The sequence below is a fragment of the Nomascus leucogenys genome, chromosome 18 (assembly GCF_006542625.1).
Source record: "Nomascus leucogenys isolate Asia chromosome 18, Asia_NLE_v1, whole genome shotgun sequence".
NCBI classification, from domain to species: domain Eukaryota; kingdom Metazoa; phylum Chordata; class Mammalia; order Primates; family Hylobatidae; genus Nomascus; species Nomascus leucogenys.
In genome coordinates, this window is record NC_044398.1 from 61,057,327 (window position 1) to 61,129,415 (window position 72,089).

The window sequence follows — 72,089 nt, forward strand, 5'->3', positions numbered from 1 at the left end:
TCCTTCTCCCAATCAGAATGGACTCTCTGGGAAGGCAAGAGAGCATTAATAGAGCGTTGTTTAAGCTGATACAGCTACCTTAAACAGAAAGAACACTAAAGGAAATGAGGGCTTTCTAAGTTTCCTTTCCTTGAAATTTACATAAATTGTGCAAGAACCATAGAGTTTCCTGGAATTTTGGTTCAGATTCCAAACAGCTCAAAAATAATTCCCTGTGCCCTGCTAAATAGAAAGGAAGCAGATGAAAATCATATGAGAAAAATTAAAGCATATAGGAAGCTTAGAATAACATTATAGTGTGTCAAAAATCAAACCAACAAATGAAGTTTGGGGTAGTTACCACAAATAACTGCATTTGTTTTTCTAAGATTATATTACCAATTGAGTCCAGAACTCTCTGATTTGCTCGTTTCTCCCTCTGGAAAGATGTACAAATGAAATAAGGATAGAAGAACATTAAAAATAATAAAGGCATGAAAGTGAAGGATTAAAAATCCTTGTTCCCATAGCAACTGCACAAGCCACATTTGCACTAGACAGGCCATTCCTTAGATGTGCATCTGTTTCTTGCACTTATTAATTTCTGGGAAAGCACGAGACACACTAATAAAATCACAACAAAACTCCATATGATTTGACTTTGGGAGGCCAAGGTAGGTGGATCACCTGAGCGCAGGAGTTCGAGACCAGCCTGGCCAACACGGCAAAATCCCATCTTTACAAAGATACAAAAATTAGCCTGGCGTGGTGGCACACACCTGTAGTCCCAGCTACTTAGAGAGCTGAGGCAGGGCAGGAGGATCACCTGAGCCTGGGAGGTGGAGGTTGCAGTAAGCTGTCATCATGCTACTGCACTGCAGCCTAGGTGGAAGAGCAACACTCTGTCAAAAAAAAAAACAAAAAAAAACAAACAAAAAAAACCACACAAACAAAAAAAACCACTAGATATGATTTGAGACCAACATGTTATAGTTGCCTAGGTAATAACAATCTTATATTTCCCATGGGAAACTGGCAGTGCTAGCTTTATGTGTATATTTTTCACATTGTGCAGCAGAGTGAAAACAGCCCTCTCCTCCCATAAGATTAGGATGTAACCTGTTTAATGTCTTTTGTGTAAAATGCTAGATTTATTTAAAGTGGTGGTTCTCCAGATATCCAGGAAAAACCAGACTCTATGAACAAAAGAATAACAGTTTAAAGAAAAACTCACTAAATTAAAGGTAAATGATATTAGGAAAAAAAAAAAAAAAGAGGTTCTGCCTTCAGTCCTAGGTGGAGATCCAAGGATTCTGGTTACTCTTTGGTAAAAGTTCTTGGCTTCTGCCAAGAAAATAACACAAGAACTGGATTAAAATGAAGCTTCATGAGAATAGGGACCTAGACCTGGGCCTAAGGCCTAGTAGCGTTCAATAAATACCTGCTAAAAAACTGAATTAATACACTTCTCAAAGACTCAAGAAGCCGGAATCTACAAAAGACCAGACAGTATACTCTAAAGCAATTTTGTAAGACTTGTCCCCTAAGCTGAACAAAGCTAACCTCTGTATTGTACCTGCCCAGCTATATAAATACTCTGTGCCTTCTGAGTCCTTTTATATATAAGGAATTTCTGCTCACTTTAGCCTGATTGAAGAGTGCATAGTTGTTTGACTTATCAAGTTGCCAATCAAACGCCAAGAGGGAGAACTTCAAAATGTGCCTTAGTTCATGGGGTTGGCAGTAAAGAGCTGATGTTCTCTGGGTTGCTGTATATAATTCTAAAGTTTTATCCAAAAAAGCTTATTTTTATTTTTTTATTTTTTTGAGACGGAGTCTTGCTCTGTCGCCAGGCTGGAGTGTAGTGGCATGATCTAGGCTCACTGCAACCTCCGCCTCCCAGGTTCAACTGATTCTCCTGCCTCAGCCTCCCTAGTAGCTGGGACTACAGGCATGTGCCACCACACCCAGCTAATTTTTGTATTTGTTGTAGAGATGGGGTTTCACCATGTTGACCAGGATGGTCTCCATCTCTTAACCTTGTGATTCGCCTGCCTTGGCCTCCCAAAGTGCTGGGATTACAGGCGTGAGCCACCGTGCCCAGCCAAAAAAAAAAAAAGTTGGTTTTTTATAAGAAACACTACTAATAGCCCAACCAAAATTCCAAGAATGAAAATGTTGCCTTCAGGGGAAAAAAAATGAGGCCCATCAGACAGGCTACTGGGTTCCCATGGTGACATTTGTTTCTGATTGTACGTATATAATATTAAATACTGTTTTCTGGGGTTTTAAAGACTTTTAAGAAAGGGAATGAACCAGATTCATTTTCTTTCTAATTTTTGATATCCAACGGCATATTTTCTGGCCCCTAGAGAGATTGTTAGTGGGGGAGAGACAATCAGGACGTGTGTGAGAAACTATGTGTGAGAGATGGTGTGTGCGAGAGGTTGTATATGTATGAGATACTGTATATATGTGAAATCATGTGTGTATCAGAGAGATTGGGTATATGAGAGATTGTGGTTGTGTGAGAAAGACTGAGAATCTCCTGACTACAAAAAACAGGAAACAGTTCTTTAAAATAAGCCTATGAGATTCTGCCTATTTTAATTCCTTCTCTGGGCCTGAAAACATTTTAACAGAAGATCCCAAATAACTCTTACACTTCTCCATGTGTACACATGTTTACTTTCCATATTTACTTTTCTGATATTTTACCTGTACAATAACCCATCGTTTTCTCAATGGCAGATAAGGCATACACAGAAAAAATGTGATATTTTATTTAAATATCCCTCCATTTTCCTTGAATAAAATGGATGGAGTAGTACAAAAAATAATTATCAATTGGATATATTCCCCTTACCACCCACTAAGAAAGACATATTCTTACCCAGTTACAGAAAGATACATCATTTGATAAACCATCAAACGACCCAAGGCTCCAACAAACAACACACACTAGGAAGCACTCAACAGAAAGGGACAAATAAACAGACCTTCAGTGACACACTAGGAAAGGAGGCTAAAGGAACAAGAGGGACAGTGAAATGTGTGTTCCTTGAAAAGGATGGGCAGATACTGAGGCAAGAACAGGGGGACCCTGCTGGAGAGTGTAACTGGGTGCATGTGTGTGTTTCTCTCTCACATACAAACCCACACACACTCATCTCTTATACAAATGCCCTCTCTCTTAAATATATCCACTGGCTCTCTCACACAAGTAGTTTCTCTTTCACACTTGATCTCTCTCAGTTTCTGTTGTTCCCTCATACAATCTCTCTCTCACACAGTCTCTTGCATACACATACAATCTCTTTCTCTCTCTCTCTCTGAAACAGGGTCTGGTTCTGTCGCCCAGGCTGGAGTGCAGTGGTGTGATCTCTGCTCTCTGCAGCCTCAACTTCCTGGGCTGAAGCGATCCTCCCACCTCAGCCTCCTGAGTAGCTGGGACCACACTGCCGCCACCACGCCCGGCTAATTGTATTTTTAGTAGAGATGGGGTTGCCCAGGCTGGTCTCCAAGTCCTGGGCTCAAGCAATCTGCCCGCCTCGGCCTCCCAAAGTGCATACAATCTCTTATACGCAGTTTCTTTTATATAGAATCACACACACACACACACACACACTAATCACGCTCAGCGTCTCTCTCACACTCTCTAACGGTCTCTTACACACACAATGTCCCTCATACATACGCACAGCCTCTCTCATCATGTACAATTTCCCTCATGCAGTCTATGTCCATAGTTTTTCACACAACACCCTTCTTCTCTCAGTCTGTCAGACTCTCTCACTCTCAATCACACACACACACGCACAGACACACACCCACGCACAGACACACACCGTTGGCCCCGCCCCTATCTTGGCCCCTCCCCTGTATGGCACCGCCCCGACGGCCGGGGGTTGGGCGAGCCAGTGACAAGAGGGGCCGGGCTGGTACTTCAGGCGCCGAGGCCGGCAGGGAGCGCTCCGGCGGCTCCTGTCAGCGGCGGGTGCGGCGGATCTCAGGGCAGCCCTCGGGCGGCGGCGCTGCCTGGTGCGTCGCGGCGTGGTCCTCCGGCGGCTGTCCGGGGCGGCAGGAGTTGGCTGCGGGATGTGCTCAGCCGGGGAGCTGCTGCGGGGCGGCGACGGCGGGGAACGCGACGAGGACGGGGACGCGCTGGCGGAGCGGGCGGCAGCAGGGACCGAGCGGGATCCCGGGGCGAGCCCGCGGCGGCTCGGACAGCGGCCGAAGGAGAGCGAGCAGGTGAGCGCGGGGAAGGGCAGCGACGAAGCGGCCAGGTCGGGGGCCGCGAGCCCCGCCCGGCGGTGGAGGGAAGGGGCCCGGCCCGCGGGCCGCGCCGGCGCTCTGCCCCGTGTGGGCACTGGCTCCGCGGCGCTCTGGGAAGTCGCCGCCGGGAGCGGTTAGACGGCGCTCCCGGGGGGAGCGGCGGGGTCGCGCGAGTGCAGACGCCAGCGCCGGCCCCGGGGTCGCGTGTCTGGCGGGGTCAGCGTGGCTCGTCGCCTGGCGTCCGGCAGAGGATTCTCAGGCTGGCGCCCAGGGCTCGGAGGAAATGCCCTCCATAGCGGTGATTTATTTAAAAGCCTCACTTGTAAACACTTCTTTTTCAACTTCGAGTCCGTGCCCTGCGCCGGGTTTAGGAGACAGTGGCTCCCCTCCCGCCCTCCATCTTGCGTTTCCGAGCCCACACCTAGCGTGTCTGGAAGGTGTGGGTGGATTCCGTCCACGGGCAGCGCTGAAAGCATGAGTAGGAGCGGGTGTTACAATGGATGTCTTGACAGGGACTCTCCCAGAGCATGTTCTTCATAAATACAGATGAGATCAAAGCTTCAGCTAAAAAGTGGAGAGGCAAGAATATTACTTTCGGTTAGTATTATACTAAAGAGAAAGAAGTATAAGAGGCCAGCCATAGTAAGGGAAAAGAGAAGTTGCGTAATTTTTTAAACTCGCTGAGTTTATCTCATTTAAATAAAGTGTGATAATGGGCATTATAACATCAAATATCTTAAAGATTAGGCAAAAGGTTTAATTTTAAAAAATGAATTATATGTTGGATGAATTTTCTACAGCAAATACAGTAGACTTTCCAAATACCTGAGGTAAGCCGATCTTTAGACTCACTTTAAGGAGCAGGAATTCAAATGATTATTGGCCTTTATTACAGCCTGTACTGTTAGGACAATTAATACCTGTCTCTCCTCATCTTTCTTCATCTGTCCTTTCTGTCACATTTCACAAATTCCAGTATCATCACTAAATGCATTAATAGATGTATACCTTATATTGTTTCAATAGGTTACTTAGGAAACAGAGTAACACTGTGTGGCACACAAAATACGCCTTAGCGTTAGGTTTGATCACTACGTGGAGTGTAATTTTTAATCTGTGACAATATAAGAGAAAGTGACTCAAGCAAATAATTTGGTAGCTTGTTCTTCGGATTCCCTTCCTAGCGGTTTTTCCCGTTAACTGTACTCAGTTGCTCAAGGGCTTGATTTCCTCTAACTTAAATTGCTCAACTGGAAAAGTGAAGAAGACAGCACAAGAATTCCTTTGGGGGTGGGGAGGGGGTGCATTGGAGCAGGGGTTTCCAAAGTTAATTTTCAAATAGCTGTAAGGGAGCATATAAAAATACTTCTTTTAAGCTTCTGTGTACTGCATTAGTATGATTATGTAGACATCACTAATAGTTGTGGTCTTTCCAAAATTGCTTACGGTACAAAGTAAAAGGATAAAACAAAAAATGAAATGTACATCTTAGAAAACATATCACTTTGCATACCTGCCTCCTTCGTTGAATGTCATGAAAGTTCATTTTCCTGTACTCCTTTCAAGTGTTATTTTTATCATTCTCTTTTTGCCTCAAGATTTATTAATGTATTCTAAGCCCCCATACACAATAATTGAAAATCACATCGGAGATAGGCATTTCCTACTACATTAGCACCAAAGAAGAATTTGTCAAGAAGCCAAAAATAAGCAAAAAATTGGTGCAACCCAACCCATTGGTGTAAAAAGCAAGCTTTTCTGATAAAACGTTTCTTGGTAATATTATCACAAAGCCTTGTTTTCTAGTTTTTTTCAAGTCCTGTAAATGAAATTATGCAATTGCCATGTAATGATGGTAGAAATAGTATTACGTGTATAAAGATATTTGAGGAAGAAATGAAATTAACAACTATGGAACATATCCCAAGGACTCGTTTTATTTAGTTTTTATTTAGGGAGATGATTTTTGTTTGTCCTGTTGGTTGTTTTAAGGATACAAGGACTCCAGATTACAAATGGAATATTTTTGAAAGATTGGTTTCTAAGTTAATGATTTAGAACTTAAGGTGAACTTTTCCATGAAAACAATGATATAAACAGAAACAGAACCAAAACTAATTAGCTGGAAATGAGACAGAGGCCATCCTCCTGCCGTCTTTTCTACTTGGCACGCTCACTTCGTGTTCCAGAGTCATGGATAGCCTCATGGGTATTGAGAGGAAATTAGAGGCAGGAGCTAGCAGAGGCGCTCCTTTTAACCCAGAAAAGAGCTATGGTTGTATGCTCTTGAACGCCGTAGCCCCAGAGGCACCTGACTTGTGCTCCTCTAGCTCTTTCAGTAGTTTTCTCAACACCTAATTTTCTATATTAAGTTCCTTTCTGTTTCTATTCCCCTCACAGAGTTTGCCCTTTCCTAATAATTTGATGGAGGTTTCTTTCTTGGGCTATTTCTCAAGCTAAATCCTCGTCCACATACATCCCTTCCTTCACTGATTTTTCTTTCCACTTCTATCTGAAAGGTTCATTCCTTTTCCTCAACCTGGAAGGCTCTCTCATCAGCTTGTTATTATAATACCAGAACAAAATGTATCTTCATTTTGTTACTTATTTCATATATATATGAAATATATATAATACCTAGTATTAATATAGGTGTTTTATTACTAGTTAAGATATTGTCTGCATCCTTTTTAACAATTTGTCCTTAGATGCTACTCCATTTGAGCAAGAAATGTCATTCTGCCCTGAGTCTTTCCAGATAGGGCTATTGACAAAGGAGGCCTAGTTAAAATCAAGTCACTTAAGAAAGGAGGCCTTGGGAGAATGAATCAAGTCCTGTAGATGAGGAAACTCTGCCAGGTTTGAAATAGGATCAGGTGTCTAAAGAGAGATAAGCAAGGGAAAGAAGCAATTTCAGGGAATGTCCAAGGAACTGAAGGGACAGGACACAGCTATTCCATATATGTGTTGGTAATTGTGTGCATGAGAGGTGATCCAAGTATGTTCATGAGGGTGAATGCCAGGTGGCTTTATGTAAGAGTTTCTGTGCCCTGATGCATAGCTGGAAGGCTAAACATCTCCAGTTCATTATTATATGCCTTAAATGTCAATAGCATCTGCTTAGATGTGGCACAATGTACAGGTCACTCACAATCTGAAATAACCTAACATGACCCTCTTACCTAGAGAATAGGGAAGTCCCATTATCCTTAGATTGACTTTCAAATTATTAACTCTAGCTTTAACATCTTTATGATTATAAAAGTAATGTGTGCTTTGGAAAATTAGAACTATAAAAAGATCTAAAGAAGAAAAAAGCCTTTGAAATCCCACTCAGTAATATTTTGATATCAAATATGAAACATTTGGTATTACTACAGTATATTCATTTGTCTATGTGTATATGCATATATACACACTTTTTTTTTTTTGAGATAGGGTTTTGCTATGTTGCCCAGGCTAATCTCAAACTACTGGCCTCAAGCAATCCTCCGGTCTCAGCCTCCCAAAGTACTGGGATTACAGGTCTGAGCCTCTGTGCCCAGCCACACACGTATTTTTAACATGTTTTAATATAAATATAATTTTGTGTCTTCTTTTACAAAAGGTTGTGTCATTTTCCCATGTTATGGAAATTCTATATGAAAACTCTCTTTAGGGCTGCCAAATAATTCATTCCCCAACACTGCACATTGAAGTTGCGTCAAGCTTTCTTTTATAAATCATGCTGTCTGAAAATATTTGCTTGTAAATCCTTAAACATCTACTCTGGTATAGATTCCTAGAAGTAGAAGAACTAGGTCAATGAGTCAAACTCTTTGAAGCCTCTTGAAACGTCCTAAAGAATTTAATTCAAGAAAGGTTGTACTAATTTACACTTGCAGCATTGGTGTGTAAAAAGGCCAGTTGGAAACCATCCATGCCAGCAATGAACAATATAGTTTATAATTGTTGCCAATTTCATAGGTAAAAATTCTATCATATTGTAAGCTGTTGCTGGAGAGATTTACTAAACCTTTCATATATTTATTAGGCATTTGTATTTCTTTTTAGTCATTTTTTTTCCTTTTGGCATTATAAGGATATTAGTCCCTTATTTCACATTGGCTGTAAATATTTTCTCTGCTCGCTTTTTACTTTATAATTTTATTTATGTTTTTTAAAATTTGATAATGCTTTGAATTTTTATTAAAGGAATTGTTTTTTTGGTAATTTCGTATACACACACACCACTCACATGTATACACGTATCTCTTTCTATACATATTTGTTAAGAAATTTTTTCCAATCTTACAATCAGTTAAATATTTGCCTGTTTTCTTTTGTATGTGTGCATTTATGGTTTAATTTTTTACTCTATATATTTAATCTCTTTAGAATGATTTTCTGTATTGTATGAAGTATGGAGCTGATCTTTTTTTGTCCTAATCATTGAATAATGTACTTTCTGCCTTGCTTTATTTATAATCTTTTATAGTATTAAGGATTATATAAAAGTCTGTATGAAGTTTTTATATTTTTGTTGGTATTATGAAAAGGATTTTTTCCATATCATATTTTATTGCTGGTTTCTAGCTATTGGCTTTTATGTATTTCATTTTTAACTGGCCACCTTTCTAAATTTTTATACTAGTACTAATAAATACTAGTAGCTCTTAGACTTGATTCTTTTGCATCTTCTAAGTATATAATTATCCAGTTTATAGATAAGAATGATTTTGCTTCCTTTCAAATGATAATGTCTCATTTCTATTTCTTGCCTTTTGCAATGCCTAGAACTTTCAGAACAATGCTGGCTCATAGATAAATTTAAGTAAATAAATGAAGGAACTTCTGTAACAGCATTTGCCAAAGTGTGTTCCATGAGATGATCTGTAGAAAAGAAAACAAAATGGGGGGTTCAGTGAGGAGGTCCATGCCTTTTGATCTATCAGTAGAAATATGATCAACAGTACAGATTCTAGATCAGGGATACCTGGGTTTGCCTTTTGTTGACTGTAATTTTAGGCAAGTAACTAACCTCTCTGGGCTTCAGTTTCTGCATCTGCATAATGGGAATAATTGTATCAACTTCATAAGATTATTGGAAGGATTATATGAATTAATAATATATGAGATGTACTTAGAGCAGTCTCTGGCACATAGCTAGCATGTGAGTGTTAGCTGTTAGACCTAATTTTGGACCAAAGTCCTAACCGAAACGAAATCTGAGAAAGGCAATTTTAAGTTTTCCAGCCTTTGCAATTAGAAAACCACCAGAGGCGAAAAGCAGAACAGTGTTAATATAGTTCGGATGTTTGTTGCCTCCAAATCTCATACTGAAATGTGATCTACAGTGTTGGAGGTGGGATCTGGTGGGAGGTGTTTTGATCATGGGGGTAGATCCCTCATAAATGGCTTAGTGCTATCCCTTTGGTGATAAGTAAATTGTCGCCCACTTAGTTCACAAGAGATCTGGTTGTTTAAAAGAATCTGGGACCTCTCTCCCTCTCCCTCCCTCCCTCCCTCCCTCTCACCATGTGACACTGCCTGCTCTCCCTTCACCTTCTGCCATGATTGTAGGCTTCCTAAGGCCCTTACCAGAAGCAGATGCCAGCACTGTTTCATGTACAGCCTGCAGAACCATGAGCCAAATAAACCTCTCTTCTTTATAAATTATCCAGTGCAATATTATCTGTGTCTGATTTTTTTATAGCAATGGAAACTGACACAAGTATTCCTCAACTTTAATGTGCATAGGAATCATCTCTTATTAAATGCAGATTTTGATTCAGTTGGTTTGGAGTGAGGTCTGAGATTTTGCATCTCTACAAACTCCTAAGTGATGCTAATGCTGTGCCCATGGACCACATTTTGGCAAGGGAATGGAGAATAAGCAAGCCAGTATACTGTATTCACCACACTTGCCCTTCAACATAGTATCAGTAATATATACATATGAAGTTTTTTAACTATTTTCTTAGAAGTGTATATTTAAACTCTTGGTAAAATATGAGAAGCCAATAGTTGTTCCCTAGGCCACGTTATTTGCTGTAGGTACTACAGCTAACTCATGCTAGAGCAGACTAGAACCCAGGTTTCTGAATACCAAAGCTAGTGTTTTTTGTTTGTTTCATAAATACAAAAAGCACATTACATGATGGAAGAACAGTCTGACAAATTTTCTGCCTTTCTTTAGATGGTGTAGTTCAAAACTAAATATTAGTTTATACTCACTTCCTTTCACATATTTTAAAAGCAGTTTGCAAGCAATATTGTAATAAATGCTATGAGCTTAGATGAATTCTGCCCTAACTTAATCTCATCTTGTTCCTAAGGACATCCAGTCACTAGAGTAACTCAGGGAATAATTTTGCATTTGATAGGCATCTTTTTTTCATTTTTTTAAATCATCCAGACTGGAACTTCTAAATCAGTGGTTCTCAACTGGGGGCCTTTTGTCCATAGGGGGCATTTGACAATGTCTGGACATTTTTTTATTGTTGAGACTAAGGAGGTGGTACTGACATCTAATAGGAAAAGGCCAGGAATGCTGGTAAACATCGTATAATGCCATAGTCCCCTACAGCGAAGTATTATCTGGCACAAAATTTCAATAGTGCCAAAAGTTGAGAAACAATATTCAAAATATGTAAGGGTTAAAGTCCTTTGAGTTGTCAAAAGTAATTACTCTGATAATAGATATTCCAATAGATAGGTTAAAATTGTTTATTTGCTTAAAACCTGTATTTTAAACAGACTTTCAAATGATCCCTTTTCTCTGTGTCTCTTCTAGCAACTCCTCATATGCAACTTGCTGTATTTTGCTTTCTCGCACATTCCTTTTCGGCCTTTCTTTCCTACCACCCATCTCCTTTCTGTCTCTGTTGAGTCTCGTTCTCCCATGTGTTTTATCCCTCCCCACCCATCTCAACCACTTTCTCTTCTTCTGCATGCATCTTCCCCTACCTCTTCCACTTCAGTGCAGAAGCTGAGCATTATGAAACAATGAAAAGGGGGTTGAAGTATGACAGATCTAATTTTGAATCCTGGTTTTACTACGTTATTAGCCCCCGTGATCCTGATTACTTAATCCGTCAGAGATTCAGTTTCCTCATTTGTAATGGGTATAATGCTACCCACCTCTTAAAGTTTTTATGAGGATTCAGTCTCATTTTGTATGTAAAATGCCTAACACATGGGAGGTAGGTGCTCAATAAATATTTGCTCCTTATTTCTCCCTCACCTTTTCTATTTTTCATCTTTTTCTCTGGTTTTCCTCCTCTCATTTCCCTCAACTAACACATCATGGAACTGTGTTTTTAGTACATGTAATTCTCAAATTTATAGAATATTTATTGAACAAAGTGTTAAGATTGTGAAACAATGTATCTAATGTTTAGAATAGACAATCTCTAAAGAAAAAATTAAACCTGTCAACCTAAATTATGTTATTTTTTATGTAGATCTCTAGTTGGTTTTTTCCCCCTTGTTGCTCACTAATCCTTGAGAGGAAAAATACCCACCTCCTCTGTGCAAACTATTCTCAGTTTCCTATTCAAAAGAAATGATAAGGCAAGATTAAAGGGAAAAACTAAAAGTACCATGACATCAGTCTTGCTGTAACAGAAATATGTAGAAATTCTGTGTCTCTATTCATGTGTTCTTTAAGACTTAGCAACACTATCGTCATTTTCTGCCTTTTCTGGAGTCATAATCTTATCTTGCAGTAACAGCCACCTATCTCCAAAAATCTCATTCCTACTAGTTATGTTTTATTTCATTGTGTTTGTGTGTGTTTAACAGAATTAATAAGACATTTGAAGTGTAGCTTCTTTTGAGCAGATAAACCGAGTTTCTAACTAACCTGATGCAGGAGATACTTTCTATCTTCTGATCTTTTTCCCCATACCCAGTGTTTCTCCCCACCCCCCCAGCCATTTAACTTCATTGGCAGCTGAGTCTTATCTTGGCATAGGAAAAGGAAGTGATTGGCTTTATTTCTTGCCGTTTTCTTATGGCAACAACTGCAGCTTATCAGAGTTCTAATCAAAAGGAAAGCGTGGTACGAATGTTTTTAACTTTATGGAAAATAAAGGATAAAATCATCATTAATACTTAATATCTAAACATAATGTTAAGAAAGTTAAATTCCCATTGTGGTTTTTACTATATTTATTTTCATGTAACTTTTTAAATATCTGTGTTTGAGAATTTCTTTTATTTCCTCTTCCAATTAATCTAAAATAATTTTTGTTTTGTATCCTCTTAATTAAATTTTACCTGAATGTCTGCAGATGGCCTACAGAGGTAGGGAATTTAAGTTTGATGTTGCATGATGGCAAATTCCATCAGTCTGAATTGAGGATTTCTTACTCCATGAGTTTTAGAGGTAATAACAGCAGAAGCGAAATTTTCACTGCCACAAATTGAGAATTGAGAAGGAACGTCATTTTTCAGGAGAGATACTTGATTTTGACTACTTTTTTTCCCAAAGTTTGATACTTTATTTTTTAAAATTTATTTCTGTTTTTTTTTATTTTTGAGACAGTCGTCCTCTGTTGCCCAAGCAGGAGTACAATGGTAGGATCTCAGCTCACTGCAACCTCCATCCACTTCCCAGGTTCAAGCAATTCTTATGCCTCAGCCTACCAAGTTCCTGGGACTACAGGTGCATACCACCATGCCCGGCTAATTTTTGTATTTTTAGAAGAGATGGAGTTTTGCCGTGTTGCCCAGGCTGGTTATGAACTTCTGGCCTCAAGCACTTTGCCTGCCTCTGCCTTCCAAAGTGCCGGGATTACAGGCATGAGCCACCGTGCCCAGCCTGGCTACTTTTAATGGATAAGTTTACCCATCTTGTAGTAGCATCTAGCATATTGTCCTGCATATACAAGGTACTAAGTAATGTCACCAGAGATTTCATTTTTAAAAAAAAATAGATTCTTGAAAAAGCATAAAATGTAGAAATGTCTTAACCTGCAGTTTGAAATCAGAAAGAGGCTTGGGCAGGGTGTGGTGGGTCATGCCTGTAATCCCAGCACTTTGGGAGGCTGAGGCGGGCGGGTCACCTGAGGCCAGGAGTTCGAGACCAGCCTGGCCAACATGGCGAACCCCTGCCTCTATAAAAAAATACAAAAATTAGCCGAGTGTAATCCCAGCTACTCAGGAGGCTGAGGTAGAAGAATCGCTTGAACCCAGGAGACAGAGGTTGCAGTGAGCCGAGATTGCAAACTGCACTCCAGCCTGGGCGACAGAGCAAAACTCCGTCTGCGCCCACCACCCTCCCCCGCCACAAAAAAAGAGGCTTGAGTTAGGCATATTCTTGAATTCGTGGCCAACAATTATATATCATTGGTTTATGAAAAGCCCTTCTCTTATTTAATTATTTTTCCATTGCATAACCATTTCTTTCACTACAATAGGCAGCTGTTCCAATATGTCTGTTTGATATTACTGAAATTGAGTGTATCTTTTTGACTACCTGGTGGTTTCATTTGTGTGTCTGCAATTATGACTTATAATTTTAAAAATATTGAATCCCGGTAGTTAAAATGAAAAATGAATGCAAATTTTGATGTTTTTTGGTTTATAATCATTTCAAAGACTAAGTTCTAGTTGATATTCTCATTGTTTTTATCCATCCCCTCAAAAAAATCTTTTTTCTTTTATTGGGTCTATGTAGTTTAGTGGGAGGTAAGTATAAAACAATGCTATAATTTTTCATTTACTGATAAGCGACAAACAAGTTATAATAAGGAAGTTATAAATTATATAATATGTAATATAATGCTATTATTAGATGAAGCCTTATATAGGTAGTAAATTTTTACATTTAATTATATCATTTTTTAATGTTTTGTAGGAAATGAAAACTGCAACTTCATGTAGAGTCCAATAAATAGAAAATATGTCCAGCCTCATTAGAAAGAAAAGAAATGCAAATTAAAACAATTAGGAATGATTTTTCACCTATCAAGTTGTCAAAGATTAAAAAGATGAATGGTGTGGGTTTAGAGATATAGTGTATAAAATACTATATTTGGCTATATGAGATATAGTGTATAAAATACACTAAAAATTAGAGTTGTAAGTTAGTTCAGTATTTCTAAAAGGAAATATGATATCAAACCTTATGAACAGATACTATTATTGCCCTTACTTTAAGATATACAAATTGGAGAGCAAGGAGGTTAAGTAACATAGTGAAAGTATAGCAGCTAGTAAGTTGCAGAGTTGAGATTCAAACCCATGCTTAAAAGCCCTAAACCACCAAGCTAGTGTTTGGCCATGAAATCAATTTAGTGGATTTTAAACAGGATAGAGTAATATAGAAATTATTAGAATGCATCACACACAGTATGAGTGTCACTTTGTGGAACTTAATATGTACTAGTTCAGGATATAAAATACTGTATATTTCTTATTGTGGGTGACAGTCACAATCACTGTAGTAGCATAGATAGATCAATTCTATCTCAGGTCATTTGCCTGGAACTCTTCCCCCAGATCTTCCCTTGGCAGAGCTTGATATCCCAGCTTATCTATTACTTCCTCAGAAAGTTCAGCTCTGACTACTTTGTGGAAAGAACCTCCCACCCCATAATCCTCTATTCCACTAGCCTGTTTTCTTTTCCTCATAGCTCTTCTTGCTATTTGAAATTATCTTCCTTGTTAATATGTTTATTCTCTGCCACTCCTCACTGCCCTCTCCACAGGCACACTCTAAAACATAATCCCCATGAGGACAGAGATTACATTATATGGCAAATGTTATTTGGGCATCTCTGAGCTACTAGAGATGAATCTGTCAAAACTTCTTCTCCAAAAACACACTTGCTAGTAAAAACTCAATTGATGTTTTTGCTGAAGAAGTGTGACTTCCCAGGTGAAATTACCATGACAGAAATTAGTATTCAAGAGGGAGAAACTTGGACTTTGTGTATAACAGGAACATGTCTTCTTATCAGAATCAACAGAAGAGGAACTAGTGATGTTAGTTGTGCATTGAGCTTAAAAGATTTCTCTGAAACATCTGTAAAATTGTAGGCAAGGATTGTAGTCCTTGAAATGCTATATTTAAAAACTATCACAATATAAAGAAGGTAAAAGGCTAACACACATAGGAACTGGGGATATTAACCTGTATTGCTCTAAATTTTGAATTCTGTTTTTTTGTTTTTTTGAAAATAGGATAGTAAGAAACCCAGATAGTCAATGAAGGCCAGAGCTAGTAGAAAGATAGTGAATAAAAGTCTTATCAGCCATTTCAATTGTGACAATGTTAAATTATAATTTCCAAAAAGGTAAAATTATGGTTCTCATTAAACATAAAAGGAACACGTGTTAAAGATTTTATGTAACTCATCATTAAGAGGGAACCCAGTAAATGTTACAATCTATTCAAAGAAGAAATCAAAGAACTAAAAATATTTATGGAGAAGATATGTTGAAACGGATTTCAAAACTGGCTTTTTCCACAGGCAGAGAGAGGGAAGTCAATTGAACCTTCGCTGGAACAGAGTTTATTCCTACAGATAAGAATATTTTTGCATTGCTCTCAATTATCTGTAATTTATGGACTTTAAAATAACTCAAAGACCATGAAGACTAATAATGTTCTAAACAATGCCATAGAGACACCCAGTAATTTTTTTTGCTTATTCTAAATAGATAGAGGAAGATAATTTAGTAATAAAGATAATTTCTAAAATTTGCTACACTAAGTAGATTAATTTCTGGATAGCAGGGGTACGTATGTCTCTTTAGAGTGTCATGTGATGCTAGAAAATGTTAATTCTATTCCAGTCTTCTTTCCTAGTACAATTGAATGCATACATTCAGTGTACATGTGAAAGTGCATGATTTATATGAAAAAAGTAAAAATTGATTTCTTTTTGACATTCTTCTGTTGAGTTATTATATAACTAAAATTAACCTGAATCTGAGATCACTCCCAAAAAAATACCCCAAACACTTCCAAAAAATTTTGGTGAGAACAAGATTGCTGCTCAAAGGATTCCATATCTATGTGTAGTTTTATTTAGCACAGAAATCCCAACTGCTTGTTCATGTCATCCTAGCATATTTTCTCCGAGTGTTGAGTGGTCATTGGTTCAGAGACAACTTTGTCTACTCCAGAGTTTCACAGCAATGTAGAGGCACATTTCATTTAAGCTTTTAAAGAAGGGCAAGAACGAAGTGATCTTTTTTCCATAGGGAATTAACTAATTAGCATGACTATCTTTGGCATCAATAAAAATATACAATGTAAAACACTTGAGAAAAATTACATAAAGAAAAAAATAGATATCAAACTTTGTCTTTCATTATTTATTTTATTATAATTTATTATTATCGTTTACTTAACAGTAATATACTGAAAAAGGTATAATGATTCTGCCATTTCTGGATGATAATATTTTCTTCTTGGAGTTTAAATGATTCGCTATTTGGAAATCAAAGTCTTTGGGCACTCTATATTTGGCTACGATTTTCAGGCTTAAGTTGCTCTAACAATCTTGTCATATACTGAAGCTACTTTCTCCATTTACATAATATTGAACATCAATTAACAACTGATTGTAATCATTGTATTATATAAATGTTTCTATATTTATTATTCTTTCTTTTTCTGGCTAGCATATACTTTCTTGATAGCTTTTAACCCATTCATTTCAAAAATTTAATGAGCTCCTACTGTTTTTCCAGGCACTGATCTAAGTCAAGATAGAAGGAAACAAATAAAAACAGGCCACATTTCATTTCTCATTAGTCTTGTGTTGTAGTAGGGAAAGAGAGACAATGCATAAATGAACAAGTCTATCAGCGAACAAGTAAATCATTGGGTTATATGCACTATGAAAAAAAAATAAAAGCAGGAAGGTAGACAGGGAGTGTGGATATGAGCTAGGATTGCTATTTTTATTGTTATTCTTATTTTTTCATTGCTATTGATATATAATATTTGAACATATTTATAGGGCACATGTGATATTTTGATACATGCATTGTATAATGATTAAATCAGTGTATTTAGGATATCCATCACCTCAAACATTTATTATTCTTTGTGTTGGGAACATTCAAATATTCTCTTCTAGCTTTTTTGAAATATACAGTATATTGATGTTAACTGCAGTGACCTAACTGTGCTATTGAACACTAGATTTTTTCTGACTGTATGATTGTGCTTTATTACCCCTTTCCCCCCCATACATACATAGTTCCCAGCTCTGTTAACTGTCATTCTACTCTGTCTCCAAAAAATCAACCTTTTTAGCTCCCACATATGAATGAGAACATGCAATATTTGTCTTTCTGTGCCTGGCTTATTTCACTTTTAAATAAAGTGGTCATGGAAGAGCTCACTGAGGTAATAGTTGAGCGAACACTCAGAGTAAGTGAGAATTACCTACTTGGCTGTGCCCCTCCGTTTGCTTTGACTCTTTAGTAGGGTAAAGCAATTTAAGTCCCAGTCTTAGTAACTATGGTAACATATCTTTCTTCAGTCTAGATTCTTAATTCTTTCTCACAGTCCCCACTTCCAGTTCTCTATATTTTGTTGCTATTTTATTTGCTCCTACTGTAAGCAAACCCAAATTCTTTGTGGAAAGATAGGAGGAAAAAGTAAATTAACTATGGACTTATTTCAGTTAGCAAATTTCCTCTTTTAAAGGGTGCATTTATTATACCAAAGCCAGACACATCAAAGAAAGAAAACTGCAGACCAGTGTCTCTGATGACAATTGAGGTACAAATCCTCAACAAAATACTAGCAAACCAAATTCAACAATATACTAAAAAGGTTATTCATCATGACCAAGTGTGATTTATCCCAGGGAGGCAAGGATAGTTCAACATATACAAATCAATGTGATGTATCAACAGAATGAAGGATAAAAACCATATGATCATTTCAATTGATGCTGAAAAAGCATTTGATAAAATTCAACATCCTTTATGATTAAAAAACACTAAAAAACTGGATATAGAAAGAAAATATCTCAACATAACAAAAGCCACATATGACAGACCCACAGCTAATGTCATACTGAATGGAGAAAAACTGAAAATCCTTCCTCTAAGATCTAGAACATGAGAAGGATGTCCACTGGTCACCAGTGTTATTCAACCTAGTAATAGAAGTCCTAGCTAGAGCAATCAAATAAGAGAAAGATATAAAGGGCAACCAGATTGGAAAGGAAGAATTCAAATTATGCTTGTTTGCAGATGATATGATGTTATATTTGGAAAAACCGAAGGACTCCATCAAAAAACTGTTAGAACTGATAAATTCAATAAAGTTGCATAATACAAAACCAACACAGAAAAATCAGTAGCATTTCTGGCTGGGCACAGTGGCTCATGCCTATAATCCCAGCACTTTGGGAGGCCGAGGTGGATAGATTACTTGAGGTCAGGAGTTCAAGACCAGTCTGGCCAACATGGTGAAACCCCATCTCTACTAAAAAATACAAAAATTAGCTGGGCATGGTGATGAGTGCCTGTAATCCCAGCTACTCGGAGGCCGAGACAAGAGAATCACTTGAACCCAGGAGGCAGAGGTTGCAGTGAGCCAAGATCACTCCACTGTACTCCAGCCTGGGCAACAGAGCAAAACTCCATCTCAAAAAAAAAAATGGAAAGATATTGCATGTTCATGGATTGGAAGAATCAATATTGTTGAAATATCTATACTACCCGAAGCAATCTACAGATTCAATGCAATCTCTATCAAAATACCAATGACATCCATCACAGAAATAGAAAAAACAATCCCAAAATTTATTTAGACTCACAGAAGATCCAGAACAGCCAAAGCTATCCTGAGCAAAAAGAACAACACTGGAGGAAACACATTACCTGACTTCAAATTATACTACAGAGCTTTAGTAACCAAAACAGTGTGGTACTGGCTAAAGAGCCCAGAAACAAATCCACACACCTATAGTGATCACATTTTCGACAAGAGTGCCAAGAATATACACTAGTGAAAAGACAGTCTCTTCAATAAATGATGCTGTGGAAAAAACTGGATATCCATATGCAGAAGAATGAAACTACATCCCTATCTCTCGCCATATACAAAAATCAAATCAAAATGAATTAAAAACTTAAATTTAACATCTCAAACTATGAAACTACTACAAGAAAACATTGGGGAAAAGCTCCAGGACATTGGTTTGGACAAAAAATTCTTGAGTAATACAGACAAGTACAGGCAACTAAAGCAAAAATGGACAAACGGGATCACATGAAGTTAAAAAGCTGCACGGAAATAAAGATGTTCTTTGAAACCAATGAGAACAAAGAAACAACAGAATCTCTGGGACACAGTTAAAGCAGTGTGTAAAGGGAAGTTTATAGCATTAAATGCCCACAAGAGAAAGCAGGAAAGATCTAAAATTGACACCCTAACATCACAATTAAAAGAACTAGAGAAGCAAGAGCAAACATATTCAAAAGCTAGCAGAAGGCAAGAAATAACTAAGATCAAAGCAGAACTGAAGGGGATAGAGACACAAAAAACCTTCAAAAAATCAGTGAATCCAGGAGCTGTTTTTTTGAAAAGATCAACAAAATTGATAGACTGCTAGCAAGATTAACAAAGAAGAAAAGAGAGAAGAATCAAATAGATGCAGTAAAAAATGATAAAGGAGTATCACCACCGATCCCACAGAAATACAAACTACCATCAGAGAATACTATAAACACCTCTATGCAAATAAACTAGAAAATCTAGAAGAAACGGATAAATTCCTGAACGCATACACCGTCCCAAGACTAAACCAAGAAGAAGTTGAATCCCTGAACAGACCAATAACAGGCTCTGAAATTGAGGCAATAATTAATAGCCTAGCAACCAAAAAAAGTCTAGGACCAGACGGATTCACAACTGAATTCTACCAGAGGTACAAAGAGGAGCTGGTACCATTCCTTCTGAAACTATTCCAATCAATAGAAAAAGAAGGAATCCTCCCTAACTCATTTTATGAGACCAGCATCATTTTGATACCAAAGCCTGGCAGAGACACAACAACAAAAAAAGAGAATTTTAGACCAATACCCACGATGAACACCGATGCAAAAATCCTCAATAAAATACTGGCAAACCGAATTCAGCAGCACATCAAAAAGCTTATCCACCATGATCAAGTGGGCTTCATCCCTGGGATGCAAGGCTGGTTCAACATACACAAATCAATAAACGTAATCCAGCATATAAACAGAACCAAAGACAAAAACCACATGAGTATCTCAAGAGATGCAGAAAAGGCCTTTGACAAAATTCAACAACCTTCATGCTAAAAACTCTCAATAAACTAGGTATTGATGGGACATATCTCAAAATAATAAGAGCTATTTATGACAAACCCACAGCCAATATCATACTGAATGGGTAAAAACTGGAAGCATTCCCTTTGAAAACTGGCACAAGACAGGGATGCCCTCTCTCACCACTTCTATTCAACATAGTGTTAGAAGTTCTGGCCAGGGCAGTCAGGCAGGAGAAAGAAAGAAAGGGTATTCAATTAGGAAAAGAGGAAGTCAAATTGTCTCTGTTTGCAGATGACATGATCATATATTTAGGAAACTCCGTCGTCTTAGCCCAAAATCTCCTTAAGCTGATAAGCAACTTCAGCAAAGTCTCAAGATAACAAAATCAATGTGCAAAAATCACAAGCATTCTTATACACCAATAACAAACAAACAGAGAGCCAAATCATGAGTGAACTCCCATTCACAATGGCTTCAAAGAGAATAAAATACCTAGGAATCCAACTTACAAGGGATGTGAAGGACCTCTTCAAGGAAAACTACAAACCACTGCTAAACGAAATAAAAGAGGACACATACAAATGGAAGAACATTCCATGCTCATGGGTAGGAAGAAACAATATCGTGAAAATGGCCATACTGCCCAAGGTAATTTATAGATTCCATGCCATCCCCATCAAGCTACCAATGACTTTCTTCACAGAATTGGAAGAAACTACTTTAAAGTTCATATGGAACCAAAAAAGAGCCCGCATTGCCAAGACAATACTAAGCCAAAAGAACAAAGCCAGAGGCATCACACTACCCGACTTCAAACTATATTACAAGGCTACAGTAACCAAAACAGCGTGGTACTGCTACCAAAACAGAAATAGACCAATGGAACAGAACAGAGCCCTCAGAAATAATACCACACATCTACAACCATCTGATCTTTGACAAACCTGACAAAAACAAGCAATGGGGAAAGGATTCCCTATTGAATAAATGGTGCTGGGAAAACTGGCTAGCCATATGTAGAAAGCTGAAACTAAATCCCTTCCTTACACCTTATACAAAAATTAATTCAAGATGGATTAAAGACTTACATGTTAGACCTAAAACCATAAAAACCCTAGAAGAAAACCTAGGTAATACCATTCAGGACATAGGCATGGGCAAGGACTTCATGTCTAAAACATCAAAAGCAATGGCAACAAAAGCCAAAATTGACAAATGGGATGTAATTAAACTAAAGAGCTTCAGCACAGCAAAAGAAACTACCCTCAGAGTGAACGGACAACCTACAGAATGGGAGAAAAATTTTACAGGGAGAAAAATTTTACAATCTACCCATCTGACAAAGGGCTAATATACAGAATCTACAAAAAACTCAGACAAACTTACAAGAAAAAAATCAACCCCATCAAAAAGTGGGCAAAGGATATGAACAGACACTTCTCAAAAGAAGACATTTATACAGCCAAAAGACACATGAAAAAATGCTCATCATCACTGGCCATCAGAGAAATGCAAATCAAAACTACAATGAGATACCATCTCACACCAGCTAGAATGACGATTATTAAAAAGTTAGGAAACAACTGGTGCTGGAGAGGATGTGGAAAAATAGGAACACTTTTCCACTGTTAGTGGGATTGCAAGCTAGTTCAACCATTGTGGAAGACAGTGTGGTAATTCCTCAAGGATCTAGAACTAGAAATACCATTTGACCCAGCCATCCCATTACTGGGTCTATACCCAAAGGATTATAAATCATGCTGCTGTAAAGACTTGGAGCCAAGCCATGTGTCCATCAGTGATAGATTGGATTACGAAAATGTGGCACATATACACCATGGAATACTATGCAGCCATAAAAAAGGATGAGTTCCTCTCCTTTGTAGGGACATGGATGAAGCTGGAAACCATCATTCTGAGCAAACTGTTGCAAGGACAGAAAACCAAACACCACATGTTCTCACTCATGGGTGGGAATTGAACAATGAGAACACTTGGATACAGGGTGGGGAACATCACACACGGGCCTGTTGTGGGGTGGGGGGAAGGGATAGCATTAGGGGATATACCTAATGTAAATGACTAGTTAATGGGTACAGCACACCAACATGGCACGTGTATACATATGTAACAAACCTGCACATTTTGCACATGTATCCCAGAACTTAAAATATAATTTTTTTAAGAAAAGGATGAGTTCATGTCCTTTGTAAGGACATGGATGAAGCTGGAAACCATCATTCTGAGCAAACTATCGCAAGGACAGAAAACCAAACACCGCATATTCTCACTCATAGGTGGGAACTGAACAATGAGAACACTTGGACACAAGGTGGGGAACATCACACACTGGAACCTATTGTGGGGGGCGGGGGGAGGGATAGCATTAGGAGATACATCTAATGTAAATGATGAGTTAATGGGTGCAGCACACCAACATGGCACATGTATACATATGTAACAAACCTGCACGTTGTGCACATGTACCCTAGAACTTAAAGTATAATAATTTTAAAAAATAAAATAAAATGAAAAAAAGCTGCTGCACAGCAAAAGAAACAATCAACCAAGTGAAGATACAACCCACAGAATGGGAGAAAATATTTGTAAACTACCCTATCTGACAAGCGATTAATAACCAGAATATATAAGGACCTCAAACAACTCTATAGGAAAAAAGTCTAATAATTCAATTTTAACATGGCCAAAATATTTAAATAGACATTGCTCAAAAGAAGACATACAGGCCAGGTGCCGTGGCTCACGCCTGTAATCCCAGCACTTTGGGAGGCCTAGGCAGGCAGATCACTTGAGCTCAGGAGTTTGAAACCAGCCTGGGCAATATGGTGAAACCCCATCTCTCCAAAAAATACAAAAAAACTAGCCAGGCATGGGCTCAGCTATTTGGGAGGCTGAGGTGGGAGAATCACCTGAGCCCAGGAGTTCCTTCAAGGCTACAGTGAGCCATGATCGCACTACCGCACTCCAGCCTGGATGACAGAATGAGACCCTGTCTCAAAAGCAAAAACAAAAATAAGACATACAAATGGCAAACGGGCATATGAAAAGATGCTCAACATCACTGAGCATCAGAGAAATGCAAATCAAAACTACAATGAGATATCATCTCACACCAATTGAAATGTCTTTTATCCAAAAGACAGGCAATAACAAATACTAGTGAGGATGTGGAGAAAAGGGAAGCCTCATATACTGTTGGTGGGAATGTAAATTAGTATGACCACTATGGAGAGAACAGTTTGGAGGTTCCTCGAAAAACTAAAAATTGAGCTTCCATATAGCCTAGCAATCCCACTGCTGGATATATCCCCAAAAGAAAGGAAATTAGTATCTCAAAGAGATACCTGCACTCTCATATTTGTTATAGCACTGTTCACAATAGCTAAGATTTGGAAGCAACCTAATTGTCCATAAACAGATGAATGGATAAAGAAAATGTGGTACTTATACCCAAGGGAGTACTATTCAGCCATTAAAAAGAGTGAGGTCCTGTCTTTTGCAACAACATGGATGGAACTGGAGGTCATTATGTTAAGTTAAATAAGCCAGGCACAGGAAGACAAACATCGTGTATTCTCACTTATTTGTGGGATATAAAAATCAAAATAATTGAACTCATGAAGGTAGAGAGTAGAAGGATGGTTACCAGAGGCTGGGAAGGGTAGTGGGGTGTGAGGGGGAAGTGAGGATGGTTAATGGTTACAAAAAGAATGGAATGAATGAATGAGACCTAGTATTTGATAGTACAACAGAGTGTTGTCAAAATAATTTAATTGTACATTTTAAAATAACTAAAAGAGTATAATTGGATTGTTTGTAACAAAATTAAATGCTTGAGGGGATGGATACCCCATTTTCCATGATGTGCTTATTTCACATTGTATACCTGTATCAAAATATCTTGTGCCCCACAAATATAGACCTACTATGTACTCAGAAAATTTTTTTTTTTTTTTTGAGACAGAGTCTCGCTCTGTCGCCCAGGCTGGAGTGCAGTGGCATGATCTGAGCTCACTGCAAGCTCCGCTTCCCAGGTTCACTCCATTCTCCTGCCTCAGCCTCTCCCGAGCTGGGACTACAGGTGCCCCCCACCACACCCGGCTAATTTTTTTGTATTTTTTTTTTTTTTTTAGTAGAGATGGGGTTTCACAGTGTTAGCAAGTATGGTCTCTATCTCCTGGTCTTGATTTCCTGACCTCGTGATCTGCCCGCATCAGCCTCCCAAAGTGTTGGGAAAAATTTTTTAAATGTTTTTTAAAAGTACATTTCTTAATGAAGATTATATACTCATACCTTAAAATGAGTTTGTTTATTCTGCCTTCCTTTAAATATGTGGTTCAACTCCTTTACAATAAGAGATTTAGAAATTTGATTATTTGATGTGAAGGGGTGAGGTTGAGAAGGAGAATGTAAGTTATTTACAGCAAAGCATGTTTTCTGAAAAAAATTTTCCAATAAACTGTACTACAGTTTATTGGAATGAGCTCAGAATTTGTTGTCAGAATACTCCTGCTTTCAAATCCTGGCTGGCTGATTTGGGGGATATCTTCTGGAGTCAGTTAGACCTCTGGAGTCTAATAGCACCCACCTGACTGATCTTGTGAGGAGCTAATGCTTGGAATATATGTGTTTAATAGTTTATTGAACAAATGGCTATAAGCAAAGGAAGATGGAAAAAGATCAAAATTACAAGGTTTTTTTTTCTGAAGATATTAAAAATACTAATAATTTTCTCTTGGCCAAGGTATGATTTAAAAATTGAATCTTCAGCATATAAACTATGTAAGTATTAATAAAAATCATTAGAGAAGATGAGCTCTCCATCAGAAGAGAACATAGAGTAAAAAGATAAAATGCCGTATAGATAAGCCCCTGAGGAGTTGTAACTAAACTCAGAAGGGAATGGGCCAGCGGAAGTAGACCAAAGAGAAAAAGGGAGATGAAGACACCTAGAATGCCTAGTAGGCTTCTGGCTTGCACTGCAGGTTGTGCTATTCATCGAGGTAGAGGATACTGGAGGAAGACCAATTTTAGAGCAGATGGTTACGAACTTGGTACTGGGCATGTTGAATTTGATGTTTCTATAAGACATTCATGTAGAAATATTGAATATGTAGTTGAGCATTCTAGTCTAGAAATCTGAAGAGTTGCCTGAGCTGAGAAGTAATGTTCTGAAAGATAAGAGGAAAACTATGAATCTTTTATGGGTCATTTGAATTAGGAAGGGATAGTGCAGCAGTGTTTTATATGGTAATTTGGGTACATATCTTTATATATTAAGCAGCTTAATAGCAGGGAATATGGGTTATTATTTTGTATACCCCACAGTACTTAACCTTACTCTTGATAAGCATTCAATTATTATTTGTTGAATTGAATTAAATTGACTAAATAATTTATTTTGCAAGCTAGCCTATTCTGTGAATCAAGGATTGTGATTATCTGAGTTGGAGCTTCATAATCAAAGATTCTCAGGGAGGACATGACAGACATCAAGAACCAGTGTGTGGTTTCCTGAAAGTAAGCAGCCATCAGTCTGACAAATCAGTCAGGTCTGTGCAGGCTTGCCACAAGTAGGGCACAGCACATCTTGCATAAAATGCAGGTGGAAAACTTGCTGAGAGGAGAGGATCATAACTTTGGCATGTAAGCACAAACTTTATTACAGTAAGCAGAAAACTTCTAGTAATTTTCACTATATCACCATTCGCCTAAAATTAAAACAACTAATATACTTTGTTATGAAATAAGGTGACTTTATGTAGATATACTGTTTTTCAAAGAGTTTTTTCACAAGAAATGTCACAGATTCACACCCTTTTCTTTATCTACAAGACTAGATTCCTACAGACTCTTTAGTTCTGTAAATAATGAAAAGCAATTAAACTTTTTTCCCTACTTAGTCCAAATGATTGATAGCTTAATAGATATTTTATTTAATAAGAATGGTACAGCAGTGGTTATTTCAGAACTGCAAAGAAAAAAATCAGCCAAGTCAATGGGTTTGACAAAAAGTGAAGTGTATAAAACAAGAAGCTGTTATTGTACAGGAAACAATAAACTCCCAAACAATTAATATATATAAATGGCATTTTCATAGCTTTTTGAAAAATTGTTAGATTCATAAGTACTGTTAACTTTGCTATGAGACAAAATTCCATTATAGATCTTACTAAGAAATTATTGATAAGTTAATTTTAAAGGAAACTTAGTTCTAACAAGGATAGTCCCTATATTTGTATTTTTTTTTTTAATTTGAGACAGTGTTTGGCTGTTGTTGCCCAGGCTGGAGTGCAATGGCGCGATCTCAGCTCATTGAAACTTCCACCTCCCGGATTCAAGCAATTCTCCCACCTCAGCCTTCCAAGTAGCTGGGATTACAGGCATGCACCCCCACACCTGGCTTAATTCTGTATTTTTAGTAGAGACGGAGTTTCAGCATGTTGGTCAGGCTGGTCTTGAACTCCTGACCTCAAGTAATCCGCCCACCTTGGCCTCCCAGAGTGCTGAGATTACAGGCGTGAGCCATGGCACCTAGCCATGGATACTTCTATTAGTCATGCCTACGTGTTTAACTCTTTAAATATAATATGGGAAAGATATAACAGCGTAAGCAAAATAGTCTTCAATCTTCCATATAGCTTTACCTTGGGCTAGGTACAAACTTAAAACTCTTATCCTAAAATGTAATTTAAAAGAAGTATTTACAAAATCATGAATGTTGATCATTCTTTCAACAGATGCTGGCCAAACTACCAGAAGAGCGGCATCAGTGATATACTCAATGTTTTTAAGTATCAGCCCTCATCTAGTTAGTGCCTCAGATTCTTTCTGGTGCCGCTGATTTTGAATATTATTGCTTTTTGAATATTGCTTATTCAATATTCAAAAAGCTTATTGAATATTATTGCCTTTCTTCATTTTGTCCTAAAAGAAAGTGACTCATCAAACACACAAACTAATCCAGTTCCAATCAGGATCTATATTTTGCTTATTTTGCTTTAGGAATGAAAAGGTATATGTTAAAGTATAAAATCTATTTTTATACTTACGTGCATGAATAAGAGGATTTGGGATTATGAGTAAATGCTAATCTTAAAAAGAAATAGCAACACCTCTAAGAAAGAGACAACAAAAGAGTGAGAAAGATCCAAAACAATCTTCAGGAATTGGATGGACAATTATCAACAGGTGACTGAAAGGATTTGGGAGTATGGAAGGAGTACCAGGAACATTGAGACAACATAATTTTTATAGTGAAGCATCTCAGCACAATTTTTACCAATAATACTTAGAAGCCTAAAAGAAACGGAAATTGGAGACTGTAGGAAGTCAGGGCATGGGGAGAAAACGTAGCTATGAATTCATAGTTGAAATGGTAGACACTATGTATTCTCAACTGCAAGGAGAAAATAGAAGCCAAAAAGACTAAATGTATAACTAATCCAGAGGCTTTTAAAATTCTGCTTCTTTCTTGGTATGTATTGTCATGTATTTGTTCATCTTCGCTTTCTGTATGATACTATGTCTTACCTGTGTTTCACAAATGTGAGACTCATGACCTTTTATAAGAAGGTAAGAAGGCATTTTTCAAAAAGCCTTTCTTTGGAGAGGTTGAGTGGGATGGTAGAGTGGATTAAGTGGAACAAAATTCCAGTTTTTTGGGGGGAAAATATTTTTTAGTCTAAAATCCCTCTGAGACTGACTACAAACTAATTTCTTTCTGTCGTTCTTCTTCCTTCTTTTGGTTTCTCTATAACTAAATTTAGTTTAAAATTATGTTATCTATAAAGGCAGCCTTTCCATGATCATTGGAGCACATTCTGCTCATGTTATAAGTTCGTTGTTCTTTGTTTTTAGTCATTAAGCACATACAGTAGTCCCCCCTTATCCACAGGGGATACATTCTAAGACCCCCAGTGGATGCCTGAAATTGATGATGGTACTGAACCCTATATATACTGTTTTTCCTATGTGTACATACCTATGATAACGTTTCATTTATAAGTTAAAGACACAGAGATTAACAACAATAAGAATAAATTAGAACAATTATAATAATATAGTGTAATAAAAGTTGTATGAATGTGGTCTCTCTTTCTCTCAAAATAATCTTATTGTATCATAGTCACCCTTCTTGTGATCTGTCGATCTGATAATTGAGGTGACTACTAAGCGACTAATGGGTGGATCATGTCAACAGCATGGATATGCTGGACAAAAGCATGAGTCATGTCCCGAGCAGGATGGAGAAAGATGGTGTGAGATTTCATCACTGTACTCAAAATGGCCCACAATTTAAAACTTACAAATTATTTATTTCTAGAATTTTCCGTTTAATATTTTCAGACCACAGTTGACTGCAGCTAACTGAAACTGGGAAAAGAGAAGCTGGATAAGGGGGACTACTGTAGTATTAACGCAAGAAAATTTCAGGGGAAAACAAGTGGTTATTTTCCAGCCAAATATGATACATTTTCTCTCTTAACTGGATACAGTTAAAAATAGGAAAAAAAAAAAAAAAGCCCACCTTTGAAGTGTTCAATGTGCTTAGTCTTTGTGCCAGCTTCTATAGTTTTTCTTTTCTTCTGGGGGGTAGGAATGAGATTAAAGGTTAGAGATTGGTTTTGTTTTTTATTTTTAAGAAAAGATGAAATTTTTAAAATCCTGGTCAAATGGTAAGTATGACAATTGAGACCAGGTGCTATACTATAGTGAGCCAGACGTGTGTATAAAAACAAGAAGCTGTTATTGTACAGGAAAAAAAAAATGCAAAAACCACAAAACTATTTTAAAATTATTATTTTTACTTTCTTTCTGTGCCAATAGCGCTCCCGCAAACATGGTAAACATTCCTAAAACCCACTGGACTTTCTGTATGAAGTGTGGCAAGCACCAACCCCACAAAATGACACAGTACAAGAAGGGCAAGGATTATCTGTATGCCCAGGGAAAGCGGTGTTATGACAGGAAGCAGAGTGGCTATGGGGGGCAAGCTAAGCCAATTTTCCGGAAAAAAAAACTACAAAGATGATTGTGCTAAGGCTTGAGTATGTTGAGCCAACTGCAGATCTAAGAGAATGCTGGCTATTAAAAGATGCAAGCATTTTGAACTGGGAGGAGATAAGGAGAGAAAGGCCCAAGTGATTCAGTTCTAAGTGTCATCTTTTGTTTTATTATGGAGACTATAAAATCTTGAGTTTATGGTCGGGTGCGGTGGCTCAATGCCTGTGATCCCAGCACTTTGGGAGGCCAAGGCGGGCAAATCACAAGGTCAGGAGATCAACACCATCCTGGCTAACGTGGTGAAACCCCCCATCTCTATTAAAAATATAAAAAATTAGCCAGGCATGGTGGCGGGCGCCTGTAGTCCCAGCTACTCAGGAGGCTGAGGCAGGAGAATGGCATGAACCCAGGAGGCGGAGGTTGCAGTGAGCCGAGATCGCGCCACTACACTCCAACCTGGGCGACAGAGTGAGACTCTGTCTCAAAAAAAAAAAAAAAATCTTGAGCTTATATTCAAAAAAAATGTATTATTTTTGCTGATATAAGTGAATCAAGACAAGTATAACTAAACTGCTTTTAAAAACTGATACATTGAAACAATTAGAATGTGAATCATCACAAGATTGATTTTGTATTTATAACGAAGCCTATAGTGTAGGCTTTAGAACATAGGCTTTAGAGCCAGATTGCCTGAATGTGTCTAGATTTCACCAATTACTAAGGGATCTTGACTAAATTATGTAATCTCTCTTCCTCAGTTTCCTTTATGTTTTGAAGATCATAGTACTTAAAGCATTGCCCAGCACATACTATCCAATTAGTGTTCATTTTTTAAATTAATAAATGTGTCATGAAATAAGTTAAAAATTTCATTTAAACATTACTTGTTGTTTTCAAGGCTTAGATATTTCAGAGCATATCTACATAGGGATAACCTTTGAGATGAAGAGGAATAAAAAGCAAGAAATCAGTCTTTGCAGGTGACTAAATTCTGAAGTGAAGATGTTTTGTAAACCACAGAATCAGTTTGTGGTATATCAGTGCAATAACAAGCTATCCTTTTATATAATAATATAAAAGCAGTTAAACACACCATATCATTTTTAAAAATATCATTTAAATATTTGAAAGCAGTGCATTAGTGGGTTTTTTGCCAATTCTTTTGATTTAGTTTTTGACCAAATTGACCTTTTTTTAACTAAATGCCAAGCATTTTGCAGCTCTTAAATGTTGATCACATTTTGCCTTAAAATATATGTATTTGTTTATAAATGTTAACCTCCACACTAGATTATTAGCTTCTCAAAGTTAAGGATGTAGTGTTATTTATCTAATACTTTATAGGTACCAGAAAAAATGTTTTTTGAATTGGTTCTAGAGAGTAAAGTGTTTTTAAAGCAAAATAATTATAAATGTTATGCTGAATATAAATGACAACTTAGTTTTATTTGTTCATTTATGCGTTAATATGTTTATTTATTTGCTGTTTTTTTCTTTCTGGGCTGCCAGATATTTTGTTTGTTCGTTTTGAGGCAAGGTCTGGCTTTGTCACCCAGTCTGGAGTGCAGTGGTGTGATCTTGGTTCACTGCAGCCTCTGCCTCCTGGGCTCAAGCTATTTTCCTACCTCAGCCTCCTGAGCAGCTGGGACTACAGGCACACACCACCATACCCCACTAATTTCTGTATTTTTTTGTAGAGTCAGGGTCTCACTATGTTGCCCAGGCTGGTCTTACACTCCTGAACTCAAATTATCTGCCCACCTCGGCCTCCCAAAGTGCTGAGATTATAGGTGTGAGCCACTATGCCCAGCCCTGCCAGAGATTTAATGTGGGCCATAGAAGGAGGAGACCATTTTAATGTTCACAGAGCATTCTTGATTTACTTTTTATATTTCTACATTTTTTAAGAACTTCCCCAGAGAGTTATAAGTAATGATAGAAAGTAGTTTAATTGTGCTAAAAGTTTTTCTAAAAAATAGGTTTGAGTGTGACATTTAATGTAGTGAAAGCAACTAAGGAAAAAACAGGACTATTCTGAGATTTGGGTTTCTGGTTTACTTTCTTTACGCTTAATGAAAAAATGAGTTAATTACCAGCTAAAGTACATGGTAGGCTACTGCACAATGATGGAAAATTGCCCACTTAATGATATGTGTGAAAGGATAGTGAAGAAGGAGAAAAAGGGAGCCATTTTTAAATTCATTTAAACTTCAAGTATATATTTAAAGCCTTTTTTTAATGTTAGTAAGAACTGCCTGATTAAATGGATCCTTATAAGTCAAACTTTTATACTAAGAATTTGATCACAGGACATGTGAAGAATAATAAACACTCTTGAAGGTGCTTACGGTCCCAGGACTGATTCCAGAGAACTAGCTACCTACCATACAGCATCCTCTAATTCAGCCTCACAGAAGTAGTCTCACAGTTCACCATCAAAAGTAATGTCCAGAAATAACCAAGGTAGGGCTTCCCCAACAATGAGGTAAGGAATTCAGCAGACTGTCTCCTCAGCAAAGCAGCAATTTAACTGTTGAAAATTATTAAGCAAAACAAAATAAAACAATCTTTTAAAGTCTCCAAGAACCATCCTCAAGGTATACAGCAAATAGAGAATTATTCATTCAAGAAAATATACTAAATCTCAGGCTACAGTTTCACCCTGGAGAAGTAGGCCTCTGGTGTTTTTCAGCTCTCTGCCCCTCCTCCTCCTAGCTCCATGTTATGGAATCTCAATTCCAGGTAGGCATAGCTGAGAGGACCAAGTCTCTCTTCCCCCAACCAGTCTCTAAGTGAGGCACAGCAAGTCGAGAACACGGAGGCCCACCTTCCCCTCCCTACACTCGCTGTAGGGCAGAGGTTCCCTTCCAGGAGAGGTAACCTGGAAACCCGGGGCTGGTCCCCAACCTCAAGTGTCTAATTTTACAGCAGGGTGTCACCCCAGGGAATGCTGCAATGGTGCAGGAGCCCCGCCCAGGAGGAAAGGCAGATCTCGCCGGGTGCGGTGGCTCACGCCTGTAATCCCAGCACTTTGGGTGGCCAAAGCGGGTGAGTGAAGAGCTGCATAGATTTCCCTGAGAGGACTTTGTTTACTTGGGAAAGGGAATGGAGAACTTCATGGCTAAGTTTGTTGTTGAAAGCAATACAGATCTTGGTGATGAGCAATTAATAGGAGGCTGATAGCTCCATAATATATCAAAACATATTACTAGTGGCACCATCAAAACAACACAGCAGCCAGAAGTTTTAAAGAGAGAACCAGGGAAGGAGCCAAGAAGAGCCTTCCTGGGATCAAAGTCAACTGTGAGAACTCGAGAAAGCAGGGCTCATGTGCTAGGCTGCACCCACTCAGGAACAATTATGGTAGGATACGGGGTAGACTTGAAAGCATTCTCCATGCTGTACGTAGACCCATCAACACAGGACAATAGCCTCAATGGCACAAGGGCTTAAATTCAACATCTGACTGAACACCAATTGAACAATAAACTATTCTGACCCCTTACTCCTTGGACACCAGGCTTTAAAATGACATCACTGTCATCCCTGGCAGTCTGAAAAACTGTATATGCCCAAGGCATTTCTCTGTCAGTTGCCAGAGTGGGAATCTCCAAGCTACTAGTCCCTGGCTGAATGTGTAAAGTGCTTACCACAATATCTAGCATATGGGTAAATTCTGATTAGTGGTAGCTATTATTATTATCATCATGTATAGTCAGAACTCTTGGTTTCAAGTGACAAAAATCCAACTCCTACTAGATTTTGGAAAATAGGAATTTACTGGCTTATGTTATGAAAAAGACCAAAAGTAGATATGCTAGCTATATCTGAGTACTCAAATTATGTCAATGAAGATGTCTCTATCCATTTCTTGGCTTTACTTTATGTTGGCTTTGTTCTTAGCAAGCTTTCCCCCCAGTAATATGATGGCCTACAACTCACCAGCTATCTAACTACAGTTTGTTTGTTTGTTCAAAAAAACAAAAACAGCACAAAAAAAAACCTGTCTCTTTTTCAATAGTTGCGGTAAAAGTCTTGGCTAGAGCTTTCATTGGCCTGTTTTGAGTTACATACTCATTCATTTAGTAAATACGTGCCCAAGAAAATGAAATGTTCAGCCGAGTGTGGTGGCTCACACCTGTACTCCCAGCACTTTGGGAGGCTGAGGTGGGTGGATAACCTGAGGTCAGGAGTTCGAGACCAGCCTGGCCAACATGGTGAAGCCCCATCTCTACTAAAAATACAAAAATTAGCTAGGTGTGGTGGCGGACGCCTGTAATCCCAGCTACTCAGGAGGCTGAGGCAAGAGAATCACTTGAACCCGGGAGGCAGAGGTTGCAGTGAGTCGAGATCATGCCATGGCACTCCAGCCTGGGCAACAGAGTGAGACTGTGTCTCAAAAAAAAAAAGAAAGAAAATGAAATGTTCTTATTGGGCGGGCTTGGAGCTGGGGAATGGAGACATCTTCAACCAACACATGGACTAAGAGCAGGTAAAGTATGGTTTCCCCAAAGTTAAATCAAGTAGAATATATGGTATATATACTAGACAGGCAAAAACTTCTACATATGCAGACTTTCAATACTGCATATGTAATGATATGCATTAATACAACAACATGTAATACTGGACACAGGAAGACAGTTATAAGTGAATCTTAAATTGTCAACTCACTCAGCAAAAGCCTGTTTATAGAATGTAGCTTGTGCCCTTTCCAAAGTGAGTAAACAGATTCTACCAATATTAACGTGCACAGAGTGTTCTCTGGGTAGAGATGTTCCATAGAAAACATCCCACTTCAATTTCTATATAATTAAATTGTTGTAACACTTGAAAAAATACAACTGAACTTAATTATCATGAGAAAGATAATCACTAAGGCATTAATTATCTCAGGCAGCATGGTACAATAGGTAATAGAAGTAAAAATCACAAGATATAAATTCTGCCAAAAATATAGTAATAATAATTACCATATATTGAGTGCTTATTCAAAAAGCTTTTATCGGTTTTCTTATCACAACAACTCTATAAAGTAGGTATTATTATACACATTTTACAGGTGAAGAAACTGAGAGTCAGCGGTTAAGTAATTTGCCCAATGTCACACAGCTGATACATGACAGAGCAGGATTTGAATCTGTCCTGTTTGCTACCAAAGCCTTGGTTTTTTGTTAATGGGCTATGGGACTTAACCTCTTCATTCCTAATTTCTAAAGTAAGAGACTCTGATTTAATTATCTTTGAAGACGCTTCTCAAAAATCCAGTGATTACTTAAGGGTTTACCTTTAATTTCTCATTAATTTGGGGTATCTTTTAAGAAGGATTTTGAATCAATTAGAACACCCCTCTATTTTTACGTATGTCTTTAATCATGGACCAAAAAAAGAATATCACTGTTTTGGTGAGAACACTCTTCATGTGCATGTCATAGTCAGTACTCTCTGTGTAACCACAAAGGAAACTATACATTTGACAAATGTTTTTCCATTGGGACCTCACATACAAAGAATAAATTTTGGCAAAGACAAAAGTGATTAACGTTAGAACAGGAAAAAAGCTCCATCTGTATTTCTGCACTCATGTACTGGTTTATATGTGAAGTCTTATGGGTTTGCTTATTGTTTGTTGGGGAGGTTTTTTGTTTGTTGTCTTATTGCAATTCTGCCAACCACGTATCTCTTCATTCTTGCTGTCTTTTTTTTCACATTTGAATCTGAATTCATTACTACTTTTGAAAGCTATGAAAATGTACTAACTTGCTGCAAATAGCTTTACTTAGTTTAAATTTTTGTACATGACGAAAATGAGAATTTGAGCAACTTTTCTGCTTGAATACTTTCAGGTATTCTGTAAACTGAGAAAAGATGTAAAGGAAAAAAGACAGTGATACTCATTTTGCTGTGTAAAATGTATTCATTCTGTGGAAAGTGAAAGTGTATTTATATAACTTATCTTTTCAGAGGTGGCATACATAGAATTTCTCTGAAAACTAAGCAGCATTAACTAGATGCTAGCTATTAATGTAATAATAACTGGAGGGTGTGTACAGTATAGGGATTAATGGTGGGTCCCCTGGAGTAAGAATATCTAGGTTCACATCATAGATCTTTCAATTACTAAGTATAGGTCAGTGTCCAGACATTTAATTCCTCTTAAACTTTACAGTTTCCTTATCTATAAATGGGGGGAAATAATAGTGCCTCCTTTACAGATTGTTGCAAAGATCAAACAAGATAATGCATGTAAAACACAATGCATGTTACATAGGAGGCACTTGGGTTGGCTTTCCTACTCTACCATTAATAGCACTACCACTACTATTACTCTGAAAATTACAAGCATCTTGAGAGAGAATCAGACCCACAGGAGCTCATCTGTATGTATTAGTGTCTGCTCTTAAAACGCAGTGGGTTAGGAATTATGCTGAGCATGTAAATTTTAGCTAGCAGCTGTCATATTCTGTAATTTAGTCTAGAATTTATAAATATTTGAAAAATATTGAAAAAATCCACAACTGTGTTCATGGAAGAATATGATGAATATTGATATTACATTTAAGTTTTCTTTGTTTTAAATTTTTGTGAGTTTTTTGCATAGTATGTTATTGTAGAATATTTCCATTGTTCCTTCAACAAATACTTATTATGAGTCTGTGATGGGCCAGGCACAGTGCAATATACAAAGTACTAATGTAAAATTTGTAAGACATGTCTCTTGCCCTTAATACCCTTAGTGGATTCAAAGCTAGTGACAGAAAATAGATATATAAAGAAATAATTTTATAATAAAATACTATGCTAGGCATAATAATTGTCTCTCCAAAGATGTCCACATCTTAATCCCCAGAACCAGAGAATATGATATCTTACATGGCAAAAGGAATTTTGCAGATGTGATTAAATTTAAGGACTTTTGAGATGTGGAGAGTATCCTAATTTTCCAGGTGGATCAAACCTAATCACATGGATTCTTAAATATGGAGAACTTTTAATTTGTCTTGACTTAATTCTTGTATATGGTGAAAGGTAGGGATCCAGTTTCATTCTGCTGCATATGACTAGCCAATTAAATAGGGAGTCCTCAACACTATTAAATAGGGAGTCCTTTCCCCATTGCTTGTTTTGTCTGCTTTGTCAAAGATCAAAATATTTAAATGTAAGACCTCAGACTATATAAATCCTAGAAGAAAATCTAGGAAATACCCTTCTCAATGTCGGCCTTGGCAAAGAATTTTTGGCTAAGCCCCCAAAAGCAATTGCAACAAGAACAAAAATTGACAAGTGGGACCTAATTAAACTAAAGAATTTCTGCACAGCAAAAGAAACTATCAACAGAGTAAACAGGCAGCCTACAGAATGGGAGAAAACTTCCACAAACTGTGCATCTGACAGAGGTCTAATATACAGAATATGTAAGAAACTTAAATCAACAAGCAAAAAACAACACTTTTTAAAAGGACAAAGGACATAAACAGACACTTCTCAAAGGAAGACATAAAAGCAGCCATCAAAAAATGCTCATCATCACTCATGACAGAAATACACATCAAAACCACAATGAGATACCATCTCATACTAGTCAGAATGGCTGTTATTAAAAAGTCAGAAAACAGATGCTGGTGAGGCTGTGGAGAAAAGGGAATGCTTATACATTATTGGTGGGAATATAAATTAGTTCAGCTACTGTGGAAAGCAGTTTGGAGACTTTTCAAAGAACTTCAACCACTCTGATGGTAGTTTCTTTTGCTGTGCAGAAGCTCTTTAGTTTAATTAGATCCCCTTTGTCGATTTTGGCTTTTGTTGCCATTGCTTTTGGTGTTTTAGACATGAAGTCCTTGCCCATGCCTATGTCCTGAATGGTATTGCCTAGGTTTTCTTCTAGGGTTTTTATGGTTTTAGGTCTAATATTGCAGCACTACTCACAATAGCAAAGACTTGGAACCAACTCAAATGTCCAACAATGATAGACTGGATTAACAAAATGTGGCACATATACACCATAGAATACTATGCAGTCATAAAAAATCATGAGTTCATGTCCTTTGTAGGGACATGGATGAAGCTGGAAACCATCGTTCTCAGCAAACTATCGCAAGGACGAAAAACCAAACACTGCATGTTCTCACTCATAGGTGGGAATTGAACAATGAGAACACTTGGACACAGGAAGGGGAACATCACACATCGGGGCCTATAGTGGGGTGGGGGGAGGGGGGAGGGATAGCATTAGGAGATATACCTAATGTAAATGAGGAGTTAATGGGTGCAGCACACCAACATGGCACATGTATACATATGTAACAAACCTGCACCTTGTGCACATGTACCCTAGAACTTAAAGTATAATAAAAATATATATATATTTAAAAAATGAACTTCAAACAGAGCTACCATTCGACCCAGCAATCCTGTTAAGGCATATATACCGAAATAAAATAAATTGTTTTACCAAAAGACACAGCTCTCATATGTTCATCATAGTGCCATTCTCAATAGCAAAGACCGAATCAACTTAGGTGCCTATCAATGGTGGATTGCATAAAGAAAATGTGATATATATATATATCATATATTACATAATGTATATATATTATGTAATACTGCACGTCCTAAAAAAGAACAGAGTCATGTCCTTTGTAGCAGTCAACATGGATACAGCTGGAGACCACTATCCTAACCAAATTAATGCAGAAACAGAAAACCAAATACCACATGTTCTCACTTATAAGTAGGAGCTAAACATTGGGTACTCATGGACATAAGGATGGCAACAGTAGACACTGGGGAGTACTAGAGGGTGGAGGAAGAAAGTGGAGTGTGGGTTGAAAAACTACCTGTTGGGTACTATGCTCACTACCTGAGTGATGGAATATATACCCCAAACCTCAGCATCATGCAGTATACCCTTGTAACAAACCTGCACATGTACCCCCTGTATCTAAAATAAAAGTCGAAATTATTTTAAAAAGAGCTAAAGAAATAATTTAAAATTAAAACTTTTGAGGCCCCTGGTTTTATGTCCTCTTTATACAGTATTTCTCTATGAAGAATTCTGTATTTCTGTTTGTTAACAACAGTTAAATGTAGGCAGTAAAAAATACAGGTGTTCGTTATACCAGTGTTTCTCAAAACGTGGTGAAAAGCTAGGTTTTTGTTTTTCAATTCATTGCTGACTGATACATTTGTAAAATATAGTAAAAATGATGTGGTATAAAATTGCTGTAAAAGTGTCTAAATTTAAAAAAACTTTTTCTCACTGTAGTCAGAGGAAAATGTTAACTACTGAAGAATGGTCAAAGAGGTGCAGTACTGCTAGCTTTGAAGATGAAAGAAGAGGTCCAGGAGCCAAGGAATGTGGGCAGCTCTAGCAACTGGAAAAGTATGAAAATAGATTATCTTGAGCCTCTAGGAAGAAATTCAGTCCTGCCAACATGACTTCTAATAGACAGAACTGTAAGATAATGCATTTGTGTTGTTTTAAACCATTACATTTATAATTCTTACAGAAGCAATAGAAAACTAATATTAAGTACAAGTTCTCTTTACTTGAGGAATATATGTGGAGAAATAAAAGAAAATAAGGATCACTTTCCAAAGTTGACCCAGAAGAGCTAGGAATAATTTTTTCAAAAGACATGCAAAAGTCATTGTTCCAAAGTGGATCACATGCCCTTTCCAAAACTAGCTCTAGTAAAGAGAAAATTACACTTAGAATCATCTCTGGAACTGAGTAGGTAGAATTCACTTCACCTGAAGAATGAAGGCTGGATTTAAGGTTCTAATAGGGAAGAGGAAAGAAGACTGGATGCTAAGTAATGTCTGCAACAGAAATACTGCTAATCCCATAAAAACATGTACATTGTTTTCAGATTACTGTAGTAAATAATATTTTGGAAAATAGTGCCCGTCTTTTCTTTGGCAAAAAAAAAAAAAAAAAAGGAGCAAAGTAGAAAATCTATCAAATACTTCTCTAATGCCTGCCAGAAAAACACATGATAAATTCTTCCTGTTTATTCAACAAATATTTATTGAGATGTTTCTATATGCTGCTATTCCCAGGACATAGCCTTTGCTACGTATTCATATCAGAGGATATCAGTGGCCAGCAAAAATAAATACTGCTCCTACTTCATGAAGTTTATAGTACAGGTAGACATTAATCAAATAACAACACACATTGGCATTGAGTTAGAATGCAGTGAAAGAGCATTATCTGATGCTGTGAGACTGAGTTGAAACTTAAGCTAAGACCAAGAAGAGGATGCCTTAACTAAGCAAAGGAGAGAGGAAGTAGTTTTTTTTGTATTTTTATTTATTTATTTTTAATTTTAATATTATTATACTTTAAGTTTTAGGGTACATGTGCACAACGTGCAGGTTTGCTACATATGTATACATGTGCCATGTTGGTGTGCTGCACCCATTAACTCCTCATTTAGCATTAGGTATATCTCCTAATGCTATCCCTCCCCCCTCCCCCCCCCCACAACAGTCCCCAGTGTGTGATGTTCCCCTTCCTGTGTCCATGAGTTCTCATTGTTCAATTCCCACCTATGAGTGAGAACATGCGGTGTTTGGTTTTTTGTCCTTGCGATAGTTTGCTGAGAATGATAGTTTCCAGTTTCATCCATGTCCCTACAAAGGACATGAACTCATCATTTTTTATGGCTGCATAGTATTCCATGGTGTATATGTGCCACATTTTCTTAATCCAGTCTATCGTTGTTGGACATTTAGGTTGGTTCCAAGTCTTTGCTATTGTAAATAGTGCTGCTATAAACATATGTGTGCATGTGTCTTTACAGCAGCATGATTTATAATCCTTTGGGTATATACCCAGTAATGGGATGGCTGGGTCAAATGGTATTTCTAGTTCTAGATCCCTGAGGAATCACCACACTGACTTCCACAATGGCTGAACTAGTTTACAGTCCCACTAACAGTGTAAAAGTGTTCCTATTTCTCCACATCCTCTCCATCACCTTCTGTTTCCTGACTTTTTAATGATCGCCGTTCTAACTGGTGTGAGATGGTATCTCATTGTGGTTTTGATTTGCATTTCTCTGATGGCCAGTGATGATGAGCATTTTTTCATGTGTTTTTTGGCTGCATAAATGTCTTCTTTTGAGAAGTGTCTGTTCATATCCTTCGCCCACTTTTTGATGTGGTTGTTTTTTTCTTGTAAATTTATTGGAGTTCATTGTAGATTCTGGATATTAGCCCTTTGTCAGATGAGTAGATTGCAAAAATTTTCTCCCATTCTGTAGATTGCCTATTCACTCTGATGGTAGTTTCTTTTTCTGTGCAGAAGCTCTTTAGTTTAATTACATCCCATTTGTCAATGTTGGCTTTTGTTGCCATTGCTTTTGGTGTTTTAGACATGAAGTCCTTGCCCATGCCTATGTCCTGAATGGTATTGCCTAGGTTTTCTTCTAGGGTTTTTATGGTTTTAGGTCTAACATTGAAGTCTTTAACCCATCTTGAATTAATTTTTGTATAAGGTGTAAGGAAGGGATCCAGTTTCAGCTTTCTACATATGGCTAGCCAGTTTTCCCAGGACCATTTATTAAATAGGGAATCCTTTCCCCATTGCTTGTTTTTGTCAGGTTTGTCAAAGATCAGATGGTTGTAGATATGTGGCATTATTTCTGAGGGCTCTGTTCTGTTCCATTGGTCTATATCTCTGTTTTGGTACCAGTACCACGCTGTTTTGGTTATTGTAGCTTTGTAGTATAGTTTGAAGTTAGGTAGCATGATGCCTCTGGCTTTGTTCTTTTGGCTTAGGATTGACTTGGCGATGTGGGCTCTTTTTTGGTTCCGTATGAACTTTAAAGTAGTTTTTTCTAATTCTGTGAAGAAAGTCATTGGTAGCTTGATGGGGATGGCATTGAATCTATAAATTACCTTGGGCAGTATGGCCATTTTCACGATACTGATTCTTCCTACCCATGAGCATGGAATGTTCTTCCATTTGTTTGTATCCTCTTTTATTTCACTGAGCAGTGGTTTGTAGTTCTCCTTGAAGAGGTCCTTCACATCCCTTGTAAGTTGGATTCCTAGGTATTTTATTCTCTTTGAAGCAATTGTGAATGGTAGTTCACTCATGATTTGGCTTTCTGTCTGTTATTGGTGTATAAGAACGCTTGTGATTTTTGCACATTGATTTTGTATCTTGAGACTTTGCTGAAGTTGCTTATCAGCTTGAGGAGATTTTGGGCTGAGACAGTGGGGTTTTCTAGATACACAATCATGTCATCTGCAAACAGGGACAATTTGACTTCCTCTTTTCCTAATTGAATACCCTTTATTTCCTTCTCCTGCCTCATTGCCCTGGCCAGAACTTCCAACACTATGTTGAATAGGAATGGTGAGAGAGGGCATCCCTGTCTTGTGCCCATTTTCTAAGGGAATGCTTCCAGTTTTTGGCCATTCAGTATGATATTGGCTGTGGGTGTGTCATAGATAGCTCTTATTGTTTTGAAATGAGTCCCATCAATACCTAATTTATTCAGAGTTTTTAGCATGAAGGTTGTTGAATTTTGTCAAAGGCCTTTTCTGCATCTATTGAGATCATCATGTGGTTTTTGTCTTTGGTTCTGTTTATATGCTGGATTACATTTGTTGATTTGCGTATGTTGAGCCAGCCTTGCATCCCAGGGATGAAGCCCACTTGATCATGGTGGATAAGCTTTTTGATGTGCTGCTGGATTTGGTTTGCCAGTATTTTATTGAGGATTTTTGCATCGATGTTCATCAAGGATATTGATCTAAAATTCTCTTTTTTGGTTGTGTCTCTGTCAGGCTTTGGTATCAGGATGATACTGGCCTCATAAAATGAGTTAGGGAGGATTCTCTCTTTTTCTATTGATTGGAATAGTTTCAGGAGGAATGGTACCAGCTCCTCTTTGTACCTCTGGTAGAATTTGGTTGCGAATCCATCTGGTCCTGGACTTTTTTTGGTTGGTAAGCTATTGATTATTGCCACAATTTCAGAGCCTGTTATTGGTCTATTCAGAGATTCAACTTCTTCCTGGTTTAGTCTTGGGAGGATATATGTGTCCAGGAATTTATCCATTTCTTCTAGATTTTCTAGTTTATTTGCATAGAGGTGTTTATAGTATTCTCTGATGGTAGTTTGTATTTCTGTGGGATCGGTGGTGATATCCCCTTTATAATTTTTTATTGCATCTATTTGATTCTTCTCTCTTTTCTTCTTTATTAGTCTTGCTAGCAGTCTATCAATTTTGTTGATCTTTTCAAAAAGCCGGCTCCTGGATTCATTAATTTTTTGAAGGGTTTTTTTGTGTCTCTATTTCCTTCCGTTCTGCTCTGATCTTAGTTATTTCTTGCCTTCTGCTAGCTATTGTATGTGTTTGCTTTTGCTTCTCTAGTTCTTTTCATTGTGATGTTAGGGTGTCAATTTTGAATCTTTCCTGCTTTCTCTTGTGGGCATTTAGTGCTATAAATTTCCCTCTACACACTGCTTTGAATGTGTCCCAGAGATTCTGGTATGTTGTGTCTTTGTTCTTGTTGGTTTCAAAGAACATCTTTATTTCTGCCTTCATTTCATTATGTACCCAGTAGTCATTCAGGAGCAGGTTGTTCAGTTTCCATGTAGTTGAGCGGTTTTGAGTGAGTTTCTTAATCCTGAGTTCTAGTTTGATTGCACTGTGGTCTGAGAGACAGTTTGTTATAATTTCTGTTCTTTTACATTTGCTGAGGAGTGCTTTACTTCAAACTATGTGGTCAATTTTGGAGTATGTGTGGTGTGGTACTGAAAAGAATGTATATTCTGTTGATTTTGGGTGGAGGGTTCTGTAGATGTCTATTAGGTCTGCGTGGTGCAGAGCTGAGTTCAATTCCTGGGTATCCTTGTTAACTTTCGGTCTCATTGATCTGTGTAATGTTGACAGTGGGGTGTTAAAGTCACCCATTATTATTGTGTGGGAGTCTAAGTCTCTTTCTAGGTCACTAAGGACTTGCTTTATGAATCTGGGTGCTCCTGTATTGGGTGCATATATATTTAGGATAGTTAGCTCTTCTTGTTGAATTGATCCCTTTACCATTATGTAATGGCCTTCTTTGTCTCTTTTGATTTTTGTTGGTTTAAAGTCTGTTTTATCAGAGACTAGGATTGCAACCCCTGCCTTTTTTTGTTTTCCATTTTCTTGGTAGATCTTCCTCCATCCCTTTGTTTTGAGCCTATGTGTGTCTCTGCATGTGAGATGGGTTTCCTGAATACAGCACACTGATGGGTCTTGACTATCCAATTTGCCAGTCTGTGTCTTTTAATTGGAGCATTTAGCCCATTTACATTTAAAGTTAATATTGTTATGTGTTAATTTGATCCTGTCATTATGATGTTAACTGGTTATTTTGCTCATTAGTTGATGCAGTTTCTTCCTAGCCTTGATGGTCTTTACAATTTGACATGTTTTTGCAGTGGCTGGTACCAGTTGTTCCTTTCCATGTTTAGTGCTTTCTTCAGGAGCTCTTTTAGGGCAGGCCTGGTGGTGAAAAAATCTCTCAGCATTTGCTTGTCTGTAAAGTATTTTATTTCTCCTTCACTTATGAAGCTTAGTTTGACTGGATATGAGATTCTGGGCTGAAAATTCTTTTCTTTAAGAATGTTGAATATTGGTCCCCACTCTCTTCTGGCTTGTAGAGTTTCTGCCGAGAGATCCACTGTTAGTCTAATGGGCTTCCCTTTGTGGGTAACCCGACCTTTCTCTCTGGCTGTGCTTAACATTTTTTCCTTCATCTCAACTTTGGTGAATCTGACAATTATGTGTCTTGGAGTTGCTCTTCTTGAGGAGTATCTTTGTGGCATTCTCTGTATTTCCTGAATTTGAATGTTGGCCTGCCTTGCTAGATTGGGGAAATTCTCCTGGATAATATCCTGCAGAGTGTTTTCCAGCTTGGTTCCATTCTCCCCGTCACTTTCAGGTACACCAATCAGATGTAGATTTGGTCTTTTCAAATAGTCCCATATTTCTTGGAGGCTTTGTTCGTTTCTTTTTATTCTTTTTTCTCTAAACTTCTCGCTTCATTTCATTCATTTCGTCTTCCGTCACTAATACCCTTTCTTCCAGTTGTTCGCGTCGGCTACTGAGGCTTCTGCATTCATCACGTAGCTCTCTTGCCTTGGTTTTCAGCTCCATCAGGTCCTTTAAGGACTTGTATTCATTGGTTATTCTGGTTATCCGTTCGTCTAATTTTTTTTCAAAGCTTTTAACTTCTTTGCCATTGGTTCGAATTTCCTCCTGTAGCTCAGAGTAGTTTGATCATCTGAAGCCTTCTTCTCTCAACTCATCAAAGTCATCCTCCATCCAGCTTTGTTCCGTTGCTGGTGAGGAGCTGCATTCCTTTGAAGGAGGAGAGGCGCTCTGATTTTTAGAGTTTCCGGTTTTTCTGCTCTGTTTTTTTCCCATCTTTGTGGTTTTATCTACCTTTGGTCTTTGATGATGGTGACGTACAGATGGGTTTTTGGTGTGGATGTCCTTTCTGTTTGTTAGTTTTCCTTCTAACAGACAAGACCCTCAGCTGCAGGTCTCTTGGAGTTTGCTAGAGGTCCACTCCAGACCTGTTTGCCTGGGTATCAGCAGTGGTGGCTGTAGAACAGCGGATATTGGTGAACCGCAGATGCTGCTGCTTGATCGTTCCTCTGGAAGTTTTGTCTCAGAGGAGTACCCGGCCGTGTGAGGTGTCAGTCCGCCCCTACTGGGGGCTGCCTCCCAGTTAGGCTACTCGGGGGTTAGGGACCCACTTGAGGAGGCAGTCTGCCTGTTCTCAGATCTCAAGCTGCGTGCTGGGAGAACCACTACTCTCTTCAAAGCTGTTAGACAGGGACATTTAAGTCTGCAGAGGTTACTGCTGTCTTTTTGTTTGTCTGTGCCCTGCCCCCAGAGGTGGAGCCTACAGAGGCAGGCAGGCCTCCTTGAGCTGTGGTGGGCTCCACCCAGTTCGAGCTTCCCAGCTGCTTTGTTTACCTAATCAAACAACTAACTGGGCAATGGCGGGCGCCCCTCCCCCAGCCTCACTGCTGCCTTGCAGTTTGATCTCAGACTGCTGTGCTAGCAATGAGCGAGACTCTGTGGGTGTAGGACCCTCTGAGCCAGGTGCGAGATATAATCTCCTGGTGTGCCATTTTTTAAGCCCATTAGAAAAGCGCAGTATTAGGGTGGGAGTGACCCAATTTTCCAGGTGCCGTCTGCCACCGCTTTCTTTGACTAGGAAAGGGAATGCCCTGACCCCTTGCGCTTCCCGGGTGAGGCAATGCCTCGCCCTGCTTCGGCTCGCGCACAGTGCGCTGCACCCACTGTCCTGCACCTACTGTCTGGCACTCCCCACTTGAGATGAACCTGGTACCTCAGTTGGAAATGCAGAAATCACCTGTCCTCTGCGTCGCTCATGCTGGGAGCTGTAGACCAGAGCTGTTCCTATTCAGCCATCTTGGCTCCACCCCCCGGAAATAGTTTTTTAAGTAGAGAAAAGAGCATGTGCAAATCCCTGTGGCGAGCAAGCGCTGAAAGACCTCTGTGGCTGAAATAAAGACAGAGGAAGGCTGATGACAGAATGAGGCCAGAGACCCAGATAGAAGCCAGACTAAGTAGGGCCTCATAGATCATGTAAAGATTTTGGCCTTGATCCTAAAAGCAGGATGGAAGTGGCATGGTTGAATTTGCACTTGGAAAGAACCACTGTGGCTACATTGTGGTATATAAATTATAGGGGAGCTAATGGACTTGTGCAGTAGCAGTGTTAGGCAACTATTGGAATAGTCAAGAGATCTTAGTAGACTCTTAGGATTATAGCAGTAGATGGAATAGTATATACACTTTAAAGAAATATTTAAGAGGTAAAACAAGGAGGATATGGTGATGAGCTGGATGTGGGTCATGGGGAAGAGGGAGAGGGAGGGGGTCAAGAATGCCTTAGAGTTCTGACCTTTGGATCTGACATATGGATGATGGTGCCATTCACTGACCTAGGGAGCATCAAGAGAGCCCTCTTCCTCACAAATCAGCCAGATGGCTTAAATTTGATTGTAAACAAGAACTTCTAAAAATAATTGAATTGGATGACCTTTTGATAGCTGCATGAGACAATCCAGAAAAAGCAATATGTTGTTACTTGTAGTAGTTTTGTGACACCACATGCATTTCATTGTATCTCATAACTCAAGTCATAATATAGTCCTTAATACAATTTACCCACTTGCAATATATTTGTAATAAGTTAATTCTACTTATCTCAGCTTGTCAATTTTGTAAACTTAAAAAAAAAACACACACATAGAAATGCACCAATTGACGGAAAGAAGGGAGGGATCAAACTCATTGACTATAACCATGCAGGCCTTTACCTCAACTTACTTCAAGTATCTCTTATTCCTACAGTGAAGTGCTGGTGCTGGCTCCTACCAGTCCTCAAAGAGCAAGTTGTTAAATTTTCAGGAACTTTGTGAGCTGGCTGTTAATAGTTTGAAATTGGCCACAGTGGAAGTACTAACACTACAGAAATTGGAAATCACAACAGAATTGGCAAACACTGTAAAATAGAGCTTCCCCCAACCCCCAACAAAGCCCATTGTTAAACATTTACCAACACACCAGTCTTTGTATCCTTTAGAACTGTGTTATTTGAGAGGATAGCCTAGATACATAAAATACTGTAATGAGATTGACTGTAATCTCACTGATTGAAGAATATTGCTCATTTTCCTTTTCCACGTTCTTTTTTTTTTTTTTTTCCTTTGCCTGCCTGGAAACTGACACCCTTTCCACATTCTTAAATGTCTTCCTTTAGGGTTGTTTGAACCCCCTATCCAATTCATTGCTGGGTATATTTGATGTTTCTACAGAACTTCATTTGTGAAGATATGTTACTTTTAGGCATTAGCCTAGTGATTTTTTTTTTAACTTTTTTCTTCATCAGATTACCCAGATTAAGAAGTATTTCTGTAAGGTGGCAAAGTTTTAGAAATTACTGAATCTAGTTGATACGTATATAGGTTTATTATACTATTTTCTCTAGTTTTGTGTGTGCTTTAAATTTTTTTATAATAAAAAAAGAAGAAGAAGAAGAAGCAGGCTGCGACAGCCACAGCTTGCCCAGACCTGTCCTTACTGGGTCTTCAGCTTCCAGTCTCAATCCCACCAGCTGATCTCAAGATCTGAGATAATGTGAGCATTGCTGTCTCCTCGCCTGGCCTGATTTAGTAACTCTCTGTTTTGATTTAAGTGTTGCAACACCTCCTTCTTCCCCTGAAAAACCCACAAGCATTTGTAGATTTAATTTATTTTACAAAGAATTTAAACCTTCAGACAGTACCTACCACACCAGATTAGGGTACTTTCTTCGTACTAAAACCACAAAAGTACTGAAAAAAAAAGTCTTAAAAAGCTTCAGTAACAACAAAAAAACCCCAAAGTACAATGAGTGCATAGATTACAAGAAATTGGGAAGAGTTAAAAAAAAAATTTTTTTTTAAACTTTAATAAAAAATGAAGAAAAAAAAGGCCAGAAACAGTATCAACATGCTAAACACTGGTGAAATAGAGAGGGATGAGGGATCAGCAGAATTACATACTAAATTGAGGACTCTTCAAGTTCTACCCTAAAGAAAAGAAAGCTTCAATATTAGGCAAGAATAAGGGGTTTTTTTAAATGTAATATAATGTTATGGATCATATCAAAGTACAAGAAACATAAAATTGACCCAGTCGTAATATGTCAGTGAAGGAAAAAATAATTTAGAAATCAATTTTTTAAAAACAGAAAAGATCCACAAATTATAACTTAAGAGAAAACTATCAGTATCAAAAAAGATCACATAAATCATTTTATGGATTAGAAAACTGAAGTTCAGGAAAAGTGAAGTAATTTGGCTAAGGTCATGTCACTCAGTTAAAGTGTTGCAGCCTGGATGTGAACTCCCTGGATAACTCTACAACATTTTGTTTTTCTCACTCTTTTTCTGATAGAAGTGAAAATCCAGAAGTAATTTTAAAAATTATATAAAATAGGCCGGGCACGGAGGCTCATGCTGGTAATTCCAGCACTTGGGGAGGCCAAGGCAGGTGGATCACCTGAGGTCAGGAGTTCGAGACCAGTCTGACCAACGTGGTGAAACTCTGTCTCTACTAAATACAAAAAATTAGCCAGGCATGGTGGTGCATGCCTGTAGTCCCAGCTACTTGGGAGGCTAAGGCAGGAGAATTGCTTGAAGTGTGAGGTGGAGGTTGCAGTGAGCCGAGATTGTGCCATTGCACTCCAGCCTGGGCAACAAGAACGAAACTGTCTCAAAAAAAAAATTATATAATACTGTGCAGCCATAAAAAATGATGAGTTCATGTCCTTTGTAGGGACATGGATGAAACTGGAAAACATCATTCTCAGTAAACTATCGCAAGGACAAAAAACCAAACACCGCATGTTCTCACTCATAGGTGGGAATTGAACTATGAGAACTCATGGACACAGGAAGGGGAACATCACACTCCAGGGACTGTCGTGGGGTGGGGGGAGTGGGGAGGGATAGCATTAGGAGATATACCTAATGCTAAATGACAAGTTAATGGGTGCAGCAAAACAACATGGCACATGGATACATATGTAACAAACCTGCACATTGTGCACATGTACCCTAAAACCTAAAGTATAATAATAATAAAAAAAAATTATATAAAAGTGTAGCTCAAAAGTAAATCTGGCTTGAACACACGATGTAGACTCAACAAAGATGCCCCAGTGAGTCTCATTTTTCTACTACCTCATCAGTCCCCCTTGGTACTCATTACTGTACATAAATTACTAGTATATGGGAAAAGCCCATTTCTTAAAGTCATACTGAAAATCATTTTGTCTGATTTTCTATTTTATACAAAAGTTAGATTTTTTTCACTCTTCCCTTAAAGATTTATTTTAAACTCTATGTGTACAATAGAAAATAAGGCTTCATATAGCCCTCATTTATTTAATGAAAAAATATTTTTAATTATTTACTGATTGATGACTGAAATGATCAAGCTTTGGTTTCTACTAAAAGAATGTAAGTTTGATTCAGATATTTGAAGAATGTCTTAAAACTTCCTCAAATTCATTGGCTCTTTGTGGCAGGTGATTTTCGTGACATTCCCTTATAAGATAATTAATTTTGCTTTCCATTGGCCTATACAGCATACTTAATGGTATTTAATACTTATTATGTGAAGCGTATATCTAAAGGCTTTTTAAACATATAATAAATTCTCCATCGTGTACATACTATGAGCAAATAATTGAATAATTATTTGAATCATGCCTCCTAAATAAAATAGATTTAAGAAATTATAATTATCTCACCTACATGACATAGTTTTTCTTTTGTGATTCTACTAGGGTCGGGGCAGGGAAGAAACTATACCAATTATTTTAACAAAGATAATTTAATGTAAGTAATTGTTAACTGGGTATTGGAAAAGCATGGTCACCAGACCAGCATCATAAGCATCACCTAGAAACTTCCTAGAAATGCAAATTCTCAGACTCCAAGCTTCAACCCTGACTTACTGAATCAGAAACTCTAGTAGTAGGCCCAGAAATCTGTGCTTTAACAAGCCCTCCAGCGGATTCTAATGCATGCTAAAGTTTAAAAACCACTGCACTAAAATATCACCAAGACAACCACTCATAGGACTGGGCAGAAAGAAAAAGAGATGGACTTACTGAAACTGAGAAGCTTAAAAAAGGCCCCCATGGAGCTGAAATTCAGACTTTCGAGAACAGGTCACTGCTTGTCTGGTGCTGATTTCTCTGAGTTCAGAGGAGGGAGCCTATAGACCTGGGAACGGGTATCTGAGGAAGAAGCACCCAGTAATTGGAGCTGGCATCTCAAGAAGGCACATTGAGATCAGTTCTACAAGTGTTGGAAAACCCCCAAATTGCAATCAGCTGCTACTATTAGCAGGCACTATTGCTGTCAGAGTGAAGAATTATTGCTAGAGTGAGACTTAACAGGATTAAGAAACCCATCTGAAGGAAACAGCAAATTCCTTCTTCCTTCTCTACCTGTGAAGTGTCACGTTGGTCCCTCTATTGGCAGAGCCTAACAGGGAGACAGAAATGCTTGCAGAATTCCAAAGAGTGGGTTTGAAGCCAAGAAACAGTAGCTTACTAACTGTCATGGCCTTAATTGTAATACAACCAGAAGATAATAGAAAATATACTTTTGGTATGTATAATTGGGTGCATGTAGACATTTTCTGGGATATTAACTACTGGGTAGACATTTGGCCTTATTGTAAAAAAAAAAAAACTTTGTATTAAAACTATTTGTTTCTCCTGATGAAATTAATAAGAGGCATTTAGGGCATCTATATAATGAATAGGAAACTATGCAGGGGCCTGCGCTGAAGTCTGCTTAGCTGAGCCTAAGACAAAGATCACAGCAGTAGTGGCTGAGGATTGCTCAGTAGTAACAGCAAACATGCTTTGGTCAACTGAGGCTCGGTTTCTTAAAGTCTTAGTGTCAAAGAAACCGTCTAAACAGAATCTTACCAGGACAGAGCAAGCAGGCCTTGCCTCATAAAACAGGGGGGTGGCAGGCCGGGCGCGGTGGCTCACGCTTGTAATCCCAGCACTTTGGGAGGCCGAGGTGGGCGAATCACGAGGTCAGGAGATCAAGACCACGGTGAAACCCCGCCTCTACTAAAAATACAAAAAATTAGCCGGGTGTGGTGGCGGGCGCCTGTAGTCCCAGCTACTCAGAGAGGCTGAGGCAGGAGAATGGCGTGAACCCAGGAGGCGGAGCTTACAGTGAGCCGAGATTGCGCCACTGCACTCCAGCCTGGGTGACAGAGCGAGACTCCGTCTCAAAAAAAAAAAAAAAAACGGGGGTGGCAGAAAAGGGTGTTCTGAAATCATGGTCACTCACAAGAGAAATACAAACATGATTCTTCACTTAAGCAGTCATTTTTGTGCAATTCCAGGATCAAAAAGAACATTCCGATTGTATTAACAGGTACTTGTAGAATAATTATCAGAAGCATGCCCAACACTTTGGAAGATGAAGAACTAAGGTTCTTAAAGACGTTTACATATTTCTCATGTTATGTTCATGTTTTGTCTTTTTTTTTTTTTTAAAGGATGTTGAAGACTCACAAAACCACACTGGTGAGCCTGTTGGAGATGACTACAAGAAAATGGGAACACTTTTTGGTGAACTGAACAAAAACCTTATCAACATGGGCTTCACAAGGATGTATTTTGGAGAACGAATTGTGGAACCAGTAATAGTCATTTTCTTTTGGGTTATGCTGTGGTTCCTTGGCCTGCAAGCCCTTGGGCTAGTTGCTGTTCTTTGCCTTGTTATTATTTATGTGCAACAGTAAAACATGGCCGAATTGAATTGTTTGACATTTGGTAGCCATATATGTAATTGGAAGAAGTTATATATTTCACTTTTTGACAACCGAAAAAGTTTGCCTTGTTTCAAATTGTGTGCTGGCTGTTTTGTAAGTAAATTTATACATGGATGTCACTTAAAACTAAACTCTTGATCATAACAGGGTTGAATATATATTTTGAATATACATTAGCTTATTCAAAACTCTTGTTTCACTACTATGATCTCTGTCTCCTTTATACACCTCTATCCCCATGCCAAATCTTAAGTAACACCACCAGAAATTGAACAGGGAAAATAACAGGACATGGAATTCAAATCAAGCAATATAGTTCTTATAAAGAGTTCCAATAAAACATTTTAGAAGAAAAAGTATGAAACAAGCTAAAAGTAAGTTTCACTTAGAAAACTGCTCCCCATTCACCCTCCCCACCAAATAATCTCATATTATTTGGGAAATATTTGGATTTCAATTGTCCTTACCCAGCCTAAACTAAGGTAAATGATAATTAGCATACACTACCTTAATATTGTGATGAAAATCAGTAAAGATAGAACGTTTTCTAAAGGTTGAAAATAATATATTTATTATTGCTGGGGAAAGCTCCCAGGTTAAATATAACGTTTTTAAAATGTAGCATTTGGACCTAGACCTACTTTAGTATATCATTTGAAGTTTCAGACAATTTTGGTGCTAATTACTTTTTGTGAGTTTTTAAAGTCTCATAGCCTAGTTGACTGCACCCTATGGTAATGCCACATTTTCTTGTGTCTAACAAGTTGCATATTTTTTCCTAGAGAGACATTTTCAGTGTATTTTTTTTAGAAATTTATAATTTTATGGTTCTTTCATAACAATTATTCTGAGTTTTGAAACAATGTATTTCCTATCTTGACGTGGATTTTTTCACAAAAAATTTATATTTTACTGTTGTTTTCAGGAAAAAAATCAGATCATTTTTCTTTGATATCTATATCAGAAACTACAATATTAACAGTATAAAACCAAATGCTTAAATTTAAAACTTAGCCAATTTTGATAATATTTTTCTAATGCTAAAGTCACGTCAGTAATTGGCTAGCCATGTTATTAAGGTGTCTTAATTCAGCATTTTCAGGTTTTATATTGAAATACGCATTTCTTTAAATATTCTTTGAAAATGGAAAATGGCTTTAGTGATATTTTGGGTTTGTTAGAGAACCTAAAACCTTTACACTGTCATCTCAAAGATTATAAAGGAAAGAGGTAGTTAAGATTTAGAATTCAAGTTAAATTTCAGAAAATTGGGGTAGTCAGGCATTTTTATCTTTGGTAGGGCAACAAGTAAAACATGTAGAGTGCTTGCTATCCCACTTTATAAAGCTTTTACCCAATCTTATTTCTAAACTTCTGTGCATTCTCAGTGTCTTCTCATTCTGAAACAGAAAATAAGGAAAAACATTTAACTTAGTTTTCTAAAATCAGATAATCCTAAACAAAAATGTTAGTCAAGGTTACTAAAAAGTATTGCGCATTTATATAAATACAGGCCTTTTAAAATTTGACTTTTAGGCCGGGCGCAGTGGCTCACGCTTATAATCCCAGCACTTTGGGAGGCCGAGGTGGGCGGATCACGAGGTCAGGAGATCGAGACCACGGTGAAACCCCGTCTCTACTAAAAATACAAAAAAATTAGCCGGGCGTGGTGGCGGGCGCCTGTAGTCCCAGCTACTTGGAGAGGCTGAGGCAGGAGAATGGCTTGAACTCGGGAGGCGGAGCTTGCAGTGAGCCGAGATAGCGCCACTGCACTCCAGCCTGGGCGACAGAGCGAGACTCCGTCTCAAAAAAAAAAAAAAATTTGACTTTTAAAAAACAAAAGACTTCGTATGATATTGTGTTTTTATTGCGTTTGCAATATTTTTACAGTAACCTTCATGAACTCAGTATAAGTGCAAGTTGTTTGAAAAGGTGTTTTTATTGGTGCACAGTAGAATTGTGAGTTTTTCAGTAGATGTCATGAGATTTTGTATATCTACATAAAATATAAATACATTTTTTTCTAATGCTACTGGAAATTTTACTTTTCCTTTGGAACACATAAACGATACGATGTACAAAGTAACAGCTCTGGTTCCACCAGTACCTAATGTTGAAAACATTTTTAAAGTAATTTTTAATACTAACTATTTAGTATACTGTCAATACTGTACATCTGCATACTGGTGTTAATAGGGTATATATTAAATTATATAAAGAAATAAGATATTTTGCTGTTATTCTTTCTACATATATTATTGGTTAGTACAGTATACCATCAAATATTTGGCTTTGATATGGGAAAAAACGAACTTTGCCTATGTAATGGAAATAAAATATTTTCTTTTATGAAATATATTAGAATGCAGATTATACTAATATCCTGAAATAAAACTGGTAATTTATTTGGTTCATGGTATACCCATGGGCCGGGCGCGGTGGCTCACACTTGTAATCCTAGCACTTTGGGAGGCCAAGGCAGGTGTATCACAAGGTCAGGAGATCGAGACCTTCCTGGCTAACATGGTGAAACCCCGTCTCTACTAAAGGTACAAAAAATTAGCCAGGCGTGGTGGCAGGCACCTGTAGTCCCAGCTACTCAGGAGGCTGAGGCAGGAGAATGGCGTGAACCCGGGAGGCAGAGCTTGCAGTGAGCACTCCAGCCTGGGTAACAGAGCGAGACCCCATCTCAAAAAAAAAATAAAAAAATAAATTAGATTGAAAATGATTCTCATCATTTCAATCTCAAATACAAGCCAGTTTTAGAAACTGTTATTGCTTATGAATAAAGAAATAGAAGTTACAATGCTAAGGTTATTATATAATGCATACTCATACAGCCAGTCCTACTGTAATTCAAAAGAAAAAGGTCGAAGTCTACAAATAAACGGACTGTAGATGAGTAAATCCATTTTTCTTAAAGTAAAACTCTGTATTTTGTAGAATTCTGTTCTCTCATACCTTAAGCTGTCATGGACAAGGTATTTTCCCATTCCTGGCTACAGGCAGATCATTCTTAGTCCATTAGTGTGCTGGAGCAAGCTTGCACTGGCTTACAAGAACCAACTGTGAACATTTTTTCTGCCTTCAGTGCTGTCAAGTTGGTAGTTTGAAATTGGCCATGGTGGGAGTATTTACACCAAAAAAATTAGTAAACACTACAAATCAGATTTTTTTTTTCCTTGAAAGCCAGCTGTTAAACATACATCAGCACACCCTAGAGGCCACATTCCCATTTCTATTCCTACAGATATGAAAGTAAAGAACAGAACACATTTTGTGAAATAAAAGAAAGCATATGAGGTAAATCCCCATCGACCCACCCAAAACTGCATCTGGATCTTTCCCTTGTGGGTATTATGGTTCATGGTTATCTTCTGACCAACAAATCTCTATTTAATCATGTTTTGACCACAGAAAATCTCTCTAGGCTGTCAGCAAGCTGCAAATCCACCAAAGACTATCCAGGCAATCAGGAAGGGCAAAACTTAACAGAATGATAGAGGAAAAATTACAGTATAAGTAAAGATCTGCTGTAATATAGAAAGCTCAAAATAGTCAAAGCCAGGTATGGAGCAATCAAAGGCTATTTGTGTGGTTCATAGATTATGTTTTAATAGTTATTTTACAAATGTTTATTAATTTCAGGCATTTTAAATGCTTTCATTACCAGTTTATGGCTTTACAATTGAAAGGAGAAGAAGAAAAATGTAAGACGGCTGGGCACAGTGGCTCACGCCTATAAAAGTGCTGGGACAGCACTTTGGGAGGCCGAAGCGGGCGGATCACCTGAGGTTGGGAGTTCGAGACCAGCCTGACCAACATGGAGAAACCCCGTCTCTACTAAAAAAAAAAATAATAATACAAAATTAGCTAGGTGTGGTTGCGCATGCCTGTAATCACACCTACTCAGGAGGCTGAGGCAGGAGAATCGCTTGAACCCGGAAGCCAAAGTTTGCAGTGAGCCGAGATTGCTCCCTTGCACTCCAACCTGGGCAACAAGAGCAAAACTCCAACTCAAAAAAAAAAAAAAAAATTAAGACTTTCATGCCTGGTAATAGAGTTGGCCGAGAAGAATATAAACTTATTTACAAACTATGGCTTCAGTAGTATTGGTGGATTTGAGGTCATTCGCAACTCCTGTCTCTCTGCCCAACATTTAATTTTTGGTATGCGTTGGAGTTCAGTCCAACAGCCTGCTCTCACATCACTCCGCACAGCAGCTCGGCAATGTCACCACTCCCATGGCTGCAGAGTTACCATTTGCATCCTAACAGCTCCCCAATTTGCATCTCTAGATCAGAGCACTGTACAGAATTTAAGACTCAAACATTCAATTGCTTGCCCAATATTTATTTGCACTTGGTTATCCCATAGTACCCGAGATTCAGCATGTCCAAACGAGCGCAGCATACTTCTCCCAAATCTTTAGTTCCTGTTTCCCATCTCAGCAAATGACACAATCCTTTCCCTAACTGCTCAAGCAGAAGTCGTAGGTGACATCCTTGACTCTGTTTCCTACACTACCTACCTATAACCAAGTACCAAGTCTATTTTACCTCTAAAAATACAATCTTTCTACTTCTCTTCATTCCTAGCATCACTAACTGAGTCCATTCTGCCATCAGGTGAGAACCTGGCATGTTGAGAATCCTGATTACCCTCCCTACCTTCATTTTCCACTTTGTAGACCTGGCATGCTGAGAATCCTGATTAGCCTCCCTACCTTCATTTTCCACTTTGTAGTTACAGATCTTTCTAAAGCATTATTCTAACACGATTCTGATATCCTTGACCTAAATCTTTTCAATGGCTTTCTGTTTTCATTATGATAAAGTCCTTATGCCTTAATATGTTTTACAAGGCTCTTCATGTACTGGTTCTTCCATACCTCATCTCTCTCTACTGCCACTCACCATTTCCAAGATTCAACTATACTGAACTTTTCCCCAGTTCCTTTAAAGAGACATGCTTTCTTACTTCCAGAACTTTGTACATGCTTTACTTCTTTAACTGCTCCCCACCAGACTGACCAACATCTACACAGCCTTAAGACCTCAAGTGAGACATCATGTCCTCCAGGGAAACTTCTCTGACTCCTTTAAATCCAGTTTTGGTTCTTCATTATGGCTTGGTTTCCCATGTGCAACCCTGTGCTTTCCAGGTCAGCACTTCTCATGCTATATTGCAATAGCTTATTTGTCAGCTGCTGCTTTAATAATTGATTAATTATTAAATTAATAGGCTTCACAAGGGAAGAGAACATGTCTGTCATTCTATAATTGCATTGCTAGTGCCTAACATAATGCCTGGGACATAATAGGCCGTCAAAATATTTATCAAGTAAACCCACTTCATCTACTCATGCTCTTCATATAGACCACTAACAAAAAAGATCTAGAGCTTGTTGTAGTTTGAAGTTCTTTGACTCCAAAAGTATACTTACTGTGCACAAAGAGCATGGGTTGATGTATACATTATAATTTATAAAGCTATTCACTTTTGATAAAAGAATACTGCTGTTATTTGGATACATATACAGTATTTCCACTATACACTTGTGTGTTTTAGGAGAAAATGTATTTTCAGTGTTTGGTTGATTCACTATTTTTCCAAAAAGGATATTTTAACAATACGTACGGTCACTGATACTACTAAAACTTCACATTTGTTCAGTATTTTTTAATAGACCTTTATTTACTACATTTTAATTTTTTGTTTTGTTTTGTTTTTTGAGGCAAAGTCTCACTCTGTTGCCAGGCTGGAGTGCAGTGGCACGATCTCGACTCACTGCAACCTCCACCTCCCGGGTTTAAGCAATTCTCCTGCCTCAGCAGGAGTAGTTGGGATTACAGGCACGTGCCAGCATGCCTGTATTTTTGTATTTTTAGTAGAGATGGGGTTTCACCATGTTGGCCAGGATGGTCTCGATCTCTTGACCTCGTGATCCACCCGCCTCGGCCTCCCAAAGTGCTGGGATTACAGGCGTGAGCCACTGCACCCGGCCTACATTTTAATTTTTACAGAAAACTCTTAAGCTTTTTTGTGAGCAGAAATTCTCAAGTCTCGACGCGTGGTATTTTAGGCTCCAGAAGAAATCCACTATTACAGTGTCCTAGTAGCCCAGACATATGTGTTAAATGACATGTATATACTTTGTTATTCTTTCTAATAAATAATACTCTTTTACAACTCTGCCTTCTGAGTGTCTCTTCCGACTCCCTATCACATGTTGTACTCATCAGTTAATGGCTGCCACATCCAGTTTGGAACGACCAAAGCAACAACAAACATCTGAGGGTGAACAGAGGTTATCTTTTTTCCTCATCCCTGTTGCCAGAACAGAATGCCAAGACATGACATGTATGGCTTCCCAGGAAAGGAGAAGTGGGAAAACCAAGATCAAGACCAACCTCTGCCTCCAAGCTATGTTTTTCTTCTTTCTGTTGCCTTGACTATTGTGTAAGTTAGAATTATTGAATAAACTCTGCAGAAGCTGGCTAGGGATCCAAAACATATTTATGTTTATTAAATTTGAGTTATCTTTTCAGCAATTAAAGTTTATCATTTAATCTTTCATTGACTTAGTTGGAAATTTCCTTGCCAGTTTTCCAAAACACCACAGACTACAGTAACTTGTATCATAAAACCATGGACCTTTTTTGCTATTGGTTTCCCCCAGTATTATAAGAGGCTAGTTTATAGTCTAGTTTAATGTGAGGTTGTTTAACATAAGAAAATTTTATATACAATGTACTTATTAATACCACAGTTAAGACAAAAACTTTAAAAGATTTTTCTGGGAGTAGCAGGATATGTAATGACATTATCCATATTTGAAAATATGTACCATCTACTGAATGCCCTTCTGTGGTCTGTCATGATTGTTTCTGTTAATGTTTTCCTCATTTTTTAGGTATAACATTCTAAAAATAGTCATGATTAGTTTTTCCATGAGGCCACAGCACCAGGTAGCCACAGCAGGCTACTTCTGAAGGACCTTAAGTCATAATTTTTTAATATATTTTCTGTCTTAAAGGGCACAAGAGTTATGTATGTAAACAGAACATATAAATAAAGGTTAAGAAGAAACAGGTACAAAATGAAAACGCCCTCCCTGGGTATTACTTTGGTGAGATGAGCCTAAATAAATTCATCTTTCACAAAACTCTAATGATGATTTTTCATATGAGGTGAAGAATTTGTTTAATAGACCAGTGGCTTTTAAAGATTTTTAAATTTACATAAAATCTTACACAAATATCACATATAGGATACCTATATCATTTATATGATAAAAGAGCTGCTATGATTGATTTTACTGTAGGTCAAAGTTCCCTGGGAAGCAGACTTGGAAGAAATTAGCATGTAGAAAGTCTACTAGGGAGTGCTCTAGGATTGGCACCTGTAAGGGAAGTAAAAGATGCAAGACTGGACAGAGGGGGTTAAGCAATACGGTCACAACAGGGCCACAACTCTATGGGGTGCTCTGAAGCTAGGATGGTCCCTTAGAGTTGTTTCCTGCTGGGAGAAGACAGCTCTCTTTTGCAAAAAGCAATTCCCGGGGAGAGCTGACAGCTGGGGATGATCAAGCGGCACTCCCAGCAGCTATCAAAATAAATCCTTCGGTTCTGAAGGGAGGATTTGAGCAGCAAAATGTAGCATCTACTATAGAGTCCATTCTTTTCTCATCTTGTCCTCTATGGTACCTCAGTCACTTCCAAAAACCTTAGTCTTCAGAGTACCGTACGAAAATCACTGATTTAAATCATAAACTTATTGACTAAGATGGCTTAAATACTGGGGGAATACTGGCCAGGCGCGGTGGCTCACGCCTGTAATCCCAGCACTTTGGGAGGGCAAGGCGGACGGTTCACGAGGTCAGGAAATCGAGACCACCCTGGCTAACACGGTGAAACCCCGTCTCTACTAAAAATACAAAAAATTAGCCAGGCCTGGTGGCGGGCGTCTGTAGTCCCAGCCACTTGGGAGGCTGAGGCAGGAGAACGGCCCCGGGAGGCAGAGTTTGCAGTGAGCCGAGATCGTGCCACTACACTCCAGCCTGGGCGACAGAGCAACACTCCGTCTCAAAGAAAAAAAAAAAAAACAAAAAAAACTGGGGGAATACCTACACCTTTAGTCTGTTGTGTTGCCTAGCTTCTACCATAAGATTCAGTCTTCAGTTATGATAAAGCTTTAGTTGACTTAACAGTATGTCCAGAAGCAAAAAATGGCTTGCCTCTATTAGGAATAGATAAAAAAAAAAAAAAATGGTTGACAAGAAAGCCCATTACTTAAAGCCAGGAGTAAGAAGTCAATGACATTTTGTACATATAAACTGCATAGACCAGTATTTAAGCTAGTAAGTCTGCCAGATGGGGCCTCACAAGATATCAGGACAAACCATCATTAGGGCATGTCATGGGAGCTGGACAGGTTCAAGCACAGACATAGGTAAGTCTTTCCAGAACTCTGATTTGTGCTTTCTGGTCCCCTCCCCAAGTTCCCAAAACAGTTTTAATCCCAAACTTTTGGAGCATGTTCGAAATAAGATTTTCAATGGCAGAGAAGAACTCACTTCAAAGAAATCCTATGCTGTGCCCCCACTCCAACGCACTGTTGGAACTGATTTATGACTTGGAGATTTGGCTCTAATCCTGACTTTTCTATTTATTTTTAGAACATAGGGTCTCATAAGCCAGATTTGGTAAATCAGTAAGCACTCAAGAGCTTTCTCCAGTCTTAGTCCAGAATATTTTGGGGGCTCCCTAATACAGTCTTAGGAGTGGGCATGATCAAGGAAGACAATGACCCCAACCCAGTTATGCACAAAAACTATAGTAGTGTTGAGGCATGCTTTTCCTCTTCGGTTATAGGAAAATTTTTGAATAATGTCCAAACAAACTTCCACATGAAAAGATCCTCTTTATGTCAGACCTGAATTTAAGACTTGGTTCTGCCGTTTACTCGGTGTAGAACTTGTACAAGTAATACATCTTGTTAAACTTCAAGTCCCTCATCTGTAAAACGGGTTATGACGGCATAAGTTACTAGGTATCTTATCATAGTGCCTTGCAGATAGCAAGCTTTCAATAAATCCTAGTCATTATCATTAAACATTCGCACGTGATCAATGAGGCGACCTTCTTCACTACCCATGGAAAGCTCATATAGTGAGAGCCACAAAAGGTTTAGTTATTTTATTGTTGACAAAAGATAACTACAAGGGAATTCTACTGCACTGCTCTTCTGTTCCCAATCACTCCTGATTGAAATCCTTGTGAAATCTTTTATTTCTACTATGAGTGCTTCATGAGTTAAAATGATCGTAAAAATAAGGAATAAGCCAACAAGTTAATGAACAGAAATAAAATGTGCTTTGTGCAACCATACCTTCTTTAACAGGATGCATTGTTTTCTTGAAGCCTGTATTTGCCACAATACCATGCACTTTCTGTTGCCTCTTTGCCTTGGAAAACTTGGGTGCAGAACCACACTCAACAATTCACACACACTTCTGCTGTGGGTTTGAACATTTTCAAAATGATATCAATTCTGAAAATACTTAGCTCTAAATTTTCCTCCATTTCATAAACATACTATTAGGGTATGTTTATAGAATAACATGTATCTTGCTTTGGTTTTAAAATGAAATTTCAAATTAATTTGTTTGTCTGTGCTATATTGTCAATACACACTTAAAAATGTTCGGCCAAGATAAATATAATTGTACCCAGAATAACCTGTATTCAAAATGTATACACTATATTAGTACTCTCACATAAAATATCCAGCCCACATCAAAACATATGGATACATTCTATATACAAGTAGGTAATATAAGCCAGGAATGGTGATTAATATGGATTAATATGTATTATTAATATGTTCATAAAGTCTTATCTTTTTAGTCTGAAAACATGCTAAATGCATATTATGATTTTAATTAGTCTTTTTCTATTTTAGCAAAACTTCAGTTAGATTGTTCCCTCCTGGACTTCCCTTTCATATTCCCTTTTCTTTCAAGTATTTCTCCCTACCTGAAAAGTGGAAGTTTCTCAAATCCGATGTTTATGAAAAGTTATGGCATATCTTTAGTGCCATCTCTTAGTGCACTTCAAAACTGGTTCTCCCACATTTTGCTTAACTGTCAATTTATGCTTTCAGATATTTTTATAAGATGCTCAGATAGAGCTGATGTTGGCCCATACAGCTCTCCAGGCGTTTCTCCATTTTTCAAATTGTGGGAAACATTTCTTGAGAACTCCATTCCTGAATACCTGATCTTCACAATCACCTCTCTGTAATGGAAATATGCTGTGCTTTTTCTTCCCTTACCATATCACTGACTGTCGATGAGACAGACTTTCTTCCACTAACTTGGCTTGCAAAAGCCCTAGGCTAACAAAGAAGACATTATTTTTGCAATGGCAGAAAGGCTTAGAAACAAAAAGACCTGGGCTATAAAATTTGTTTTAAATTACAGATGCTTTACTGGGCATCATTTACTGATGCTAGGTGGTGCTCCTTCATTTCTGCCAAATCAAGTAAGAAACTGCTATTGGGACTATTTTCTTTACCAGATGAGTCATTTCTCTTCATCAATGACTTTCAGAAATGTTCATACCAGGAAAAGTGGCACTGGTGAATTCTCAAACTGAAATGCAACTCTATGACACACCATCTGCTGCTAACTTTTTTCTTTAAATATAGAGCATGGGACATCAGAATGAATTCATCTTTCACTTAATATAGATACAGATGAATAAATACAGAAATAATTATAGGTATGTATGTATACAAGGGGTTAGTATACTGCTCTTATCTTTCCAAGTTGACAGGGTCTAGAAACACCACCACCCCACTAGCATATCAGCACCCATCTCTTTGTTTCTAATACCATTCTGTAATAAGGGTAATCAAGGTTCCCTGGAGAAATAGCTGATTCTAGGGCTAGACAGGGAATGTGAAAGATGAACCTGGAAAGTAAAGAAAGTTAAAACATTCTCTCTCTGTCTCTCTGTCTCTCTCTCTCTCTCTCTCTCACACACACACACACACACACACACACACACACGAGAGAGAGAGAGCACACACCAGTTGAAAGAGTTTCCAAAAGACCAAAGCTGGAACAATTTAAGCAACAAAATATATAAAGTAGTATTGAATTGTAACCCAAAGTATAAATATTCACAAGTTTATCCCGATAGAAATAGATGATTACATAAACAAATAGTAAGGGAGAATAGACAAATCTCTTACACAGAATTTCCAAAGAATTTATATAGATACTGCCCCTTCAGAGAGGTGGAGCACAACTCCCTAATCCATGAGAATTACTTTCCAAAGAATACAGAATTGAAGGCAGCAGGGAGAGTAGCTTGATAGGGGAGAAGCCTGACAAATATTACTTCAGCCAGGTCATCAAACTTGGAATCATCAGTGATAAGTCATGTTGATAGCATATACCTTTGATAGGTTGTTATGGAAATGCCACTTTACATCTGTGGTCTTCCATTCCAGAAAGCATAACCCCAGGCTAATCTTGAGGAAAACATCTGACAAACCCAAATTGAGGATCATTTTATGAAATATCTGACCAGTACTCCTCAAAACCGTCAAGGTCATCAAAAACAAGTCTGAAAAACTGTCACAAACCAGCGAAGACTAAGGAAACATTATGATTAAATGTAATGTGGTATCCTAGATAGGATCCTGAAACAGAAAAAGAACATTAGCAAAAGGTAACGCATTCTAAAAGAAATATGGACTTCGATTAATAATAATGTATCAATACTGGTTTAGTTGTAGCAAATGTACTATAAGTATGAACATAGACGTAAGATATTAACAACAGGAAAAACTGTATGCTGGATAGACAGGAACTCTCTATAATCTTTGCAACTTTTCTGTTGCAAAACTTTAATTATCTGCATTACTAAACACTTATTTAAAAAATAATTTTAGGCCGGGCACAGTGGCTCACGCCTGTAATCCCAGCACCTTGGGAGGCCGAGGCAGGTGGATCACTTGAGGTAGGGGGTTCGAGACCAGCTTGGCCAACATAGTGAAAACCCGTATCTACTAAAAAAAAAAAATGCAAAAATTATCTGGGCATGGCAGCGCACGCCTGTAATATCAGCTACTCAGGAGGCTGAGGCAGGAGAATTGCTCAAACCCGGGAAGCAGAGGTTTTAGTGAGCTGGGATCACGCGACTGCACTCCAACCTGGGTGACAGAGCAAGACTCCGCCTCAAAAAAAATAATAATAATTTTAACAAATTCCACTTTAACCCTTAGTCATGTCAGTAACCACATATTATCTCCTTTTCTATATAAATATTCCTTTGCGCTATGAGCCAACATGAGTTTCTAATGACTTTTTCACCCTCTTCTTTGTATACATTTCAAAGCAGCAGTATAAAATTCACATTAATATTCCTTTGAAAAATTATCGCTCTATGACATATTAAAGATATTAAAATAAATATCTAGTTTATACTGATATAAATTATTGCATGAGAAAATTAATAAGGGAGAATTTCATGTGAGCATTTTATTTATGTTTAATAATTTCTTAGGTGAGGGAAAAGGACAGGAATCTAAATGTCCTAATACAAACCAATTAGCTCACACTCAAAAGAGTCTTTGAGTTTGACATATACTCGTAGAAGTTCCTCCTGGGTGTGGGGTCCTTGGTCCATCTGTGAATCCCAGAAAGACTCCCAGGATATTTCCAAAATACCCTAGAAGTTGACAAGCTGTTGTTGTGCCTGAACCCCTGTGGATGCCACTGGGAATGGCACCAGGTTCAAGAGGCTGAAGAAGAGACCCAGAGCCAGCAAACAAGGCGTGCATTTTATTGGGGGCTTACATACAGGGGAAGGAATCTAGTAGCGGTGGGCTAGACGAGAACTGCAACTGCTTGCAAAAGGCATGTGGTTTAGCATTTTCACTTAGCACTCTTTTCCTAACGACCTTCATTCAGCCCAAAACTTGGGACCTGGACTCCCATATGGCCTGTGTTCCACAAGATGGGCTGGGGGCTCAGATGTTCCTCATAGAAAGGAACAAATCTTCACTTTGGCCACACCCAGATTCCCCAGCTCAGAATACGCATTCAGGTGCATCTGCCATACACAGTCATTCTCAGGGTATGCTTCAGTTATCACATGTGTTCACCATACAGTTGTGACTGCAATAGAGTCCTCTGGCTCTGAAGAGCCTTACCACCAGTGAGTCTTCTGATCTGCTCAGGACAGACCAGCCTGAAACAGTGCCTCATTTTCCCACCAACCCCAAAACATGCTTGGTCTCAGAGCCAGTCAATCCATAAGAGAGTTCTTAGGCTGGAAATATCTTAGAAAGTCTTTCCAGAAAGACATCTCAGGTTGTTATTGATATGGCTCTGTGGCCTTTAGAGGACCCTGGAAAGGAATCATGTAGAGATGAGTCCTGCAGCCTGGCACCCTCCGTTTGCGTTCACGCCCAACCACGGAGCATCTTTAATATATCTGCATATCACCAGAGGTCCTCCTCAGGGGAAAATAACAGGTGCTGGGTATTCTCTGGAGTGTAAGGCTTTATAAGGCTTGATAACTTCTTCTGACATCAACACCTGTTTGCCCTCTCACTAAGAGTTCTTCTGTCTTATGCGAATTTGAAAACATTTCTGCCTGAATATGTCTCATATATTCTCTATCATTTTTTGAAGGTCAGCCACTCTAGCCATCCAATAGTGATTATGCAGAAGATCTGTACACTGAACAGGTGACATAACCAAGAAAAAAAGTGTGTCACTTGTAGTCTATACTTGACTCCTGTCCTCTAGAAATTGCATCATGCCTTGGTTTCTCTATTTGTAAATGCCAATTTAGTCTAACTCTCAAAGAGTTAAAACATTATTGGATAGGGTTAAAAAACATCTTGACTTTTGTTAAATATGTATATTTATTTATATTTATTATGCACTCTTATGTTTATATATTTTTAATGTTTACATATATTTTCTAGGAGACATAGTAAGGTGTTGACAGTGGTGATCTCTGGTAGGCATTTCATCATTTTTGCTTAATTTATCTTCTAGAATGTAGTCCATGTACAAGGTAATAATGAAAGATTATAGTTTGTGACCCATGCTATTTTATACATTCAGTGCATTAAATTTCTCTCCCTTTTACCTGTTCCCTTCCTAGCAGAAAAATGTTTTTTTAAAAGATAATCTATTTAATGAAATATAAAAGAATGGCAAAAATACATACTAAGAATGTTAATAAACTAAGTTTCTAGTAATGAATAAAATGCTTCTTAAGGTTTTCCATGAAGTATTGGCCTTCAAGATGGAAATTTCTAAACTATTTTAATTTGCTACCATAAAAACTGCATGAGTGATCAAACTTGATCACAGATGGGGAAATCTGGTGATGCCTGGATGATGGAAAAGGTAATAAGGCCCAGATATTGAGCTGTTTTCTTTAGATTGCACCTGGTTTATGGGGGCCTGAAGTACTCCAAATGCTCTGTCATAATTTGTTGTTAGGAAAATGAGCTTAATATCACGGAAAGGTCAGTCAAAGGTTGAAAACTATTTGAAATGAGAGCTTCTTATCACTACCTATATAACTTTGAACCTAATTGTATACTGTTATTTGTTCAACTGTTTGCATACCAAGGATTAGTTTAAAAGTTTAAATTTTGAAATATCTGGAAATAGTTTTCAGAGAGTTCCCTACCCTTGCCACTCTTTCACTACCCACATAACAGAAAGCTGGGTAGGAGGGGAGCAATTCCAAACCAAGGCCAAGACAAGTTCTTCTGAAGACCTCTTGGGGCATCTGCTGGAGCAATACCGGATTTTTTGTTTTTTGTTATTGTTTTTTTTTCCTTCAAGCTGGCAATAACGCCTATTTTAATCTAACCAACCAAATAAACAGCAGGGCCAAATGTCCCATTTCTTTCTTTTTTTTTTTTTTTTTTTTTTTGAGATGGAGTCTCGCTCCATTACCCAGGCTGGAGTGCAGTGGCGCGATCTCAGCTCACTGCAAGCTCCGCCTCCCGGGTTCACTCCATTTTCCTGCCTCAGCCTCCCGAGTAGCTGGGACTACAGGTGCCCACCACCACGCCCGGCTAATTTTTTGTATTTTCAGTAGAGACGGGGTTTCACCGTGTTAGCCAGGATGGTCTCCATCTCCTGACTCGTGATCCACCCGCTTCCGCCTCCCAAAGTGCTGGGATTACAGGCATGAGTCACCGCGCCTGGCCAAATGTCCCATTTCTTAAATCTTAATTCTTCCCTCTGTGATAACCCAAAGTGCTTTGCAGTCCTTCTCAACTGGGCTTTGCCACATTCTGGACAGCCTGGGAGTTGGATATAGTAGCTGAAACTAAATAATTTGGCACAGATCCCAAGTTATTTGCTTAAGTCTAAGGGCAATTGTGTATTTGCCAAGCCCCATCGCTGCTTTCTTCATTTCCTCTCACGTAAACTTGCGTAGAATTTTTTTAAACACTACAATTTAAAAAAAAAAAAAGAATATGGATTTTTTTAAGTTTGTATTGCTTTTTTCAATAATTTCTCCAAGTAAAAATTTTCTTGAGGGAGAGGAGAATGGAGAGATGTTCACCGACAGGTACAAAGTTGCAGGTAGACAGGAAGAATAAGTTCTGGTGTTCTATCACACAGTAGTGTGACTATAGCTAATAATGATACATTGTATATTTCAAGATTGCTAGAAAGAATTTTGAATGTTATTACCACAAAGAAATGATGAATGTTTAAAGTGATGGATGTGCTAATTACCCTGATTTAATCATGGTACGATATATATATGTATTAAAGCATCACACTGTACTCCATAAATATGTACAATTATGTGTCAATTATAAATAAAATAAAACTTTAAAAATTCTCACCTATTTGTTATCCAGACACTTGCAAAGGGAACAAACAGTTTGTGATTTCGCGTGGTATTTGTTTTCTGTACAGAAATTTTTGTTTTGTTTTTGCTTCATTTTTTGCTTTCTTCAAACTGTCAAGAAGTTTGACAGTTAAATATCTACTATCTTCAGAGCAGTGCTGGCGTTGTGTGCTATAAGAAATACAAGGTATAAGGCCTGGTCATTACTATTACAGAGTTTATAATTTAGCTGAAATCAAATAAACATGAAAATCCATTATTAGCTAAAGCTCAATCAAAAAATTATTCTTTCTGCCAAAAGAAACAGAATTTAAAATACCTCTCTTTTCCATATGGAGGTACGAAATTAGAGTACTCTGAGCGAGTTTAAGGGAACCATGAACTTTTTTTTGTATAACTACTAGAAATGTTATAGAACATATTGTAGAAGTAAACTTTCTTAGGAATACCATTTGTAAAAAATTCAATACTTAGAATTTGGGAAACATATAAAGGGACTGAAAAATCTGCAAAACATTAGGCGGACTAGGCTCAATAAAAGGGGAACAACACAAAAAGACAAGGAAACCATATTGGACCAGAAGAGGGACCTTTGTCTTTAACCATCCACAATTTATAATTCTTATCAATGCCTTAAAAAAGAGGAATTTAAAATGCACATGTGTGTATATGTGCCTATATCTCAAAGATTATACAAGATACTGGTAATAGAGGTTGCTTTGGGTAGGAAAACAGGGACACGATGTAAAAAGAGACTTACGTTTCACTGTATGCCCTTTTGAACCTTTTAATTTTGTTTTATGTGTATGTATAAACTAGCTTAAAAAATAAATAATTTTAAAATGCATGTATGTAACAACTAAGAGGACTCATACCAATATATTAATAGTATTTATCTCTGAAAAATAACAGACTATTTGTTTTTCTTTTCTCTTTAATGTTTTTATAGTTTTCAAATTTTCTATAATAAATTTATATTAATTTTATAATTACAAAACTTCAAATTTTAAAATTCCTCCAGTAACATGGAAAAACAGTGAGTGCATGAACAAAAAATAACTAAAATTAGTAATATCAATATTCTCACTGTATGGTATTAGTCGTTACATGTAATTTTACTTCTCAACAATATAGAAAATTAAATATAGTGTTTATTTTCACCTAATATTCTTTGTTTTCTTAATAATCTCACATCTTACGAAGCCCATGTAGGAATTGTTACAAATATTTGAACTAAGCAGTCTCAACCCTTGGATCTTTGGGTGTCCAGGAAGTGCAAAACTGGACAAGCAGCACTCCTAACGTGGTTAGCATAAGTAATCTCTATACATTAACTACTCAAGACTGGCCATAGAGAAGCAGATGCTGTTAACATGAGAATAATAAACTATAATTACACACACAAAATGTCTTTAAAACTTTTATACCTATCCCTACTAATGTTTGGATTAATAAGTGACAGAAGAGTGTTTTAAAATTGTTTTATTATTTCTCCAGAGAAAATACGCAAATAGCCAATAAGTACCTGTAACAATACTCACCATCATTAGTCATTAAGAAATGAAAATGAAAATCACGAGATACTAGTTCACAAAAACTAGGCTAGCTATAATCAGTAACAGATAACAGGAGTTGTGTGGCAAAATAGGAATCCTTAATACATTGTTGATGGGAATGTAAAAATCATGCAGCTGCTCTGGAAAACAGTTTGGTAGTTCCTCAAAAAGTTAAAACATCGAATTTCTATATGCCCTAGCAGTTCCATATCTACATATATACTGAATAGAAACTAAAACATCCTCACAAAGACTTGTGCATAAATGCTCATAGCAGTATTATTCTTAATAGCCAAAATATGGAAAGAACTCAAATGTCCATCAGCTGATGAAAGGCTAAGCAAAGTGTGGTATATCTTTATAATGGATTATTATTCCATCATAACAAGGAATGAAGGCCGGGCATGGTGGCTCACACCTGTAATCCCAGCACTTTAGGAGGCAAGAGGTGTTTCTGCTGCTGCGTCGGTGAGCGCAACTATTCCATTCAGCAGGGTCCAGGGACCATTGCAGGTTCTTGGGCAGGGGGAGAAACAAACCAAAACCACAGCGATTTTGTCTTTCAGATGAGAAACACTCAGGCATCAACAGGCTCACCCTTGAAGTGCATCCTAAGCCACTGGGACCAATTTGACCTGCAAACCCTGAAAAAGAGATGGCTCATTGTTTTTCTGCACTATGGCCTGGCCCCAATATTCTCTCTCTGATGGGGAAAAATGGCCACCTGAGGGAAGTATAAATTACAATACCATCCTGCAGCTTGACCTTTTCTGTAAGAGGGAAGGCAGATGGAGTGAAGTACCTTATGTCCAAGCTTTCTTTTCATTGAAGGTGAATCCACAACTATGCAAAGCTTGCAATTTATATCCCACAAGAGGACCTCTCAGTTTACCCCCATATCCTAGCCTCCCTATAGCTCCCCTTCCTATTAATGATAAGCCTCCTCTAATCTCCCCCATCCAGAAGGAAACAAGCAAAGAAATCTCTAAAGGACCACAAAAACCCCTGGGCTATCAATTATCTCCCCTTCAAGCTGTAGGGGGAGGAGAATTTGGCCCAACCCGGGTACATGTCCCCTTCTCCCTTTCTGAATTAAAGCAGATCAAGGCAGACCTGGAGAAGTTTTCAGATTATCCTGATAGGTACATAGATGTCCTACAGGGTCTAGGCAAACCTTCGGCCTCGCTTGGAGAGATGTCATGCTACTGTTAGATCAAACTCTGGCCTTTAATGAAAAGAATGCAGCTTTAGCTGCAGCCCGAGACTTTGGAGATACCTGGTATCTTAGTCAAGTAAATGACAGAATGACGGCCAAAGAAAGGGACAAATTCCCTACCGATCAGCAAGCAGTCTCCAGTATGGATCCCCACTGGGATCTAGACTCAGATCACGGGACTGGAGTCATAAACATCTGTTGACATGTGTTCTAGAAGGACTAAGGAGAATTAGGAAAAAGCCCATGAATTATTCAATGATGTCCACCGTAACTCAGGGAAACGAAGAAAATCCTTCTGCCTTCCTTAAGTGGCTATGGGAGGCCTTAAGAAAATATACTCCCCTACCACTCGACTCACTAGAGGGTCAATTGATCCTAAAAGATAAGGTTATTACCCAATCAGCCACAGATATCAGGAGAAAGCTCCAAAAGCAAGCCCTGGGCCCTGAACAAAATCTGGAGGCATTACTAAACCTGGCAACCTCAGTGTTCTATAATAGGGACCAAGAGGAACAGGCTGAAAAGAAACAGCAAGATCAGAGAAAGGCTGCAGCCTTAGTCATGGCCCTCAGACAAACAAACCTTGGTGGTTCAGAGACGACAGAAAATGGAGCAGGCCAATCACCTGGTAGGGCTTGTTATCAGTGTGGTTTACAAGGACACTTTAAAAAAAGATTGTCCAATGAGAAACAAGCCACTCCTTCACCCATGTCCACTATGCTGAGGCAATCACTGGAAGGTGCACTGCCCCAGAGGACAAAGCTTCTCTGGGCCAGAAGCCCCCAACAAGATGATCCAACAACAGGACTGAGAGAGCCCGGGATAAGCACCAATTCATGTCATCACCCTCACTGAGCCCCAGGTATGTTTAACCATTGAGGGCCAGGAAATTGACTTCCTCCTGGACACTGGTGCGGCTTTCTTAGTGTTAATCTCCTGTCCCGGATGGCTGTCCTCAAGGTCCATTACCATCCGAGGAATCCTGGGATGGCCTTTAATTAGGTATTTCTCCCACCTCCTCAGTTGTAATTGGGAGACTTTGCTCTTTTCACATGCCTTTCTTATTATGCCTGAAAGTCCCATGCCCTTATTAGGGAGGGACATATTACCCAAAGCTGGAGCTATTATCTACATGAAGATGGGGAACAAGTTACCCATTTATTGTGCCCTACTTGAGGAGGGAATCAACCCTGAAGTCCGGGCATTGGAAGGAACAAACTCAAGCTCCAGCCTTAAGCCTTCCCATGGGACAAGACTTCTCTTTATACATCACAGAGAGAGTAGGAATAGCTCTTGAAGTCTTTACTCAGACTCATGGGACAACCCCACGACCAGTGGCATACCTAAGGAAACTGATATAGTAGCAAAAGGCTGGCCTCACTGTTTACAGGTAGTTGCAGCAGTGGCCATCTTAGAGTCAGAGGCTATCAAAATAATACAATGAAAGGATCTC

The 72,089-nt window shown here is 38.2% G+C and overlaps 1 protein-coding gene across 1 annotated transcript; it reads left to right on the forward strand.

Annotated features, from left to right (window-relative positions):
- Nucleotides 1-3,976: 3,976 nt before the first annotated feature.
- On the forward strand, nt 3,977-53,523 carry FAM241A (family with sequence similarity 241 member A). The gene is made up of 2 exons (XM_003269345.4): nt 3,977-4,230; nt 51,672-53,523. Exons 1-2 carry the CDS (start codon nt 4,078-4,080, stop codon nt 51,915-51,917), a joined length of 399 nt encoding a protein of 132 aa, XP_003269393.1. The 5' UTR covers nt 3,977-4,077; the 3' UTR covers nt 51,918-53,523.
- The last annotated feature ends 18,566 nt before the right edge of the window (nt 53,524-72,089 follow it).

Bases quoted from the DNA above. Each gene is read 5' to 3' on its own strand.
- FAM241A (XM_003269345.4), top strand. From the start codon at position 4,078: ATGTGCTCAGCCGGGGAGCTGCTGCGGGGCGGCGACGGCGGGGAACGC. The intron at 4,231-51,671 runs GTGAGCGCGGGG...TTTTTTTTAAAG, and splicing joins GGCCGAAGGAGAGCGAGCAG to GATGTTGAAGACTCACAAAA.